This window comes from Simochromis diagramma, unplaced genomic scaffold (genome assembly GCF_900408965.1).
Source record: "Simochromis diagramma unplaced genomic scaffold, fSimDia1.1 OVJJ01000296.1, whole genome shotgun sequence".
Classification (NCBI taxonomy): domain Eukaryota; kingdom Metazoa; phylum Chordata; class Actinopteri; order Cichliformes; family Cichlidae; genus Simochromis; species Simochromis diagramma.
This window is the reverse complement of record NW_024387004.1, coordinates 1,478,834-1,539,781: the sequence shown is the minus strand read 5'-3', so window position 1 is coordinate 1,539,781 and position 60,948 is coordinate 1,478,834. Positions and strand designations below refer to the sequence as shown.

Here is a 60,948-nt window from a genome sequence, read left to right as displayed (position 1 = left end):
ATTACTCAATTAAAGACAGGCAGAAAAAACACACCTGCAAAAAGTAATGTAAAAATAAATAAATATAATAAAATTCAATAAAATTCTAATAAAAATTTAAAATTCTGTTAAAATGAAAATTACTCTAATTGAAACAGTTGCATGTTATGGACTTGCCCTCAAGGATTCTTAGTTTAGATTTAAAAGCACTTAATGAAATGAATTCAGTCATTTTCCCGTCGTTCTGCAGTTTGTTCCAAGCCGAGGGTGCTAAATGGACAAAAGGTCTTTTACCAAATTCAGTTCGGGCAAAGGGAACAGAAAGCAACAAGTAACCATGCGGATGAAGAGAATACCGACCAGCACGTTTCATTGCAAGCAGAGAACATATATAAGAAGGCAGCAACCCTTTTTTATATACATATATATATATATATATCACCGCACTTTATGACCAACAAACAAAACCCAAAGAAAGAAAAAAAAAAAGCAACATTTTACAACTTCAACCTAAAGCGCTCTATCTATGCAAGATACCATGGGTGCTGTGTAGGAGGTGCGGTGACTCCCAAGCTAGGCGAGTGGCTCCAGCAGATCCCGGGAACAACATCGGAGATCTCTGTCCAGAAGAGCGCAGTCCTGGGAACAGCTAAGATACTGCGCAGGACCCTCAAGCTCCCAGGCCTCTGGTAGAGGACCCGAGCTTGAAGGATAAACCGCCTGCAGGGGCGTGCTGGGTGTTTTATATATATATAGTTCCTCTGACTTTCCAGAGCAGGCCATCCTACCTGAGAGTATAACTCACAGTGATGAGTCTGAGATTCAGGGTTAGTGATAAACCTCAGAGAAGCACGATACACAGTATCAACCGTTTGAAGACACTGAGCAGAAGCATTCATATATAGAATATCTCCATAATCCACCACAGGCAAAAATGTTGCAGCAACAAGCCGCTTCTTTGTATTAAAAGAGAAACACAACTTATTTTGAAAATGCAATCTCAGTTTTAACTTCAGATTCTCCACATGTGGTTTGAAGTTGAGCGAGTCATGATTTAAGATTCCCAGATATTTATACGTGTGAACCAACACTGTTTTATTACCCTCAAGAGTGGTTACTGATGGGATTGTTTGGGCCCATTTCCTTGATTTAGAAAACAACATGAGCTTTGTTTTGTCTGTGCTGAGAACACGTTTAAGCTGAAGTAATGAGTGCTGGACAGAAAACAAGGCTTTCTGCAAGGAGTCAATGGCTTGGACAAGAGTTGAACCACAGCTGTAAATAACTGTGTCATCAGCATGGAAGTGCAAGTTTGCATCTGGCACATTTAGCCCAAGATTGTTTATGTAAATGATAAATAGAAGGGGACCTAATACAGAGCCTTGTGGCACTCCGTTGTAACAAAGTTAGAACATAGACCGTCAGATTTAATGCAGTGAAGAAAGCTTTAAGTTTCTCAGAGTCCACATCCCGGCCGACCTTACCTGGTTCGCAAACATTTCCCACCAGGAAGTAAAAGCGCAACAAAGGCTGTACTTCCTCAGAGACTGCTAATTAACTTCTACCGCTCCACCATTGAGAGCCGTCTGACCTATCGCTGCACACTCTGGTTCAACTGCTGTACTGTGGAGGACCAGAGGAAACTGCAGCAGGTGGTGAGGGCAGCAGAGCAGGCAATTGGCACCTCACTAACCCCCCTCAGAGACATTTATACTGGCAGACTCTAGCGGAGAGCCAGCATCATCGTCCCCTCCCACCCTGGACACTCACTCCCCCCCCCTCTGGTAATTGCTACAGGTCCATCAGGTCAAACCATCTTTATTATGATAGTAACCATCTTACTCAATGTGCATTACATTGCTTCTTTATATGGCAAAATAACTACATATCTGTGTAGATGCATACGTTATCACATACATTCCCTGTGCAGGTACCTCTTAAACTCTATTTTTTGGTTTCTGTTATTCTAAAGGAATTTTAATGTAAAATCTGCTGCTAATGCTGAGATGCCAAACTGTCTTTCATTGTTCTTGTAACAGTGACAATAAAGTTCTATTATGTTCTATTGTTCAGTTCCAGTCTGCTGTTCTTACTGTTCTGCTGTTGATCTTTCCAGGTTTTTGGACCACATGATAGCTGGTCCTTGGTCCATCAGGTTTATACAGTGTGGTGCAACTATCCCTGGTAAATGGACTGGTTCTTATGTAGGGCTCTTTCTACTCTACACACCTAAAGCGCTTTAATCAACTTGCCTCATTCACACAAGTCCTTTATTCTATGTAAGAGCTTTCTATCACACACGTTCTTACATCAGAGAGTTCTCAGGCCCCTACTGTCTGCCATGTACACCTATGACTGCACGCCAACCCACCCAACCAACATCATTGTCAGGTATGCTGATGACACCACATCTCTGATGATGATGATGAGACAGCGTACAGGGTGGAGGTAGAGAAGTTGTCCCGCTGGTGCTCACAGAAGAACCAGAAGCTGAACGACCCTAAGACCAAAGAACTCATCATGGACCTCAGGAGGCACAGACAGCTCCCCTCCTCCCTCGTTATAAATGGAGAACAGGTGGAATCTGTCTCCACCTTCAGATTTCTCCGCTGATCTCACCTGGACTCACAACACCATCTCCGTGGTAAAGAAGGCCCAGCAGCGGCTGCGCTTCCTTTGTGTCCTGAGAAGAACCTGGACCAGGAGCTGCTGCTGGTCTTCTACCCTCCTCAGTGGAGAGCGAGGTCTCCTCCTGCCTGGTGTTTGTACTCAGGGGCCACGACTGAGAGCAGGAAGGCTGCACAGAGGGTCATTAACACCGCCCAAAAATCATTGGGTGCCCTCTGACGCCCCTGGAGGCCATCGCCAGATCGACCTGTCTCAGGTAAACCAGGGCCATCACAGGTGACCCCTACACCCCGCCCTGCCAACCCACCTCACCACTCTGAGCCATGGTCAGAGTGACCCTCATCACTCAGGACACTCACACAAAGACTGTATTCAGACAAAGTCCTTTTGGACTAGCTCTTTGCAAACTGTTCTCTGTTGTGTGCCTTTCTCTGATTTTTGTATTTATTCCTGCTGTCTACTATTTATATTTTATTGTGGCACAGCTGGTGTGGAGCACCCACACTTTCACTGTACATGCCCAATGACAATAAAGGGCTATTCTATTCTATTCTATTCTATTAAATAGACATGGGTATATAAACCTGTTTTACTTTGACTCCACACCTGAACAGAAAATGAGGTCAAAGTTCAGTGTCGGATTAAATGTGGGGGAACTATCAGTTTGATATAATCATTTATATTGAGAGCTCCAGCAGATTTTCAGTAGTAGGTCAGCAGTGTGGTTGAATGTGTCGTATGGCGTAACAAACGGATGACACGGTGCTGGTTGAGTGGAGACGAGCGAGCCTGAGAGCACTGAAGCTTTGAGTAACACAAAGTTAGCGTACGTCAGTTTATTCTGCAGGAAGTTTCACAAATACTTCACATCATACAGTATCAGTATCTGACGATATCACATGCAATCTATAAAGTCACTAAGAGCAATGCTTTAACCCTGACCTCTGTTCCTGCTCTCCTGTCATGTTCCTCTGAGTGAACTTTGGAAATACAGCGAGTCTGCTCGCTGAAGGTCCAGGCGCTGTATTTTCAAACAGTTTGTGTGTTTGCTATAATGCTGCATTTGAAACTGCCTGACACAAAGTCATTACCGTCTCTATGCTCGTGTAGCAGGTTGAAAAAGCTACATGTTTATTTTTGTAAGAAAACCAATTACCCCCTTATTTTTTGTTTATTATTGTGACTTATTTTGACATTGTTATGTGTGCCAGACCATGGTTATATTTCATTATGCCAGTAGATGGTGCTCTTGCACTGCTGTGGAACTACCAGAGAGACTCTAGCTATAGGCTCTGTGCTCGCGCAGCTCAGAAATAAATGAGCTCCGGCCTGAGCAAGACACTAACTTCGGTGTCCTCGCTATTAATCCACAGTTTGCTCATATTTGGCTACGCAGTGCTCGTGTGCCGCTTGCTGCCGGTCCAGATTCCCCTAGGTCTGGTGCCGGTAACACTCGCTGCTCTGCTAGATGCTGAAGTGCTACAACCACAGCTTGTAGGCATCTGCAGCATGAACGCTGTCCTGGATCGTTCTGTCTTTAAGCCCTGAGATATAAATGATGCACCAATAGGACTGTCTTTACCCATTATTGTTTCTCCATTGATGATGATGATGGTGGTGGTGGTGAATCACCTACTTTTAAAAAAACTAAATAAACAAGCGAGGGGATCAGGACAATTACAGAGGCCTGCGTGATAAACTGAGGGATTTCCACACAGATTTAATAACAACATGGACATGCAGGAAGACCGTGTGTCTGATGGCTTCATAAAAATGTCCCTAAATTACTGTCACACTCGTGGTGCTCACCATGGTGTCCTGTTAGACTTCATGACTGTGGAGAAGAGCTCATATAAAATCATGCATGCCTGCAGGGCACTCGTTCCTCCTTCAGCTCCTTGATTCATCTGCAGTCTGAGACACACTAGCCTCCTCCACCACACCGCCAACAGCCGCAGCGACAGAATGATGTCAAGTAACTTTAGTCCACATCTTTAAAGAGCCTGATTTGGTTTGTCACACTGCTAAAGACAAGATGTAAAGTCCATCAGGTGAGAGAGCAAAAGGAAATTCTTATAAACAGCAGGATCATGTCAACACAAGGAAAAGCTCAGCGCTAATCATCAGACACATTGAACACCAACCAACTCAAAACTCATCTGTTCAAATCTGCATATTCACTGTGAATCCACTGTTTGTTTTATCTTGTGCTTTGTTTTATTGTTCTTATCTTGCCATTGTCTCTTATTGTAAAGTGTCCTTGGGTGACTTGAAAGGCGCTCATAAATAAAATTGATTATTATTATTACCCTGAATTATTTAAACCTGAACTTTGTCATAATTTTGGTTAAATGTAAACATATTTGTTTTATGTGTAAGATAAATACATGCATATCAAAATAAGCCAGCGACCTCATGTTTACAGGCAGAGTCACTGAGCCTGTGAGGACACTGCAGGAACCCTGATGGTTCAGCCTTTTAGAAACAGCTCACCTGTTCTGACTGTTGGACAGCCTCTGAGTTCAGTCTGCCCCCTGCTGGTCAAACAGGGCGCAGACTTTATATTATATATTCTACTCTACACATTTAAACAGCTCCACGTCTCCTCTGTGCCTTTGGATCCAGGTGTCACACAGTCGTGTTCTCAGAGAGTTCCTGCCGCTGATCAAATACAGTACTGCAGCATTATTACAAAAATCACTGAGAAATTGTTTGTTCTCACTAAAGACAGGCTCTACCTGCACTCGGCCACGCCCCCGTTTGTACATAAAAAGGAAACAGGTGGAGCTGGAGGTGACAGAGGAAACGAGACAAAAGATGTTTTATGATTTTGTGCATTCTCAGTTTTTCTTCTTCAAACTGGAAAAACGTCTGCATGTTTAACGGGCTGCTCGATGTGCAGCTCATGTCACGCTGCAGAGGACCCAAGATGGTGGTGGAAGGGGGTGGAGTCTGTCCAGTTAAACATAAGATGAACCTTTATTAGTCCCACACGTGGGAAATTTTTGGTCACAGCAGAAAGAAGGAGCTGCTCAGTGCTGTCAGGGTGTCCTGCGTGCGCTGGGAGACGCTGGACGCCATTTAGAGACGACATCAGAGACGAAGCTCGTTAAAAATCAGTTTTTATTTCCCTTTAAATCAAACAAGCAGCAACTTTCTCATTTACAATAAAAAGAAAGAGTGGTGGCAGTGCTCATTTCCATGGCAACCAAGAAGATGACCAGGTGACAAGCTGGTCCAGAGGAGTGACATGATTGGCTGAGGTCTGGAACGTGGTTGCAAAGCAACACAGAGGAGAGACGTGATGATTTGTTGACAGTGTGAGAAAAATAAATCAGATTAGAAGCCTGACAGGTCAGGGGTCAGAGGTCAGTAGGGCAGCTTCTTGATGAATCTGGTGAACATGGTGAAGGCAGCAGCTGGTTTGTCTGTTGGAACCATGTGACCTGAACCCTGCGGGAAGACAGCGGCACAGGTCAGAACAGTCGCCAGAAATCAGGCCTGAGGTGTTCACACGGAAACGCCCCGAGGCGGACGAAACGCCCCGAGGCGGACGAAACGCCCCGAGGCGGAAGAAACGCCCCGAGGCGGAAGAAACGCCCCGAGGCGGAAACGCTGGCCGTTTCTGCCATCTGGTAGATTTTCTGTGAAGTGCAGTAAGTGTCAGACTACATTCACCATGTGCCATTTTCTTCATCTACAAAGACAATTTGATTTGACGACGTTTAAAAACAAACAAACTGAAATATTAAAGCAGATTTACACCAAACGAGACATTTTTGTTTGTTTCTTCTTCATAAATAAAGATACTGTAGAAACCTTAAGTGGTCCGATGACGAAAGAAAACAGCTGACTTGAAACAGAACCCCGCCCCAAAACATGACATCACACAGTCAGTGAGGATGATGAAGGTGGCGTTTACCTTCACGGTGAGGAAGACAATGTTATCAAACTCTTTGACGAAGCCGCCGACTTGCTGACCGTCCACATCTTCGTAGATCCAAGGACGCCTCTGGACTTGCACCTGAGACACAGGTAAGCACACCTGAGAGTCAGCTTATAGATCAGGTGACTTTGCGGAGGAAAACTCAATAAGATCTGAACTCCACCTGCTGCTGCAGAGACTCCACAAACCACTCGTCCCCCATGAAGTTGCACGCCATGTCCACGTCGCCATTATACACAAGGATGCGGTACTTCTGCACAGAGAACACAACCGTCAACACCTTCCAGTCCATATTAGACAGGTGAAACAGGTGAGTCCTGTTAAAGGCTGGAAACATTTACACTGGGGGAAAATGAAAATTTAAAAAAATAAATAAATAAAAAAATAAATAAATAAAAAATGGGCGGAGCTTCACTGACTAGAGCGCCGAGCAGCTTCAGGTACTGTTTCCTGACATCCATGTAGAGCCGACCGTAGTTCCGGTTCACCTCAGAGCTGCGAGCACAGAGCGGAGAGTCAGTGAGTCAGCACAGGTGAGGTGGACAGGTGAAACAGAGGTCAGGTGTGTGCCTGTGTTACCTGCAGATGACCCAGTCCAGAGCTTTGGGGCTGATGTGGAGGGCTTTTCTGACCAGCGGGTTGTTCAGGTACAGGTTGGAAGGGGTGGAGTTGGTGCAGGGGGGGTCCAGGCGGACAGACGGGAGCAGCGCCGCCAGACTTTTGACTTTCTAAAGTGAGAGAACCACCTGTTCAGGTGAGCGCTTTATAGATACTGTTTGGATCATCGGGTGACCTGAACTCACCTGCATCCACAGCCGGTTCCACTGATGGTGAATGAACGAGTTTCCCAGATCTCGGATCACCAGCTGGCCTCGCTCGACACTGACAACAAACAGGAACACACCTGTTTGAGCGCCATACGTGCTGCAGGTGAGCTCACGGACAAAAAAAAGATCACAGGCCGAACGTTGAAAGGCCACAGCTCACCTGAGTCTCTGCGGGACTCCACCTGGGCAGGAAGCGTACAGGTTGTATATGTTCAAACCTGAACTGTAGACGATGGTCTGAACCTCCCCCACCTGCAGAGGAAACGGGCAACACCTGAGACATAAAACCAGAGAGCCTACAGGTAGACGTCGGGTGCACCGCAGGTGAACCGGGTCGTACTCACGCTGTCCATGCAGTTCTGGTTCGGGTTGTCATAGAAGTTGCATTTCCCGTTGCTGCAGCAGTAGGTCTGAAGCTCCGCCCACAGGTGGCTGCCAAGCAGGCCGTGGTAGTAGGCAAAGTACACCAGAGAGTTGTCGTTCATCTCGTAGCTCGACATTCCATTCCCCACGGCGATGCCCTGCACCACAGGTGAGTCGGGTGAGGCAGGCATGAGGAGGCTGCTGATGTTTCCACAGCCTGAATATGACACGCCTGTTTTTACCACAGGTACACCTGCTGCAGCTTAGGTGGGACACCCATTGATCACATGGTCTACAAGCAGCACGTCACAGGTACACCTGTCTGCAGTGTTTTCTAATGATGTCGCCACAGGAAGCACGTTCAAAGTCAACAGTGTCACCACAAACTCAGGTAAGAACAGATCTTTTTAATGCTTTGAGTGAGTTTTTCTGTGATTTGTAAAGAAGACTGCTACTAATAACAATAATAACACTGAATGGAAAGGTGGAGGCTTTATCCAGGTTTGGAGCAGCAGCCTGAGCAGAGAAGCCCAGACCTCCCACACCTTGGCCACCTCCTCCAGCCCACCTGAGCAACATTGAGGCGTTCAAAGACCAGCCGATAGAGTGATCTCTCCATCGTGTCCTGGGTCCGCATCACCTCACCTGCCTCGTTTTCATGTGGAGGAAGCAGCTCTACTCCGAGTTGCTCTCCAGTGACATGTCTCTAACCCACACTTCACAGAAGCTCATTTCAAACCTCAGAGCTCACCACTGAAGCTGTTTATTATGGTGTGTGTGTGTATATATATATATATATATATATATATATATATATATTTTTTTTTTTTTTTTTTTTTTTTCTTTCTTTCCCCCAGTGGAAGCAGTAACGCTGTGCAGTCTTTGGAAAGCCATTTTCACAGGTGCATCAGGTATGGTACAAACCACTGCAGCACAGTACCTGTAATACCTACAGCATGTTCTAATCGCTCTAATAGGATATTATGGTCGACAGTATCGAACGCTGCACTGAGGTCTAGCAGGACAAGCACAGAGATGAGTCCACTGTCAGAGGCCATAAGAAGATCATTTGTAACCTTCACTAAAGCTGTTTCTGTGCTGTGCTGAGCTCTGAAACCTGACTGAAACTCTTCAAATAAACCATTCCTCTGCAGATGATCTGTTAGCTGTTTGACAACTACTCTTTCAAGGATGTTTGATATAAAGGAAGGTTGGAGATTGGCCTATAATTAGCTAAGACTGCTGGGTCTAAAGATGCTTTTTGAGTAAAGGTTTAACTACAGCCAGCTTGAAGGCCTGTGGTACATAGCCGATCATTAGAGATAGGTTGATCATATTTAAGATCGAAGCATTAATTAATGGCAGGACTTCTTTGAGCAGTTTTGTAGGAATGGGGTCTAAAAGACACGTTGATGGTTTGGAGGAAGCAGTTACTGAAGTTAACTTCAGAACTGTTACCTGCTGTGTGTCAGGTGCGTCATTACCTGCAGGTTGAGGCTGGCGTCCTCCATCACTCTCTCAGCGAGCGTGGGGATGTAGATTCCTCCGTAGCTCTCTCCGGTCAGGAAGAGCTCATTCTTGCTGTACTCTGGAAACAGGCGGAAGAACTCCTTCAGGGCCAGGTAGTTGTTCATCGACACCTGCAAAGAAAAAGAAAAAGCTGAACACCTGACCTCCGGGCAGCCAACCGGCAGCTGAGTCACTGAGGGTCACTGACCTCTGTGTCATTGGTGGCGTATTTCTGATCGTCCGAATACGAGAAGCCGACTCCTACTGGGGACTCCAGGTACAACATGTTGGTAATCTGCACACAGATAGTCGACCAATCAGCTTTGACCTCAGCCGTGCGACCTCAACAAAAGTCACATGACAGCATACCTTGTTCCAGGCATACGGGTTGTACTCCAGCGTCGCACCGTCGCTCTGGATCTGAAATGACAAAAGGTCAGAGGTCAGGTGTGGAGTCACAGTATACCTGTAGGGGGCAGGTGGGTAGAGTTCACCTACCAGGAAGGGTCCATGTTCGGTCAGCAGTCCGTCCAGCGAGCTGCAGCCGGGGCCACCATTCAGCCACAGCACCAGCGGGTCCGAGGACGGTTTGTTCTGCGACTCAACGAACCTGAGAACAGAAGAAGTGGTCAGCTGACGGTCAGGTGAGGCGTGTCTTCAGGCGTGTCTCAGGTACTGACCAGTAGTGCAGGTGTTTGCCGTCAGCCACACTCAGGTATCCAGAGTACTGCTTGAAGCTCGGCTGTTTCTGCAGACCTGGCAGGTACGTGATCTCGTCGGCCGCTGGGGCCGCTTCCACGCCGAGCCACGCGGACAGGAAGTAACACGACAACAGCAGCAGCTGCATCTGATAGCAGACAGGAAGTAAAAACATCCAATAAAAATGCTCCTCCTGAGATTTCACCTTTATAATACTGAGGTAACGTCCTGCAGCTGACGTCCACGTGTTCCTTTCACTTTTGTCACACGATCACATGACACACAGCACAAATGATGTCATCTCTCCTGCAGGACGTTACTGATTAGCTCTGTCAGTTTTACTGACTTTGAGCAGGTTATCACGGACAGATCACCAGAAACAAAACTGATCAAATGTGATTTCACAGAGCTGTCGGAGCCCTGCCAGAAAATAAAATAAATAACCCTAAAAAATCCAAACAAAACAAAAAAAAAAGTAAAACTAAATAAAAAAAGCAGGAGGCTGTCCTCAGCATCAGCCTTTCAGAAAGGAAACAAACTAGAAATTAAACCTCAGTGATGATGTTAAAGTTTTAAAAGGGTTTTTCATCACATCCAACCCTGATTTTAAGAAAGCGAACTTAAAACGCAAAGTTCAAAGTTCACCCGTTCTCTGAGGCAAACATGTAAAACACGAGCACAGCAGGATCTCACACGCACACGTTAAATTAGGCAGAAATTTAAATGAAGACTGGTGGGTTCCTCTGACGGCCACGAAACACGTGATTTCAGCAGGAAGTGAGGTTTGTGTTCGCGGACTGATCACGAGACTTTCTGATTGGGGATCGATCAGAAGTCACGTGATTACTTTCCCGCTGAATGAACGAAAAGTTACGATTTGGTTGAAAAGTTGATTCTGTTCATCTGGACGTTTTACTTTCGGACGTGACTGAGCATGCGCCAAGAAAATTTACATTTGCGGTTTTTTGAACGGAGTTTGGCAGAAACACGCAGTTCGTGTCAGAATAACTGTTCAGCGACCGGAAACGGGTTTCAGTTTCAACACGAAACGTTTTCGACTCACAATCAGCTCGATTATCGATCAGAAAGCGATCAGTTTCTCAGAGTGCTCGTTAACTGTCATGAAACAGAAGGCAGTGTGTGTGCGCGCCCTGATACTCTCTCTCACACACACACACATTTTAAACCCGGAAACGGGGACTATCACGCGCAGCATCAACTTTAACGTCTTAAATCAGACAGAATCCAAACGGACCTCTGAATGGAGACCTCCCTCTTTCACTCACCTCTTCTCTGCGCGTCCACCTGCTTCACCTGGGCTCGTGCTCTGCAAATAAATTGGACACACCACGGTGAAGGAAAACAGCAGGTCATATGACAGCGGCAGGTCACATGACCCCTCCCTCCCCTCGTTTTTTTTTTCAAACTTTATTTGTAGGGTTTTTTAGGATAACCTTTTTTTAAATTAACGATTAAGAACAATACGAATACAGACTCTCGAAGAGGATAAAACAGTAGAAGAACATTCAAAACAACAGAAAGAGCACCAGAGGGGTGTTAAAAGTGCAGAATAACAACAAAAACCTTCCAAGAGTCCGTAAATCCCTGTTACAGTGTTCTAAGTCGGAAGGCAGCCTGGCCCTACCAAACTTTATGTATTATTATTGGGCTGCCAATATTGTGACAATATCCACCTAGATGCAGGCTTTTAGGGAGGGCAGAGGGCCGCCTTGGTCCACTATGGAGCTAGACGGTCATCTCACTATATCCCCTGTTGCAATAATGTGTTCAAGTCTACCAGTCAGTCACAATGTTAATTTTAAAGATCCTGTGGTTAAGAACTCTCTCAATGTCTGGTTTCAGTGTCTGCTCCCCTGTTGCATCAAATCTTTTTTACCAGCTCTGAGCGATGCAGGGTTCAAGGTTTGGTACAGCAGAGGAATTATCTGCTTCTCTGATCTGTTTGTTAAAGGGTCATTTTTATCCTTTGAAACATTATCTAAAGATTTTGGAATCCCAAAGACTCACTTCTTTAGATATTTACAAGCGCGTAGCTTTGCAGTTAAACACTTCACTTCATATCCAAGTCTACCTAATGACTGTCCACTTGAGGATTGTCTGCAATTTCGACTTATTGCTAGAGGCCACATCTCTCAAATATATAGCACACTGCAGCATATAAAGGCAGACTCTGTGTCCACAGCCAGGAACGCCTGGGAGCTGGACTTAAACCTCCAGATCCCAGACGACCTATTGGACCTTAGTGTTAGCAGGATCCATGAATCCTCAATCTGTATACGGCATTGTATAATACAGTTTAAAATTCTTCACCGGGCGTACCTAACCAAAGCTAAACTAGCCAAAATATACAATACCTCTGATGATAGATGTCCGAGGTGCAAGCAATCACCCGCCACTATGAGCCATATGTTCTGGACCTGCTCTGATTTGAACTGGTTAAGTCTGGTTCTGGGAATTCGTTTTTAAAGCTCTTTCATATGTGTGTGGGAAAACAATTTATCCCAATCCGATGACAGCAGTCTTTGGTGTACTCCCAAACCAACACGGGATAACTTCTTATCAAATGAATGCAGTGGCTTTCTCATCTCTCCTGGCACGCAGGCTAATTCTTCTTAATTGGAAGGATTCAGGTCCGCCAGTGTTTGTCCAGTGGGTGAGAGAGGTGATGAGGTGTTTTCAGATAGAGCATCCGAGATACAGTTTGAGAGGGTCTCAAAGTAAATACTACAAAAGCTGGTCATCCTTTGTTGAATATGTGGAGAAGTTGTCATTTACTGAAATATGATGTATTACTGCTTTTATCTGTGTTTGGGGGTTTTTCTCTTTCTTTCTTTAAAGCCACCTACTATCTGTAGCAAGCCGGAAAGAACTGCGCACAATGCAGCCCCCTTTTATTTATGTATTTATTTTATTCTATTTTTGTTTGTTTTGTTTTTTGGTGGGGTTTTGGTGGGGTTTTTTTGCCTTGTTCACATGGTAGTATTTTTTGTTTGTGCCCATAGATTATACATTTTCCTGCATCCAACTTGTTTGCCACTGCGTGGCACAACCGGTTTCACAATGGCAGTGTTTGTAATCGCAATTCGAGTTATATTTTTCTGTACTTTTCTCACATTGGAAAATCATAAATAAAGTTGTCCAAAAAAAAAAGTGCAGAATAAGAAAAAGGGAGCACAGGATAAACAAACAAACACTGGAGGCAAAGATGGAAACAGTAACAGATGACAAACACATCGTCTGATTTCAGTTTCTTTAGTCACATGATGTCTAAAGTCACTAATGAACCATGTGACGGACGGTTTACTATTTCTCCACTTGCTACAATGTATATGGTATTTACCTAATGTTAGTCACAGCAGAGATACGTGGATGTAAATGATCCGTATAGAAGGTAACATCAAATATATTAAACTGTGGGATGTCATTGACTTTCAGTGATAACCAGCTGTGCAGTTCTTTTTCTTTAACTCCATTTTTATTTATTTTTAATGAGCAGTGATGGATCCCACACTTCCTCCATACAACTGTGCCCACATGTACAAGCAGACGCTCGCTCGCACAGGGCCAGTGTCCAGCTACAGCATGTTAAAGAAGGCAAGCATACATACATAGATACATAAGCACTCTTTGGCCTCATATGAGGCAGTCCTCCGGTCTCCCCGTTCCCTGTGCCATCCATAAATAAATGTGTGTGTGTGCCGAGAAAGAGAGCTCCCAACACTAGGTGGCGCTCTTCACTGTATTAACAAAGGCAGCATGGGTCCCCCGTTTCTCAAAAACAGGTCTCTGTAGTCTGAGTATGTAATGTGTTCCATCAGATAGGCACCACACACTTTCTGGATCCAGATGTTACATGTGGGAGGTTCTGGTTTTAACCACCTGATAGTTCTGGTTTTTAGGGCTGCAGTGAGTACTTTATTTAGCTGCTGAGTTTTGGCTTTGCAGTCAGTAAGTTCTGGACTCCTTCCCAACACTAGGACGTCATGGAATATTTACTTTGAAAACTGCCTCCAGTTTAGGGCAGAACCCAAATATATGGGTATGGTTGGCAGAGTGTGTCCCACAGTTGCTCCAGCATGAACATGTGTTGGGCCCATCTGAGCGGTTCTGCTGTTCTGTAGAATCTGGTGATAATTTTCCATCTAAACTCTCTCCAGCTGACCAAAAAACAGCTGATACAGGATCAGAAAAAGAGCACAGGTCCACCTCAAATGTAAACCTCCTCAGATACTGGGTATATATTATTAATTACCTTAAAATGGGTTTGTTTAACTTTTGGGGGAACAGGCCACTTAACAAATTCCGAAAACGCTTTTTCCATGAGTGACTGATGCCCGTGAAGGCCTGCAGACGTCTACCCAAGTCAAACTCATGGAAAGGAATTGATTTGAAGTTCACACTAATAAACTTATTGTTACATTTGCTATCATTTAAATTACAGTTTCCCATTTTTAAACTTGGCAGCGCTGGTTTGACGTCAGAATATAACAATGTGTTGCATATTAGCTGCTTCAGAGCTAATGGGATAGCGTGACAAGCCTTTCTGTAATGTTTTAGTGGGCAGTCTAAATTGTTTCTCTTCAGAAAAGATACAAAATCCAATAAAGCACCATTAGAGTCCAACAAGTCAGTTACAAACAAGATGCCGCTCAAACCAGTTTCTGATCAATAATAACTTTCTGTTAGTGGTTTAAGTCTATTGTTCCACATTCTCAACATGTGGGGAGAGAAGTTGTGCAAAAATCATTTTCCAGGCGTAAAGAATCTGTTTATGGAAACTAGGTAGTTTAACAGGAATTGTACTGATCTCAGTCACATCCTAATAAAAAATCAATCCCTCGTAATTCCTTGAATGAAGATCTGAGAATACGACACCACATGGAGTCAGCATGTGGGTGACAGATTAGTTGATGAGGTACATTGTAAATAAGCACTGTAGAGCAATGATCTAATGTGATCCCAGAAAAAGGAGTAAAATTCCACCGTTAGCCCATCAGTTCCTGCTGATTTGGGTATTTGTTCGACTGCCTTGTCCAGCGCTTCTGTTGCAAGTTTACCCTTCATATGATCCTTCACACTTTCGTCCAATGTTCCAATAAAGCCTCTAAGACTCTCAGGAAACACAGTACCATTCGCCGCTGAATAGTTGGACTTATAAAGGTTGCTGCAGAATTGTAATGTTTCTTCATTTACTTTGTCTTGGTCCTCAGTCAAATCTCCTCAATATCCAGTGATTGACTCTTCTTTTCAGTGTTTCTCTAAATTAAAGACGTAGGAAAAGTTTTTCTCTCCCTCCTCCATCCATCCAGCTCTTGAACGAACATAGGCGCCGTTGGTTTTCTCTAACAACAGTTTGTCACATTGGGATTGAAAATTATTTAGTTGTAATTGTTCATCCAGTGATGAATCCTGTTTCCAGCACAGCTTGTTAATGCCCTCAATAATGGTTTGTTGCTCCTGTCTTTTCTGTTTATTGGCACATTTGCTCATTTGAACTGCCGTCTGTTTCACTTGGACTTTGAACCATTCCTATTTGCTCACTTGTGACAAATCCAGTTGGTCTATTTCCACCATTAGATTTTTCACTTCAATACAGAAGTTGTCATTATGCAGAAGGCTGTTATAAAATTTCCAAGTAAGAGATCGATGTCTCTCTTCAGTTAATGAGATGGACAAGGAAATCAAACAGTGGTCAGTAAGAGGCTGAAACTTCACACCTGGAGATGTCATTCATCAAACTGTTAGATCTTAACCAGTAATCAGTCCTTGAACATTGACCATTGTTCAGTTGAACCAAGTATAATGAGATGCAGATTATTCAGCCTCCAACAGTCAGTCACACAGGCTGTGTCCCAATCCAGCGACCGCACGCTGTGGAGTACGCGCAGTTCGTGCACTACGTATGGCGCGTGCTAGGAAGTACGAGAAGTGCGGAAGTGAGAGGCTTGTGAAACAGGCCTTCGTCGCGCTGCTCAGGTTGACTAGCAACTATGATACTAACCGCGAGAAACGTTTCATACAGCTTTGTGTGATAGAAATGAAGGAGAAAAGTGTTTTGTTGTTCATTCATTTTTATGACCTCACTTTGATTAGTTGAGGCTGAGGCCACAGTAAAAACATGGTTGTTGGGCTTCATTCCTGTGCTGAACAGTCGTTTAAGATTAGCTAGTAAATAACAATTAGCTGATGTTGTTCATGCGACTAAAGTCATCTCACTGTGGTAATGTAAATATAATATGGCCAATATTATAGTATTGTCAGATTATTATTAGTTATTACAGCAGAGCTTGAACTCTGGGTCAAAGATTCAAGTTGCAGTTATTTATATTTCCTATCACCTTAAATCTTCACTCAAAGACGAGTATCTGTGACAGTGTATATATAGATGTATTATATATGAGACATATTGTTCGTTTAATATGTTGTCATTACTAAATTTGTCTCAATGCTTACATATATGTGTAAAAAGCAAATGTACGAGCTGTGATAACTGTGTCTGATAGAATGAAGGGTAGACTGATATATGAAATATTCCTTTATTGGGTGAGAAAATCAGACCATGTCATAACTGCTGTAAGTCACACAGAATAGATATCAGAGCCTTAAACAGGCTGACTTCTGCTAAATGGGTCAAACTGGGCAGAAAGTAAACAAACACATAGCATCCTTATAGAATATGATGTAACACTATAGATCAACTTAGCTCAGAATATATAAAGCATATAAACAGTTACAGCAATATGATGCAACAAACACAGCAGCTACTGATCCAAAATACTCAAAGCTTCATAGAACTGAAACCAACATGTATTTTTAGCTCCATTCTGCTGCTGATACATACTTTAGGTTTCTGAACATTAAACTTGTTGCTGCCTTTCATAGTGTGTAGCTTGAAGGCCCTGAGTACTTTCTCCCACACTGAAAACACTGGGATGATAACATTATTTGAACATTACCTAATAAGACTGATTCAGCACAGACAGTTATGTTAAACTTTCCTAGCAGTCCTTCACAAACAGGGAACAGTCTGTCTATTCTCTCCATCTGTCAGCTGCTGCTGGCTCTTCCTCCTCCTCTTCCTCACACACTGCTGAGTTTGTCCTGGTGGATCATCAGGGGTGCAAAGCCTCACAGATGATGTGCAGCAGTGGCTCCCTCAGTCTGTCCTCACTCTGGACACTTGCAGTTGTCACACATGGAAATCAAATGTGTGATAAGCTGCAGGATTCAGACACAAGTGTAACTTATAAACACATGTTCATACTTTTATTCCACAATCAGAGAGAAAGAAACAGAGAGAGAGTGCAGGACAGACAGACAGGTGACAGTCTCAGGTGTACACACTGCTACACAACAGCACCAGAGAAGCAGGATTTAGTGTTTGTGTTATTACTAGTGCTGAACAAGAAGAGTCCCAGATGGTGCAGTGGACACATGTGTGACTCCTGTGATTAAAGCATCTTTCTTTCTTTCAGCTTAACGAGTGAACCGTCAGCTCGTTCAAACACACGTTAAAGTCCGTTTGGTACTTACTTTTGAAAGTTCACTCTTCGGCCGCTCCGCTTCTGCCGTATTTTTCGGCTAAATTATCCACACCCAGCTATGAATCGTGGGATATATGGGACCAGGAAGTATACACCGGACCACACTTCAAATTTGGGGAAATGGACGGCGCATTTGGAGTACAAATAGCCGTCGTCGCTGTGACGTAATAGGTCTCAAAATGCGTACTCGAAGTGTGCGGTCGCTGGATTGGGACACAGCCATGGACTGACTTTGGAGACCGAATTAATACTTTCATCTAAAGCAGGGGTGGGCAATTCCAGGCCCCGAGGGCCGGTGTCCTGCAGGTTTTAGATCTCACCCTGGGTCAACACACCTGAATCCCATGATTAGTTCATTACCAGGCCTCTGGAGAACTTCAGGACATGTTGAGGAGCTAATTTAGCATTTAAATCAGCTGTGTTGGTTCAAGGACACATCTAAAACCTGCAGGGACACCGGCCCTCAGGGCCTGGAGTTGCCCACCGCTGATCTAAAGGAAGCACTGAAGCTCCTTTCCTTAGTGTTTGGAACAGCTGATTATCGCCGCCATGCAGATACTTTGGAGCACGTCTCTCAGTGAGAACCCTTCCTGAGCAAAAGGGATGATTGCAATGCACTCAGACGCCACAGGCTCCGCCTTCTGCTGACACCCCCTAGGCTCTGATTGGCTTCTTGAAGTGATAACCATACAAACTACACAAACTAAGTGGAATCACACTGAAAAACTTTATTTAAAAAAAACACAAACCAGAAGTTGAAAAAAAAAATCTATACAACAGGTGTGTGTGAAGGGGTGGAGCCTCTTCAGGGCCGTGGGGGAGGTCTCATCCCAGGAGGAGGTGGTCCTGAAAGAGCAGAGCACAAGTCACATTGGTCTGATAAATACCACGATGTGATCCAATTGGGTGTTTCCAGAGTGAAATCTTACCTCTCATGCCCGGCGGAGGAGGCCTCATGCCTGGGGGGGGCATACCCATTGGAGCGCCGCGACCCGGACCAGGTGGCATGCCCATTGGAGGACCCATCGGTGGTCGCATGCCAGGGGGCGGTCCCATCATACCTGCAGAGAGGGGGGAGAGATTAAAATGGACCAATCATCAGGGAACAGCTGACCCTGTAAGAGAGTAAACTGATTCTTGATAATGAAGAGGATGATCACTGATCACATGATCACTGAGCAGCGCTTTGTTTAAGAGGCTCCTCCCCTTGTGCTCACAGAGGGCCACAGAGCAGAAGCCTCACACCTGGGCAGGTGATCACTCAGTCTCCAGGTGAAGAAAAGGAGAGGAGCAACGACCGCACCAACAGAGACTCCTCAGCTTGACGCTGTATGCCCGCCATGTTTAAACTACGAAACCTAGAGTACGGACTAACGAACCCACATCTGACTCCTCCCACTGATTTCTCCTTCTGCTGTGATTTTGTTTATGCAGGTCACATTCTGATGGTCAGCGCTACAAACTACAGGTCCAGGGTCTCCTTCTCTACAGGTGACAAAGGAACCACTGCAGCACCATGAGGAGACTGCAGGTCACATGACTGAGGAATCTGAACGCACCTGGTGCCTCACCTGTAGCTTCTTGGGATTTTATTTGTTTTTAAAGAAACATCACATCAAACTTGGTCTTGTTGCCAAGTTGTCTTACAGTGACATCACTGACCTGGAGGTGGGGCTCCTCTGCCCATGGGGGGCGGGGCTCCTCGCCCAGGTGGGTACTGGGTCGGCGCCCCAGCGATGCTGGCGCCTGCTGCTGCGGCGGCAACCGTCCCTCGACCCTGCGGCGTCATCACCTGCCCAAACACAGGAAACTGTCATCACTGAGCGTGCTCAGACACACACACACACTGAGACCAGCTGGCATCACCATATTTACCTGCTGCGATGGTCCGCCCACACCTCTGACCGGCCCCGCAAGGCCAGCTGGTGCCTGAGGCATCGGAGCACCAGCGGGAACGCCGCGACCTGCTGCCCGCCCCACGCCTGGCCCTCCTGCCACGCCTGCCAATGGGACACGAGCGATCCCCGTCTGTAGGAGAGGGGTCAGAGGTCAGAATTAATTCAACACAAACAAACACAGTTTCACGAAGCTCCTCCCGCAGGGGCCACTCACATCCTTAGGGGGCGGGCCCTCCACTGTCATGGAGACCAGGTTCTCCCCCCTCAGCAGCACCAGACCCAGAACACGTTTCTCCTCACGCTCCGGCTGCTTCGAGTTCTTTGGCCTGAAAAACACCCAGAAATTAGTCACGGTGTGGTTACAAATTCATGGGCTGCATCCTCCTGAGGACCCGGCCTTCGCGGTCTACGTGGGCCGGGTCCTCAGAAGGTTGGGTATGCCGGAAGTGCGAGGCTGTGAAATGGAGCGGTCTAGCCTTCACATTAGCGTCACTGCTGACTCAGAGGAGTTTAATAACCTCGGCCGTCTGCTCCTTGCTTTCTGAAATATAACAGGACACTGGAGTAAACTCTCAACCGTCTCACACGTCTGTTTAATCAGTTTTCTGTTTGATGTTTATTCAGCTGTGTGAAAACCCCGGAGGAACCCACCGGGGGGATTATTAAAGTTTTATTTAAAATCTAATAACTTTGATCTCAGCCAAACGGATTTACTCAGGAACAAATAAAACAAGTTATCCAAGTGACTTATATATCATGTTTGACCTGAGTAGCGAAAGACGGCTGTGATCTGAAAACGATGTGCCGGGAGTTTGCCTGGCACATCGAGCTGGTGGGTAGCAGACGTCTCCGAAAACGTTGGAGCAGTTTTGCAAATATGTGATGTCTTGATAAACAGAGCAGATATTTGATTTTACACAGCTACTTTCTCGCCTGAAAATATCTTCAAAGTTTATTTTGTGACCCAGAAAGAGTAATAAGAGTAAAATTAAAACTTAGTAGCGGTCGCCATTGTTGGAAACTGCAATTGGCTGGGCCACGCTATGAATTCTGGGATATGGTGGGCCACAAAGGACACACCCGACCCATCCTTCAAAAAACGTCGCGTCGCTGTGACGTCCTCAGAAGGATGCAGCCCATGAATTTGGACACCCCTGTGTCGTTCAGTTGCAAAGATGAAATCAGATCAGGGTGAATGAATGCGATTGGTTGAAAAGGTGTTCAGGTGTGTGCACTCTGTCTCTATCAAGATGTGGGACAGGAAGCGTTAATGTTTCCATGGATACAGTTTAAAGCTACCCCGCTCTGATGTGCAACCATCACCTTAGAAACAAACAACAGCACTGAGCACGCTCAGACAAATCATTCTCTGTAATTGAAATGTTTATTTTCCCGCTCTGTGCCAAAAATCACCAGTTTCTGCTGCTTCAGCTCAGACACTTATGTGACTGTATCAGATTACACTCACGGGGATCGCTGTCTGTGGAAGACACCTTATAAAACCCAGAGTTAACCCTGGCTAGTGACATGCAGCCTCTGGTTCGATTGGTTTTCTCTGTGTGACTTTTAACACCTGTAGCTCCACCCCTTAATCCAGTGTATAGGCAGAGCCAGATCACTTACTTGATCTTCCTGAACTCATCGCAGTCACACAGGATGAGGTTCATGTGTTTGTCGAAGGCCTTGAAGGTGCCGATGAAGATCCGCCCATCCTGCAGGATGCACCTCATCCTGAAGTCGATGTGCTGCAGCATCTTTGAGCTCTTCCCCACCGTCTGACCAATCAGAAAGAGGGGCTGTGTTACATCATCATCATGACTGACCATTGGAGCCACCACATTACATTATCAATACCCTCATCAAAAACATCAATATCATCAGCATCTGACCAATCAAAGAGACACGCCAATTCCATCATCAACATCTTCTTTTAGACTCCTCAGGAAAGTCTCCAGTTCTCAGAGCTAAGACAGGTAAGGGGTCAGAAACCAGGGGCTCCCCATCAGCATATCAGAGGTTAGGTGTCTTCACCTCAAGGGCAACGTGCTTCAGTGATGAGACGCCCAATGGCATTCAGCCAGAAACAAAAACAAAGTGGGCGGTCCCAAGTTGAACTTCACAGCTTTGAGGTGAGCGACCAAACCAGCCAATGAGAGCAAGGCACAAGGCATTACAAGGCAACTGCAGCTGAGGGGACCTCCACAAGACTGACCTAACAGAACAACTTCCTTTGATGACAGAAATATGTCTGTGAAGGTTCTCAGCCATTCAGGTCATCGTAGTCTAAGGAGCTTGGAAAGAAAAGCGAAAGAAGCAGTGTATCAGAGAAACTCAGGAGTTTTCTCCAAGCACGACATCCCGGTGTATTTCAGACCCAGAAACACACTCAGACTCAAAGTGGTTCGTCCCAAAGACAAAACTCCAAAACACAAACTTAACAATGTGGTGTTTGCTGTACAGTGCAGCGAGGAATGCCCAGACCTCTACATTGGAGAGACCAAACAGTAGGGCTGCACGATTAATCATTAGAAAATCGCGATCTCGATTCATACTTATGTGCGATCTCATTTCCAAATGACAACGATTTAAAAACGACGACGACTGTACCGCATTTTGATCCGGGACGTACTCTGCATGAAAACAAGCGCTCACTCTTCCTGCTCAACAAATGACAAGGGCGGAGCCTTATACCATGTGATACAGAAGCTGTGCCGTGTGATGCTAAAATTAGCAGGGAAAAAACAACAGAGCAGTGTTGCCAACTTAGCGACTTTGTCGCTATATTTAGAGAGTTTTCAGACCCTTTACCCTTTAAAAAAAAGACGTGAAAACGCGTATCGCTTTTACTCTTAACAAGCAGCAGGTGCTGTAACGCAGTCAGTTCTTCTTTTACTCCTATGCTGTTTTGTGGATCGCAAGGTTTAAAACCACACACACACACACACACACACACACACACACACACACACACACACACACACACACACACACCACCAGAGCGCCTATTTTGGGTCACTTGCCGGTCCAAGCCCGGGTAAAGGAGCAGGGTTGGAATTGTGACATTAAAAAACCAATAATTGCTAAAAGAAATTTAATTTGTAGTTCTAAATAAACTCTAAATGCATTTAGGACGTTTTTTACTCACTTTATGTCTCTTCCACGATGTTATTTCTCTCTCCAACAACGTAGGTTACAATTACATTAGCATGACCAATTATGCAAATTAGGCGATGACGTCATTTAGCGACTTCTAGCGACTTTTAGGACAGCCAATAGCGATTTTCCTTACTGAGGAGTTGGCAACACTGCAACGGAGAGCACGTCAGGGATGACGAGAAAGTGACAGGAGAAAATCCGTTCCGGTCAACCACCCAAACACCAATAACGGGAACCTTATACAGCGCTTCCCTATACACGTCGAACTCAAAGACATTACAGAGGCTATCACTTATCACCTGACCAAAGATATGGCTCCCATCAACACTGTGCAAAACGAGGGATTTAGGAAAATGATCAACACCCTAGACAAATGCTACACAGTGCCGTCCCGCAACTGTTTTTCTATTGTTGCACTACCTGCTCTATACACGCAGCGTCGAGCAACGGTGGAGACGGAATTTCAAGCAGTACAACATTTTGCAGCAACAACAAAACGTGAGACATTTGTTGTTTTTAGGTTTATTTATTGTTTTTATGTTCAGTCTCAACTGTTACGAAGTTGATGTGCAGTTAATAAGTGCAATAAATATTTATACTGGAAAAGAAAATCGTGAGAGAATCGTGATCTCAATTCTAAGCCAAAAAAAAAAAAAAAAAAAAAAAAAAAAAATCGTGATTCTCATTTTATGCAAAATCGTGCAGCCCTACCAAACAGCCACTTCACAAGCGCATGGCACAACACAGAAGAGCCACCTCCACAGGACAAGACTCAGCTGTCCATCTGCATCTAAAGGTCAAAGGTCACTCTTTCGAAGATGCCAATGTTCACATTTTGGACAGAGAGGACAGATGGTTTGAAAGAGGAGTGAAAGAAGCATCTGTGTCCACTGTGAGCGACCATCTTTGAACAGAGGCGGTGGTTTACGACACAAACTGTCTGCCATCTATAATCCAGTTTTGAGATCCCTTCCCAGACGCCTTAACGCCCACTCACATCCTGGGCCATCTGACCTCAGGAAATCACATGATAAGGTGGGGCCAGGTTTCACAATGGAATTTCCCCACGGGGCTCAATAAAAAGTGTACATTATTTTTATTATTAGTCCCTCTTTGGGGGGGAAACTCCCACGGGGTTTAAATCTGGGACTCTCCACCATTTGACTCTAGAACTGAAGAAGCTTCTCGGATGAGAGGTGAAACGTCTTCAAGCAACTTAAAGAAGTCCAGACGCTTTTCTTTCTAAGCTCCTAAGACAATGACAGAGAAACAAAGCTCAAACTGTGACCGGGACAGGAAGGAAAGTGGTCACTGTCCCACCGGTTCAGAATAAAACCCTGCTGAACTAACAGAGACTACAGTAAACTGAAGCTCAACTTCTGTGGGAATGCTACGTTCTAACTGATGTTACTGTACACTCCTTTTATTCCTACACCGCAACCTTCCACGCCAAGTTTATGCCAACCCAATGTGTAGTTACATTTCTCAGGAGGTGCACATCAGGTTATGGCTTAAGTTACAATGCAGAACTGAAGAATAATTCACCTGTAACCTGTGTCAGCACGGGTCGATAAGGTGTTAGAGCACACAGGTGCTTTCATAATAAAGGGTCAGCACATATCAATAAAACAGTAGAACTCTAGATAGTGTCTTCCATCTAACCTGCAGGCTGATTGATAATACTTTATTCATGGAGTCTCCAAAAGTTGATTCTGTTCATCTGGACGTAGCGTTTTGTGGGAGAAACGTTTCATCACTCATCCAAGTGACTTCTTCAGTCTCAGCTGACTGCAGGTTTCAATCTTATAAACAGGACATTTGCATGACTGAAACCAGCCCACTGAAGGAACAATGGGCTGGGAGCTCAGTTCCTTAATCATAATTATGCAAATTCTCATGACCATTGATCAACAACTACTAACCAAAACCCACTGATCAAAGACCACTGATCAATGGCCATGAGTACCATTCACAGAGAGTTGGGGAATGGCTGCAATCACAGCATTGTAAGATGGCCAAAGATGTAACCTTAGGCCCCCTCCTCGATTCAGAGATAGTTTTTATTCATGGAGCTGGACTGGAGCAGCAGGGATCGAACCAGCAACCTTCCCATGCCCTGCTTTGTTCCTAAACTACAGCCACCCAATGCTGCAAGCCCCTTTCCCAATAAAAGTGCACCACTCTGACCTGTCTGTAGCACAAGTTAAATATAGTTATTTCAATAAAGTTAGCTCGACCCTGTTAGCCGTTAGCCTCTCTGTTTGCCACCGAGTTCGCTCATCGTGTGCGCCACTCCAGCAGCTCGGGAAGATCAGGCCTACCGGCACGGAGACCAGAAGAGTGTCCCGGTAAAATCCGGACTCTGCCCCCGGAACCCCAGGTCTCGGTTACGCCCCGAGGTGCACTCGAACTCGGCATTGATGATAGAGCCGGGTCTGATCAATAACACCCCCCCGCCTCCCTGACGTCTGTGCGACGTTCCCTCTCCCCGCTGTAAACCCTTAAATGAGCGGTAACTGAAACGATACCGCGCTGTCCGCAGCGACAGGGACCCGAACCATCGCCGGAAACGGTACTCACCATGTTTGCGATTCCGATGGCTCTGATTCACACCGGATTAAAAAATTCTGACCCGCGGAGATCCCGCCAGGCCGCCTTTAACAGGAACTACAGGAAATGACGCACAGCCGACCGGAAACTGTGGCAACGCCGAAAAGATTCCCCCTGTGCGAGGAACAAAAAGTTCCTGCGCGAAGACTGAAATTGTTAATCACGTTAATTAACGTTAACAAGTTCAAATAAAGTTTCACGTTCACCGCTCACGGATCGTTTGCATGTACGTGCTTTCTGACGTCATTAAAATAAAGAAATCTTCTGCAGTCAGCGAAGCAGCTTCACTTTGATACTGAATCACCAAACAGCTGGCTGCTGGTCTGAGATCAGCTAAATGATTTTACTACTGCAAATTTTGGTACCCGTCTGATACCAGGTGAACCCAGGGCCAGCACTGATGTAAGGAGAGCAGTGCGTCCTGATTTATGAGATCTAAGGCACTCAGCTCGGCTGCTGTAGTTTTAAATGTGCTAAATGATGTAAATAAATCAGTGCCCACAGACATGTTTTATGTTCTTTTTTTTTTTCCATTCAAAACTTTATTTAAACCTTTTTTTTTTTTTTTTTTTTATTGCTGTCTGGTTTTATTACTATGTGCATATTAGTATTGTACAGCACTTTAAAAACACACCTGTGTTTTAGACCAAAGTGCTATATATATATAAATAAATAAATAAATAAATAAATAAATAAATAAATGATGATTTAAACCTCAGTACAATACAAAATAGAATTACACAGTACCATATTAATGGTGTTGTACTTACAAAAAAAATTGCACACCATAGACAAACAAATAAAAGAACAATTTTCAGAACCTACAATATAAATATGTTAGGGGGAAAGTAACTGATCAAGCCAAAGAATAAAGTGATTGAAAGATCTTGATTTTTTCACAAACACCAATAGTTTTTATAGCTTTTGGGTTAGTGGAGTTCTTAATTGAATTAAGATACTGTTCAAGTTCAAAGGAGAATACATAAAAAGAGGGATGTCTTCCTAAACATGTGGACTTGTGAATATGAAATTTAGCCATTAAAATTAACAAGTTAATCATATATCTGTTATCAAAGTTGAATTGTCTTTGGTTTTTGTGTAGACCAAATAAAACATATTTCCAAAACAGTACAAATCCTTTAAATATATTTTCTGAGATAAAAACACAAATTCTGCCAAAAATCTTGCACACGGTTACAAAACCAAAAAAGATGTATCGTATATTCCTTGGAAGTTTTACAAAAGCTACAGCTTGTATCAATGTCTAATTTGAATTTGCTTTGAAGAAAATCTTTAGAAGGATAAATTCTGTGTATTAATTTATAAGAAATATCTTTAATTTTGTTGGTAATTAAAAACTGATTAGGGAGTCTCCAAACTTTGTTCCACATAATACCATCTGACAGCCAGTTCCAGAAAAAAATGACATATGGCAGCGTGGTTATGCTACTCTGAAATAAAGATCTGATAGATTTATTGTTGTCTTTAGTTTGCTTAGAAAAGCAAATCTTGCCAACAAAAGTTTGTATGGGAGATGCCAACGGCCTGTGGAATGAAGTGATATTAGGTTGATTCTTAAACAGCATACAAACCCCTGATGGTATTGAGCCAAATACTTTTGTATAATCATGACGATTTATAGCTAAATTAAACAAAATTCTTCATAGGAGAAAAGCGTACCATTTGAATCAAATAATTGGTTGACTAAAATAATGTTATTCCTAAACCAACTAAGTTTTTAGAGTGTTTAGAGATTAATCTGTAATCCTCTGTTATAACCCCATTTATCATTATTTTGCTAATATTGTTTATGCTTGAGTGTTTCTTTTCTAAACTGAAGAAATAATGGGAATTACGCTCACCTTCTTCAAGCCATTTAGATCTTGATCTGATAAAGGCTCCTTTTGCTTTGTCTGAGTATAAACGATCTAATTTATCTTGTAATTTAGCAAGGTTCAATTTATCCTCTTCAGTTAAAGTGTCAGTTTGTTTATTAGATATGTTTTATGTTCAGTGCATACATGAACTTACAGGACAGAAACACAGTATGAGTCCTGTCCCGACAGCATGGATCTCATGCCTCACTGCTCTCCACCACATCAGCTGCCTTAAACATACTGGCCTGGTACTTACTGTAGCGGCTCTTATACTGCCTTTACAGATTAGACAGGCTTCTTCTCTCTGTCTTTAAGTCACTTCTGAAAACCCATCTCTTCACCCTAACCTTTGACACCTTGTGAAATGTTTTGTTTTGTTTATTTATATTAGTTTTTATTAGTTGATTCTATGCTGTTTAAAAAGGCTTTTTAAATTTTAATTGTATGTATTATGTGTGTTTTTTTCCTGTTTTGTTTAATTCTATTGTTCTTAACTTATTTACTGTACAGCATTTTGGTGCTGTGCTGGGTGCTTTATAAATAAAGTTGTATTGGATTGGTCTGTATTTACTTTTGATTGGGCAATCCTGAAGTTTCTGCTCTCTGATTGGTTTATTTTGGTGTTTAATATTTAAAATCACCGGCGTGTCATCCGTCCAATCCACGCTGAGCCTGTGAAGGCTGAAATGTGTGACAGGTAAATGAACCTGCGATCAGATTATCGATCAGTAGATCGATCCTGTTCGTCTCGTCCAGTTTCCCGTCATTCCGCTGCTGAACGGTTTCCATGGTAACCGTGACCGCGCCGCCGGACGCGCGCCGCCGCGATACGGAGGCGAGACGGTGAGTCACCGACAGAAAACAGCTCCGGTAACCGACGGAGCGACAACAGCAACCGACACACCGGGACGGGTTAGCACGTTAGCATGTTAGCATCCCGCTGCCGCGTGAGCCGGAGGCGCGAAACGGCTACGGACTGTCAATGAGGCTGATGACGGCAACTACCGCAGTGACATCACAGCAACAGACAGCAGCAACAGCATCGCCTACTGCAGGGCAGCGGCAACATCGCCCTATAGTCTGACTGCAGAGCAACTACACGAGAGCAACCGGAGACAGCAGCAACAAACTGACGGCAACTGTGCAGAATTAAACACGTCCTGATTTGTTTCTGCAGCAAACAGCAACTGATCCTACGCCAACATGTTGCTTAAACCTTCTGTCTTCAGCAGGGACTGCAGCAACTAAAACCTACAACATCTGCAGCAGCAGCAACTCCAGCAACCTGGAGTTTATCCAGTTGACATGTGAGCATCAACACGTTGCTTCAGCTTGGGAGACAGAGAGCAACTTCAAGAAGAGCAACCAGTGACAGAGCTACGATTTCACTCACAGCAACGCAACCTACCACTACAGCAACTGCCAACAGCAGGTGAGCAACATGCGAGTGTGTGGGGGGGGGGGGCGTCTGATAATCAATAATCTGATCAGAAATCAGTGAGCACAGATGTTCAGGCAGATGTTTGAAAACTATTACAGATCCTGATGACTGATTTTTAAAGCTGCAGCTGGTGCCTACCTGTAGTCATGGTAACAGGTAGCATGTACCTGTAGTAGGTGTGTTTGCAGAGCTCATCCTTAAACAGCGATCCATCAGAACATCAAAGAGAATCAATAAACCTCAGCTTAAACTATAGGTGAGTCACATGGTTAATCTCAGTCAGGCAGGACAGGAATCATCAGGTGGTGACATCATCTGGCCATCCAGGTGAGGGAAGGATTAAAAAAAAAAAAACAAAAAAAAAAAAAAAAAAAAAAACAAAAAAAACTTACCTGTCTGTGAGGAGGCGGAGCTTGAGCAGAACACTTCACCTGCTGTGAATACTGCTTTGTTATTGGTACAAACAAACACACCTGAGCAGCGTTCAGCGCAGATAGAAACAACAGAAGCTCCGGTCCAGCTTTTATTCTGTTCATACTTTATTTTTTCACTTTGATCGGTAAATAACTAATCAATAACTGATCAATGAGAGTGACAGTCCTCGTGCTCTTATTTTAAAAGTAAACGGTTGTTTCTCTCCAGGAGGACATCTGCTTCTGACTGGACGGATGGACGTCCTTTCAGACTGTCTCGCTGATCAGCTGACCTGGACTCAGGTGTGTTTCTACCTGCAGACGAGGAACGCAGAACTGTAGCTCGGTCATAGTTACAGTACTCGACTTGTTTAGTAATCTCTTTCATTGTTTGTCTCACAGTCAGGTAACAGCCTCAGTTAAGCCCCACCCAGCACCCACCTCCCCCTCACGTCAGGTGAAGACAACAGTCAGCGAGATGAGCCTGTTGAAGGAGGTGGAGCCAGGACAGGAAATGGAGGGAAAGGTGAGTCTACCCATCATGCATCCCTGCGGTGTCGCAGAGAGAGAGAAAAGATTTATTTAGTGAAAACATTTCGAATAAAGTTTGGAGAGATCGAACAAAGACCGCGATGTGTTCGGGGAGACTTACTTGTTGCTGTGCTGCATTCAGGTGCAGACCTGGGCTCAGTCTCTGGTGTACACGCTGGAGGAACTCGAGTGTAAAATCTGCTATAACCGCTACGACACGCGCAGCCGGAAGCCCAAACTGCTGGGCTGTCTGCACCGAGTCTGCGCCAAGTGTCTGAAGAAGATGGTCGACATGGGTGAGTTCACCTGGCAGGTAGACACACAGCACAGTCAGCTGCTGGATCACGCAGATGCCAGCATGATCGTTACCTGGTCACATCACCTGTTGTATCATGTGATTCCAGGAGAGTCTTCGCCGTCCATAATCAGCTGCCCATTCTGCCGCCACGAGACGTATGTCCCCGACGAAGAGGTGTGGCCTCATTTCCTCCTCTTCGACGGTCAGAGTCTGACAACCTGAACTCACACTGTCTCCTCCCCCTCTTCCTCAGGTGTGGCTGATGGAGGACGACCGGCACATCCTGGCGGTCCTGTCGTGTCAGGATCGTGCTCGGCGAGGAGGTGGAGCAGGAAGTGGCAGCGGTGGGGAGGTAGTGCTAAGTCCCAGCAGTCTGACAGGTAAAAACCTGAGAGTTAGAACGAGATAGTCAGCCAATCACAGCCAGCCGGTAGATTTATCCAATCAGGAATCTCCGCGATAAAGTGACCTGTTTGAGGTGATTGAGCGGTATTCTTCGCCGTCATTGGTCAGCGGTATCCTTTATTGGACACCTTAGATATTGATATTGATTACTGGTTGGTGTATCCATAGTTTTCACATGACGTCAGTGCTCGGGAGACACGCCCACCTGGAGGGTAAAAACAGTACTTTGCTCTCCAGCCTTCCTTAAAAAGGAAAATAACATAGTGTCTGGAATTTCTCTTGGTAAAGCTCTGCGTCTGTTCCCAGGGGGCGGAGCTGCAGGCAGCGGCGAGGAAGCATCCCACCGCTCCTCGGACTGTCTCGTCATCACCATCATGGAGCTCCCAGAGGAGTCGCCATCCTCAGATTCACTGAGCATGCTCAATGTAGTGGGTCTGTACCATGCTCCCAGTCTGGACTCGCTGCCCTGCAACCTCCCAGGTCAGAAATGCCGTGCCTGGACATCCCGCAGCTTCCCACGCTGCCTGCTGGGGGTACTCTGCCTGGTAAGTACCAGTTTAACCAGTTTGAACATAACTATCTAAATCAGAACCAGTGTAACTGGTGTGTGCGGCTACTCCCCCTGTGTGTGCAGGTGTACTTTAGCTCGCTGCCGTTGGGGATCTACCTGCTGATGATTGGTCAGCTATGGCTGGGCGTGGTCCTCGTCAGTCTCGTCCCGTCCACGCTGCTGCTGCTCGTCCTTTACGGCTTCTGTCAGTGTCTCTGCCACGAGCTAATGGAGGCGCTTGCTGCCCGCACGCACTCGCTACCGTGACAACAAAATGTAGCCATAGAAAAGCCTGTAGACTGAGCCGTCACACTCTGACATCACTCTGACATCACTCTGACCCTGCCCTTTGTGAATACCAGCAAGTCCCCCTCACACATCCCCTTGGTGGAAATACGGCCAATCAGTATTGAACTACGTGATGACATCATCACATATAGGAAGTGGAGACAGTCGTCTCCAGTCAGAAGACATCTGCTGACTAATCAGAGACATGTTACTGTCCTGGGCACGATCATAAAACTGTTTTACCTGCTGATTACAGAACACACCTGTACCTGTATCACCTGTTTATCCCACAGTCACATGACCTGACAGGCTGTTAGCCTAGCTTAGCACTTACACTAATCACAGAGGGAAAGTGCTAGCCTAGCTTAGCATGTGTATTTAGCTTTGAAGCTGTGCTTATTCTAAGCTATGCTAACAGTCCCGATGTCCTGTCTGTAAAATGATTCATGAACCCTGTGATGATGATGAGTGTCACTTCCTGTCCGTGTAGTGGGCGGAGCCTTTGGAGAATCAGCTGTTTAGTTTTGTGATGAAATAAATAAACATAAGTGACATGAAGTGTTTGAATCATTTCCTGCTGCGAGTTCCTCTCAGGTGAAAGGTTGTCACATGAGTGACACCTTTGGGACCTGTGGGTGGAGTCCCAGGAGCATTTGGGCATCAGCTGGTCGCTGCGTGTTAATTAAAAACACGCCATCCTCAGAGAGAAGAGCAAGAGTGTTTATAGAAACCTGGCAAGAGCTGCTATCCACCACAGAGGAAGAAGCTGCAGCAGGTACAACTTCTTTCATACAGGTGTTCTATAAAGGCACATCCACAGGTGGGTCATACAGGTGATTTTACATTTACTTGTCTAAGCATCACCCAGATTTAGATATTAAGTTTTAGATGTTTGAACAGCACCTGTCCTACCTCTCTCCTCCCTCCAGGCGGTCGACATCATGAGTCGTTGGCGTCGTTCAGTGGACGAGCTGGCGGCACGGCGGCGACAGCATGAATGTGAGCGCGCTCAGGATGCACTCAGTCGGGTCACTTCATGTTTCCAGCAGCTGGTTGCGTTGGTCGGTAGCTCAGCCGACGGCAGCTTCCTGCGAGATGAGTTGGATGAGACGAGAGCTGTGGCTCACCGGATCTGCAGTGGTAACACCTGTCTGTGGTTCACCTGTCCTTCTCACCTGTGTGTTTCTCGCTGTCTCACGTGTTCACCTGACTCTCATTGCTCCATCTCCCTTATGTGTCTTCAGGGCTGTCCTGCCGGCTGCTGCGCTCGCTTTCAAACTCTGACTTTGCCCCCTCAGGTGTGCAGGACAGGCAGGTTTTGGAGCGTCTGTGGGTTCTCTTCCTGTCAGCATTGGAGCACTTCCTGTATGACCTGCGTAAGGCCTGTGACCTAATTGGGCAGTTCCCCCTGACTGAGCACAGCAACAGGCGCTCGCTGGTCAACACAGGTCAGCTGATTTTAGTTCTGATGTGAGATTGGCTAACTTTGTGTAAAAGATGTCTGTTGTGGCCGAGTCGTGAACCGGTAAATCACCTGCAAGTGTTTTTGCTTGAATGTCTAAATCGAGGAGTACTCGAGTAGGTTTAAGAACAAGTTTTTATTGCAATTCAAGTTGTTCAGTCCAATGAATAGCTTGAAAAGGTACAAAGGTAAGCGGTGAACTGCCAGAGGTTAAAGGTAAGGTTAGCTAAAACTGGAAAAAAATAATGCACATTTCAGAATTATACATAAAGGCCTTTTTCAAGGAAACACACAACGTGTTAAAAGTTTAAAGCTGTTCTGCAGCAATGGAGGCTGGTCAAGCCTTGAAAGCTAGTGCTACTAATTCCTACAGGTGTTCCCACTTTCTTGGATTACTTCCCCCTCTGCATAAAAGCAGTGTTGGAACACACTGATGTACCCTTGTGAGCATCAGCTGAACAGTAGTGTGTTGGTACAAAAATGGGGAGAAAAAGGCGATTAACAATGGAAGAGAGACAGAGCATCATAACACTTATAAATGTTTGTCTTTCCAAACTGTGACAGGAAGAGGTCTGCAGACCCAAAGACACAACTGAACCAGAAGTTTCTGAGAGTTAACAGCTTGATAGGCGGCTCACAGGACAACAGCTTCAAGCACAGAGTAATAGTGGTCGTAGTGAGCAAGTCTCAGTTTTCCCTCACCTCAGTCTCAAACTGTATACTTATTTCTTACTCTTCCTATATTTATTGTTTTTCTTTTTCACTGAATGGAACTGGAGCCTCGTTCTCTCGTCTCTCTGTGTACTTATATAGCAGAGATGACAATGAAGAGAAGACTTTGAGCTGCAGGTTTGACAGGACATCACTAAGACGTCAGAATAAGACAGAGGTTTGGCTGTGCCATGAAACACCGCCATTGTAATACTGCAGACTGGAGGAAGGTTTTATGGACTGATGAGTCATCACGCAGGATCTTTGTACGCTGCCGAGTAGGTAAAGGATGGGTCCACAGTGTGTGGCATCAACTGTCACACATGGAGGAGGACGTGTGATGGTCTGGGGCTGTTTGCTGATCCAGAGTCGGTGACTCGTACAGAGTGAGAGGCTTCCTGAACTAGAACAGCTGCCACAGCATTGTGCAGCACCATGCAGGACCCTCTGGCATGCACCTAGTTGGTCAGGGGTTCATCCTACAGCAAGATAATGACCCATAGCAAAAGTGCCAGAACTACCTCAGGAACAAAGAACAAGATGGTGAGCTTGGAAACATGGAGTGTGCAGCACAGTCTGCAGACTTAAACCCCATCGAGCTGGTTTGAACTGGACAGAAGAGCAAAAGCAAAGCAACCTACAACGTCCACAGTTATGGGAACTTCTGCTACAGATATGGGAGAATATTTGATTTCTATTGTATTCCATTGCCAAAGGAGGCTACTGACGAGTCAAAGTTTACAATACACTTTGGTCTATAAACTGATTCCATTATTTATTCATTTACTTTTTACTCCAATTGCTTATTTGTGCTGCGCTTTCACTTCAGAGTGCAATGAGACATCAAACATTTTTAATGAAAAACTGGAGAAACTTTTAGCTTGTAGTGTATGTGTAACCTGCGCTTTCTTGTCCAATGTAGGAACGTTACCATGGAGACCTCAGGGTTTTTTTATAGGCTAGCGCATGTCACAGAGGTTATTTTTCTGCTATAACCGAAAGCTTACCTAATGCTGGGCATACACTGCGATTTTTGTCCCATTTTGGCCGGAGTGTCGCCTTAATCGTGTGTCGTGCGTCGTGTAGTATACATAAGGTAACGAGAAGCGATTAACACACAATCATCAATCATATGGTTGCAAGAAAATCAAACCTGTTTGAAATCCTGTCGCCCCTCGTGAGGGCGTCACTGCAGCCTCTGCGCACGCGCAAACACAGAAATGAAAGTGAAAAGACGGAGCAGCAGTGCAGCGTGTGATCTGGACACAAGCGATGGAGGCACAACTTGTAGAACTTTGGCTCATCTGAGCCTTTTCGATCTATCACGACCACACCAACCGTGAAAAGAGTTGGATGGAGATCGCTGCTCAATCACAGCTGCCTGATCAGTGTTTTTCATTAGCAATTTAGCAAAGTTGATGGTGGTGTGTGTGTGAGTGAAAGACAGAGAGGGAGATTTTGTGTTATAAGCCGACGCACAGTGACTGGCAGTGTTGAACCATGACAAGCATTAGTTTTGATTGTCCAGGAACAACACCAGCACGGGGACATCAGATTGTGCTCTTATCGATCCGTTACTGACCTGTTATCGACCTCTTACTGATCTACTTTATGTCTGCGAATTGATTCATAAATTCCAGGACCTCAGTCACCAAGAAGCTGAACTTACCCGAGGAAGTGTTTTTCTCATCCACCTGACCATCTGTTTCTCACCTGTCCTTCTGAATTTATAGGATGTGTTGATGGCGTGGTGGGCGTGGCAGCTCGGGTGGCCTCAGTCCAGTTGCCATGGCTCACCTCGGAGGTGGAACCAAGCCCAGATCTGACCAATCACATCACAGGACTGGAAACTATGATGAGCGAGATGCAACAGAGGGTGAGGGGAAGCATATGGAACACTTCCTGTTGGACTGTGAGGTTTAACTGTTGCAGAGTCACCTGTCTGCTCTTTAGTTTGCTTTATAAACGGCTGAATTCTGTGCCGCTGCTTTGTTTTTTGTTCTGAGTGTCTCACCGTTGCTCTGCAGGTTCCCGTGGCGTTCTGGTCGGTGGAGGCGACCCAGCCGGCGTGGGCTGAAGCCCGCGGTGAGCCAGATGACCTGGTGGAGAGCCTGGAGGACCTCATGGAGGTTGAGGTCATTGCCGGTTCCAAGAAGACGGCATGCTGTGGGCTGGGCTGCGTCGGGTAGATGTAGATTTAAGTGTTTCCATTAAAATGGGAGAATCGTGTTTTAGAGGAAACAGAAGAAAACCTGGGTTCATTTGTCATTGTGATGTTTAAACAATCAATATTAAATAAGTCTAAATAAAGCTGGCAGATCAATATCTGCAGTGATTAATGATTAACATGTCACAGAAGAAAAATGCCACTGGATGGTTGAACTGTCCTTTAGGAGGTGACAGACAGGTACATACTGAGATAAAATACACAATGCATGGATTCACCTGCAGCATAACTAAGGGAGGATTCAGGGTCACCTGGTCCAGCCCTAACTATATGCTTTAGCAAAAAGGAAAGTTTGAAGCCTAATCTTGAAAGTAGAGATAGTGTCTGTCTCCTGAACCCAAACTGGAAGCTGGTTCCACAGAAGAGGGGCCTGAAAACTGAAGGCTCTGCCTCCCATTCTACTTTTAAATACTCTAGGAACAACAAGTAGGCCTGCAGAGCGAGAGCGAAGTGCTCTAATAGGGTGATATGGTACTACAAGGTCATTAAGATAAGATGGGGCCTGATTATTTAAGACCTTGTATGTGAGGAGCAGGATTTTGAATTCTGGATTTAACAGGAAGCCAAAACAGGAGAAATCTGCTCTCTTTCTAGTCCCTGTCAGGACTCTTGCTGCAGCATTTTGGATTAGCTGAAGGCTTTTCAGGGAGTTTTTAGGACTTCCTGATAATAATGAATTACAGTCATCCAGCCTGGAAGTAATAAATGCATGAAGTAGTTTTTCAGCGTCACTCTGAGACAGGATATTTCTAACTTTAGAGATGTTGCACAAATGGAAGAAAGCAGTCTTACATATTTGTTTAATATGTGCATTGAAGGACATGTCCTGGTCAAAAATGACTCCAAGGTTCCTCACAGTGTTACTGGAGGCCAAGGTAATGCCACCCAGAGTAAGAATCTGCTTAGATACCATATTTCTAAGCTTTTCAGGGTCGAGTACAATAACCTCAGTTTGATCTGAACTAAGAAGCAGAAAGTTAGCGGCCATCCAGGTCTTTATGTCTTTAAGACATTCCTGCAGTTTAATTTCCATTGTCAATATTATTCAATGAAATTAAGGGCAGTGTCAATAAAAACACACTGAGACTGAGCTGTGATGTCATCAAGTACTGCCTGTCCAATCAAAGGATGAATTCACTATTGATGTCATGATGCAGCAGCAAAGAAAGAAAAAAAACAAAAAAACAAAACCCACCCAAGGCTCCTCCTTTTCCTCCTAGTCTTTCAAAGTAAAACCAGCTTAATTTTGAAAAGAGAAGTCCAGCCTGCATGCGGTGTGTCAGGGGAGGACAGCATATTTCAGCCGCTCAGATCAATAACACACTGCGTGTTGAATTAAGAACTTTATTGACAAACATAAAAATATGATACAAACACGGAAGACAGACGAACATGAGGAGGCGGAGCTTCAATTCTGGAAGGTCGAGTGTAGATGAGTTCTGAAAGCTGAAAGAAAAAAAACAAACAAAAAAAAAACCAACAACCATCAGTCCTGCTGCATGCAGCTGTTAATGTGTTTGCGCACAGCGGGGTGTTTACGTGGTCTCACCTTCCTGGTTGTCCCACAGTTCGGCCGCCACACCATTAAGAGGACTGTCGTTGTTCGGCTCTGAGGAGGAAGCAGAGTGACAGTGAGGTCAGAGGGCAGAGCTTGGACAGTGCTGGGGTGATGACGCATTTACCTCCCAGCAGGCTCTGGATGGACAGCAGGATGGAGCGAACGTCGTAGAGCGCTGACCATTTGTCCTTCAGGATGTCGAGGCAGATGAAGCCGTGCTCGTCTACGTTGGGGTGGAAACATGGTGTGACAAACTTTACGCGTGGGGCCTGGTATGGGTAACCGGCAGGAAACTCCAGAGAGAGGCGGTACCTGAGGCCCTCGTACACCTGAACAGGTAAGACAGAGCAGAGTTTAACTTTCTGCTGAGAGCAGAGAAACCCAATTGATCCGTGTGTACATACCGTCCCCTGAGCGCCATCAATAGTTCCAACCCACTTAAACAGATTATCTGACTCTGGGAACGCAGAGATCCCCTTATCACCTGACATCTGCACCAGAGAGAGAGACTGGTCACATGACTTCAGGACACAGAGGGTGTCACATGACCTCAGGTGTTACAGGTTAGAACAGAACACTGATGAAGACTGGACTCACCATGAGCGTCATCAGCTCCTGCTGCAGCCTGCAGACACAAACAGGAAGCTCAGAATCTGCTGCACATGCTCAGTTCAGTGTTTCACTGTTGGCTCAGATTAAGGAGGAGCCTGCCTCCTTTGTTGTTCAGGTGTTTCCTCCTGAACTCAACTCAGCCCTTCATGAAACTGCAGCTCAGACAGGTGCTGTGCAGAGAGGATCAGGTAAACTTGCCCATCTGTATGACTCAGACTGAGGCAACTGTGATACTAAGTTTGCCTGTCACTCCACACCTGTAGGAGCTGCCCCCACCCATCACCTGCTGAACAGCGTCACTTTTAGCCCTTTCACACAAGTACCTACTCAGCACGACTCTAGTAGTTTCCCGTTTCTGGGGTTGTTGGTTTCCCCAGTTGCCGGGTTTTAAATATGGCGGCTTTGATTTTCGTGAAGGACACGCCTCCAGGCCCCATCGGTCGACGATACTGACTAGCCAATGGGTGGCACCCAGTCAGTTGATGTCACATTTTAGGATAGCACGTACTATTAAAAAAAACAAACAAAACCCCTAAAAACCGAGCCGGTACTAGTGGGTCAGGGCCACTGGTGTAATCGAATGGCGGCACAGCACACTGAAACCAAACGCATCATCGTTTACCAACAGCTGTACTAATAAAGTTTAATCAACCGTGAACAGGAAGTGTACCTACTAACACCTGTCCGACAGGTAGAGTCAGAAATTGGCACTGAGAGCTGACACAAACACACAATATGAAAACACACAATAGGAAAAGTCTCTCTCTCACACACCGTTTGGATACAGAGCCTCTGGCCGCGCTGCCGCCGCTGTCGCTGCCTTTCAGAGCGGCGGTGCTGGAAGCTGCAGCCGCTGCGGGGTCCATGTTCTGGGAGGCCATGAGCGTTACCGTCCTGTTCTGCTGAATCAGACAAAGTGAGATTAGAAGGCCCGGGTTCCTCTGCGGATCACCTCCCGTGTTTCTCCCTCTAAGCTAACAGCAGCTAAACGCTGGCACCGGATGCAGCTCCGAGGACTCTTCTCCAGCTGTATCCGCCTCTCAGGCCACCGTTCGGGTGTTTTACTCAGACCTTACCCAGTTAGGTCGCTCCGGTAACAGACGAGGCTCACCTTCACTGTGACGACGTCGTGCTAAAGGTGCTAGCTGTTAGCTCCACCGGTCGGCTAAGCGTTTGCTCTGCGGCTAGCCTGTTTATTACCCAGAGGAAACTATAAACAAACAAAAACGTTTCCCGGTACGGACTCACCGGTTGTCGGTCGGGGTTTGTCGGCCAGAGTACAGCTACTGTCTGTTGGATTCAAACGGAACACGCTCCCGCCCCCGATTTAAACCGACTGTTTCTTACACAGTCGGCCAATCAGAGCCCGACCTTTAAAAACAAGCCAGCTTTGGCTGGCCAATGGCAGGCCTGCCAAGTAAAGGGAAGTGCGTTGTGATTAGGCAGCGTGAACGACGAAATGATCCAAACGTCTTTTAATGCTGACGTCATAACAGAGCCCAACAAGTCAGAAATCGGTTTTAGTAAACAAACAAAATTACATAAATATACATTTGTGTATTCACTTACCTGTCATAATAAATATGCCTGTAAATAAATGTTTTACCTTCTGTTTATGATTACAGCTCTGTTTCAGAATAACTTAAATTAAATATCAGACTGCTGTCTCTTCAAGCCTAGCTTAGTGAAAGGTGACCATCGGATGATGTCACGGGGAGGCTCTGAGAGCACAGATCCACAGTGAGAATGATGTAATAGCTCAGTTAAACTTTGGTGGGAACCACTCGGAGAGTTTCCATCAGAAAATGAAATGCTGTTAGCTCGCAGGTGATACAGCTGTCTTCATTAAAGATGAGTTCAAAACAAAGATGATAAACTGCATTAATGCTTTCTCTGGAGTATCAGGTCTGACTTTAAACATGAAAATGTGTCCTGTTCCTGTCGGAGAGGCTCGTGTCCATAAAGAAGGTTTTCCTGTCAAAGAACAGATGACTTATTTGGGAACTAACATCTGTCGAGATCAGTCTGAGAGGGTCATTTCTAATTTCCAGCATTTAAATCCAAAAATGAAAAACAGATTTGATCTGTGGCTCATGAGCAATCGATCACTGATCCTTTTATCTTAAACAGGGATATTCACACTCAGTGTATCCTGCAAAAGTAAAAATGTTCCTAAATCATTCGTAAAACAGTCGATGCTGCACTTTATTACTTTGTGTGGGAAAACAGAAATAAATCAATATTATATAAGGATCCAAAATAATATTAATGATGTGTCCCAGCTAGTGAAGGGAAAAAGGTCATTTTCTTCCATATCCTGTGTTTGTGAGGACCTGTGATGTTCCCATATCTGTAAGAGAACACAGTACAGTGTTTCATGATGACACAAATGGACCAAATATACAGACAGCACTGAATAAAGATGTTCTCAGAGATGCCATTAATATACTGGATAAAACATATATGATTCATTGTCCTGTAACCCCTCACTGTCAGTTTTACTGGAACAGTAACTTTATGAATATTAATGAGCCATTGATATGGACTTACAATAAGAAGTATTTAATCACCAACAAGGTCGAATAACAAACCAATTTATTAAAACTATAGAAATGATCTGGATGAATCTTGTACTGTAAAACTGTAAAACAGTCAGTGAAACAATTCCACATCTTTTTGAATGATGTATTTCATTTTTTAACACATACACTACATTTAATGTTTTCTTTTTATTTTCATTGTCTGTGGAGGTTCTCAGTCATCCAGGTCATTGTAGTCTAAGGAGCTTGGAAAGAAAAGCGTCTGGACTTCTTTATGTTGCTTGAAGGCGTTTCACCTCTCATCCGAGAAGCTTCTTTAGATCTTGGGTCAAATGGTGGAGAGTCCCAGATCTCAGGCTCGTCATTGGTCAGTTTACAGAGTAGCCGCTCAGAAAGCAGAGCAGATGTCCTAACAGAGGTTCAACAACACTTCACAGAATACACATGACGGGACTTACAGGTGTGTTTTTATGGATTCCAGCTCGCTGTGGAGACAGAGCAAATGAAATGGCAGACAGAGCTGCAAAGGAAGCCACAAAGCATGGGGTAGTGGACCTGGGTATTAGCCTCTGTCAGACAGAGATAACGAGTATGGTAAGGCAAGAAATGAAGAAAAGATGGCAAAAACAGTGGGAGGAGGAAAAGAGGGGACGTGATTGGATGAAATCCAAAGGAGGGAAGGAGAAATGAGGAGCTCAGAAAGGAGTAGGAGAGAGGTGGTGGCCATATCGAGAATAAGATTAGAACATACTGGTTTAAACACTACACTATTCATGATAGGGAAACATAATACAGGGAAATGTGACGACAGTGGAGAAGAGGAAACGATAGAACATGTTATATTCGGGTGTCAGAAATATCAGGTGGAGAGAAGACAACTGACCCAAAACGTCAGCGAATAGGGGTTTGGGTTTTTTTGAGCGACGCTCCAGTCCCCACTCCACACCAGTTGGAGGCGGTAATGCACCATTCAGTTGTTTGCCAACCGACAATAAAATTTAGAGGAAGCAGCAGCAGCAGCGAACAGGTAAGATGAACGCGCCTCCCGCTTTCGAGTCGTTCCTGCTGTTCGAAGGGGAGAAAAAGATCAGCATCAGCAAGGACACCAAAGTCCCGAACGCCTGCCTGTTCACCCTGAACAAGGAGGACCACACGCTGGGCAACATCATCCGAGCGTAAGGCCCTGAGACACGGCCGCAAAGGCATCACACCGCTACATCCAGGCTAACAACAGGCTAACAACACCTAACTAACAACAGTCCGCTAAAGTCATCCGAGCGTAAGGGTCCCAGACCCGGCTTCACAGCTGGCTAAGTTGAGGCTAACAGCCAGACAAACGCTGAGCAGCGGCTCAGAGACAGATGCTAGCACGCAGCCTGCAGGTGGTTCCGTCTTACAGGTAGCGTAGGAGGTTTTTTCAGAAAACCAGAACATAGTCTTGTAATATTTGATCTCTGCTTGCTTTTTGTTTTTTAATAAACCATGACATGCTGCTGATGGGAAACAGGTCTTAGTGTAAGCCACCATAGGCGGCTGTCCCAGTGCCTGATCATAAAGTCAGCAAAGTTAATGAACTGATCCTCAAATATTCTTCCTGTGAGCTGCACACACACCATTCACACTAAACTGCTCATCCTTACAGTCTGTCCACCAATCAAATGACTTTCTCTCTGTGTGTGTGTGTGGTCAGTCAGCTGCTGAAGGACCCTCAGGTTCTGTTTGCTGGTTATAAAGTTCCTCATCCTCTGGAGCACAAGATCGTCATCAGAGTGCAGACCACACCTGACTACAGCCCACAGGTAACACGCACACACCTGTGGGATATTCCAGGAAGTATGTTCATCAGACTCTGAGTTTCCTGTTCCAGAAGGGTGATCGGTTAGTTCATTCAGCTCTGAGCGTGTTCCCACTGGGTTATGTGCATACTATTACAGACGTCTCAGCTTCTACAGGATCAGGATGTATCAGGATAGTTTTGAAAGAATGACACATTTTAAATCAGGAATGCAGATCAGAGCAGAGCTGTGAGGGGATCCAGATGGGATCAGCTGGGACATGACCAAGCAGACCTGGATCTGGGATTGATCCGATCTGAATCCCTGATCAAAAATCTGTTTGGATCCGTCCTGCTGTGCAAGTGGACTCGGTTTGCTGATCCGTCACGGAGCCCATGTTCTGGCTGATCTGGTTCTGGGTCGACCTGCCGAGGCTGACTCAGGTGATTTTCAGTGGAAAATCTGCCGAGGCTCATTTTGACTTTAAATGACCGAACCTCAATCTGATTACATTTCAATGTGAAATGTAATCAGATTACAATCAGACTGTCTGCAGTGACTTTAAACACATTTAGTTCAGCTTTAGTTTTAAAGCCATCTCAGCCTGAACTTCACTCAAATAAGATCCATTTATCCATCAGAGTGATTGATTATAATAAGTGTTACCATGGTAACTGCCTTTCTGGAACAGCAAACCCGAGTTTCCCTCATAAACTAAACTTGCTTCTTGGAACACACTTCTGATTACAGCTCTTAGTTACAGGAAGTGAAATTAAATGACAGGAAATGATGTCGTTCCTGACAGGAAGCGTTCACGAACGCTATCACTGACCTGATCAGCGAGCTGTCACTGCTGGAGGAACGCTTCAGAGTCGCCATCAAAGACAAACAGGAAGGCATAGAGTGACCCCGCCCCATCATGATGTCACTTCCAGTTACCTGTCCTCTGTTTGTCTTCTGTTTCTTTTAAATAAAGCCTGTGATGCCATATCCTGATGAGTGTGTGTGACATACCTGTAGCTCAGGCGGTGGCTGCTTGCAGCTGATTGAAGTTTAAAGTGCTGGTCAACATTTTCCTGTGTTTGCTTTAACAGATCATTAGACAGAACTGTTTGCAAACAATAACAGAAAGAAGAAATACTCTGATCATTGTCACCCTTCCAAAAACAGCTTTTCCTTCATCTACAGCACAAACCTGCTGTGCAGTGACCTGATTAGCTCAAAGCTCCAGTTCAGTTTTTTTCATATATAAGTATATTTACTTAGGAAAATGAAGGCAGGTTAATTGTATTTCGGTAAGTGCAAGTACTGTGTTGTTTTCTTTTTTCAATAAAAATATTTGCAAAAAACAGCTCCGGTTCATACTGAGTTTACCAGTTTATAATTTATATTTGCGTTCGAGTTATGAAAATGATTAATTAAATAAGTTTTCATAGAAAAAGTCCAACTCTTCCTACTCGGGTTTTATTTATTTACTTTTTAGGTCAATTGTGTTTATACTTTATGTCAAAATGAAAAAAATAACTATAAAGTGAAACATGAGGTTGTGCTGAAAAGAATGATAGCAAGGCAAGGAAAAACAGTCAAGGTGAAATCAAAGCAGTCAAAGACGGGCAGTTATTCATGCGACGCAGAGGGTGAAGAATATAATCCACCCACTGTTATCATCTTCAATGCCCTGTACCAACACAGAGCAGCTACCTGAACGCTGCTCCAACAGAGGTCGATCATCTTGTTAATAATTTCACCTCCTCACTACGTACGACTCTGGATACTGTCGCTCCGGTGAAAACTAAGGTCTCAAATCAGAAGTACCTGACTCCGTGGTATAATTCTCAAACACGTAGCCTAAAGCAGATGACTCGTAATCTGGAGAGGAAATGGCGTGTCACAAATTTAGAAGATTCAGTTTTGTTTATGTAGTACCAAATCACAACAGTCGCCTCAAGGCGATATTGTAGAGACCCTGCAGAGAAAAACCCTACAATCATATGACCCCCTATGAGCAGCACTTTGGCGACAGTGGGAAGGAAAAACTCCCTTTTAACAGGAAGACACCTCCAGCAGAACCAGGCTCAGGGAGGGGCGGGGCCATCTGCTGCGAGAGAAGGAAGACAGGATAAAGACATGCTGTGGAAGAGAGACAGAGATTAATAACTATTAAATGCAAAGTGTCTGTTAGCATTTTAGCTCCTGAAATGTTCTCAGGTGTTCTCAGGTTAGTTCGAGGAGGGTTTTTGGCTCACTGGTGCAGTTATGGTGCAGTCGTTGTGTGGAAACTTTCAGACCTGAATGAGAGTCCGGATTTGTTCTTGAGGTTCCTTAGTAAGTCCAACTGATTGAGAGGAGGGATCAACCTGCAGACACAAATTTCACGAATAACAAGTGTGATTCAGCAGAGTGTGATTCAGGTCTATTAACACATAGTGAGTGAAGAAGAAACACCCAGTGCATCATGGGAATCCCCCAGCAGTCTACACCTATTGCAGCATAATTAAGGAAGGATTCAGGGTCACCTGATCCAGACATAACTACTTTAGCAAAAAATAAACCGTTTCTCTGCAGATGATCAGTTTTCCACTTCCTGTTCCTTCTGGTCAGTTCAGATCTGCTACAGTACACTCGTATGTCTGTGTGACTAAACCGAGTCTTTACAGAACAGTGTGTCTGGGTCACTTCTTTCTCCAGTCTCTATATATTTTTTGTGTTTTTAATTGTTGCTAGCATTTTTCCCAGTTGTGCATCCCAGAGTTCTAGTTTAGTGTTCGTTTTTCCATTTTAAAGATGTTCTTGATGATCTCAAAGTATTGATCATTTGTTTGTGGCTCCACCTTTTCCAAGAGATTTAAAAAAAAGTATGGCATAATTTCTAGTGAAATTATTCTAAATCTTCTTTACAAACCCACACAGGACGCACATTATTGCCTGATGAAAAAAAATCATAGGGACAACATTTTACTCCAAAATCCAAAACAGGAACAATTTCAACAAAGTCTGGCTGTAATAAAACTGACCCCGTTGCTCCACAATTTGACAAAAGCTCTATTTTTAAGCCGCATTGAAAATGTCATAGAGCCCATCACATTTAATTCACTATATTTTTCCACTGTGATATTGTGGGAGGCCCGGGAGGGAGCCAGCCTTTTTGGCTGCTTCTCTCAGAAATGTAAAAAGATATTTATTTGCTAGGCCCTGCAAATTATCAGAAGTTCATAATAATATGGTGGAAAATTGAAAATATATGTTATTTACTTAAAATATAGTGATTAAAGATTTGTGGAACTCAAGCCAAAAGGGTTTCATCTTCAGGCAGTCCCCAAATCTTTGCCAATGCTCCACATAACCTCCGACAGCTGAGCGTACCTGTGTCCAGGTGGACCATTTGCTGTGGTGTTATGAAAAACTGCATCAGACATTTCCAGCTAAAGTCCTGCCATATATTGGAATTTGTACATTTCCACGAGGGCTTACATCCAACCAGTCTTCATATTGGAATGTTTCCCTCATTTCTTTAACATATCGTGTAGAGTGAGGCTTCCTGGTCAACAACTCTTTGTGAAATGTACCCATAACTAAGTTGTTCCCATTAGCCTTCAGATAACGATCAGTATTCAATCATCTAGATCAGTTTTGGTGACAATGTTCTGCTGCAAGTAGTTCCTTAATTGCAGCTATCTAAACTAGTCTGAAGTTTTAAGCTGATAATGATGATAAAGTCCCCTTAAAGGATCAGTCTTGACAAGATGACAACGTCTTTTACTCTTTTGTTTTGTGTGAGTGAAGAAAAGGTCTTCACACTGTTTGAAATCCACTGTTTAAATGTGCCATCTAGGAGGTCAGGCCTAAACCCAGGGTCAAATGTGCACCATTGAAGTATCTGAATTTTACCATCTAACTTTCCTCTTTTGCTTTGTCCCATATTTTCAACTGAGTTTTGACCCGGGGGTTTTGGATCATGTTTACATGCATAGCCAAATGTGTACGAGCCAGAACTGCTTGGGTTGGTGGGTCTTTCAGTGTTGAGTGTCGTTCCATCTGGCAGGACAACACATATAAACAAGAAGCTTGATTTGAGCCGCATAAAAATACGCTTTAAGGTTTGGTAAGTCAGGGAGCGCACCAATCACAGGGACAGCTTATGCAAAGTTCACTCCCACCACAATGACTGGATGGCTGGAAGTGGGGTCGGAGGTCACCTTGGTTACGCTTACCTCTCTTTTCTTTATAAAGTTGTAATGGTTTATATTTATGAAGCGCCTTGAGGCGACTTTTGTTGTGATTTGGCGCTATATAAATAAAATTGAATTGAATTGAATTGAACCCCAGGTCTTCTACCTTGTAAAATAAATCTAGAAATGATTTTTATCAATTGCTGAAAAATCTTTCTGGGTGATTTCCACTGGGAGTGCCTGGAACAAATATAGATACCACAGAAGCAAGTTCATGTTCACACAATGTGGCTCAAGCTGAGGAAGGAAACTGAACTCCACCTTCTTTTATCTTCTTTAATCTTATTGAGTAAGGGAGCACATTTAGCTTCTGCCAATCGAGAGATGTCCTTTGGCAAATAAATGCCCAAATATTTCACTGAATGCTGATCCATTAGGTTGTTTCAGAGGTTTGTAGTTCAATGTTAAGTTGTATCTTATGTACTTTGTAACCAGAGGAAAATGTTTTATTAGGCTCACATGTATATTTTTATGTACTAAGACATCATCCGCACTCAAAGCCACTTTTTGTTCTTCTCCATTTATATGAATACCTTTAATACTTTCTCTGTATATAAAGAGAAGCAGAGCAGCGATGGGGGGCAGCCTTGCTTCGAACCGCGCTGCAGTGTGATGGATAGACAGATGTCCATTAATTTTAATCCTGGAAGATGGATATTATAGAGTACGAATCAGCTGAATACAACTACGAGGTGTCCCAATTTGTTCCAGAACTTTCTATAAGAAAGCCCAGCTGACTGCATCCACACTCACCAGTAAAGCCTCTAGTTTGGTTTGTTGAATATAATTTAAGATATGTGACGAGCATTTAATGTTGTCATGAGCTTGTCTCTGCAAAACAAAGCCAGCGTTGTGTATAAGACGTGGGAGCATTTGTTTTGCTTGGGAAGAAACAATTTGTGATCAACGTTCGACACAGAAATCGGCCCATATGATCCACAATAGCTCGCCTTTTCTGTCTTTAGCGATGATTGAAAGGACCATTTCATTCCACGAAGGTGGCATTTTTGATTTGCACTACAGGCCTTTAGTGGGCATGGTAATAATTCATTCCAGAATACTCTGCACCGTTCTGAAGGAAAGCCTCCAGGTGTCTTTCTAGCTTTCAGCCTGGAGATGGCGCCATTTAGTTCTCTCTCTGTGATCTCAGCTATCAAAATGTTACGTTGTTCAGCTGGAGTAGGGAAGTCAGGCGCTGCAGGGGGGCGCACCTGAGCGGCATCGACAATCCTGGCTCGCCGGCTGAACTGGGTCCTGTAGTGTTGTTAGTGTGTGTGGCTGCGAGCTGCAAAGCTGCAGCCGTTTGTGCGTAGATACTGAAAAGCGTGGAAACGTGGTCGGGTCTGTCGTGCATCTATTACAAATGCCTTTTGTGATTCCTCTTCTTTATGCAGTATCTGGGTCCTTAATGTTGTATCTTGTATTATCCAGAGACAATAGTCAATGCTTCATACGTCTACTTAGGTAATACTTAGGTCCCTTCACCTCCGGTGTCCACTGTCTGGTTCCGGGGTCACCACCACAACAGGTACCAAGTACCTCGCAGCTCCTTGCAGCAGCTTCAGCAGGTTCATTAGGACTCAATGTCCTCAGTGTCCCTCAGAATGCTGTCAAAGGTCTGATGGAGGTGTGAGCTGAAGATCTCGCAGACCGAGGCCTCTGCCAGGTGTTCCCAGCACACCCTCACCATACGTTTAGCTGCGTCTATCCAGTTTCCTCCCCCACCACCTGCACTCGAAAAACTAAAACTGACATTTACTTAAAATTTTTGAGGCAACACTTTTACACTTAAAAATATTGAGTAGATTGGAAACCAGTCAAATCTGGTCAATATATTTGATCAATTGAATAACTAAAGCTTAAACATATTAAGTTGAAATGAATAATTGTAGTTTTACACAAACATGAAAAACTTTAGTAAATAACACTGACATGCTTGGTCAATGTAACTGAAATATAGACGGTCAGTTAATCCAAAATTTTGTTCCATTTACTTCATATTGTAAACTGAACGTAATCAAAATTGTATTTAATATTAGATATGGTAAATGGCCTGTATTTGTATAGCGCTTTACTCGTCCCTAAGGACCCCAAAGCGCTTTACACACCCAGTCATCCACACACTGGTGATGGCAGCTACATTGTAGCCACAGCCACCCTGGGGCGCACTGACAGAGGCGAGGCTGCCGGACACTCAATTCAATTCAATTCAATTTTATTTATATAGCGCCAAATCACAACAAAAGTCGCCTCAAGGCGCTTCATAGATACAGAGAAAAACCCAACAATCATATGACCCCCTATGAGCAAGCACTTTGGCGACAGTGGGAAGGAAAAACTCCCTTTTAACAGGAAGAAACCTCCGGCAGAACCAGGCTCAGGGAGGGGCGGGGCCATCTGCTGCGAGAGAAGGAAAACAGGATAAAGACATGCTGTGGAAGAGAGACAGAGATTAATAACAGATATGATTCAGTGCAGAGAGGTCTGTTAACACATAGTGAGTGAGAAAGGTGACTGGAAAGGAAAAACTCAATGCATCATGGGAATCCCCGGCAGCCTACGTCTATTGCAGCATAACTAAGGGAGGATTCAGGGTCACCTGGTCCAGCACTAACTATATGCTTTAGCAAAAAGGAAAGTTTGAAGCCTAATCTTGAAAGTAGAGATAGTGTCTGTCTCCCGAATCCAAACTCGAAGCTGGTTCCACAGAAGAGGGGCCTGAAAACTGAAGGCTCTGCCTCCCATTCTACTTTTAAATACTCTAGGAACAACAAGTAGGCCTGCAGAGCGAGAGCGAAGTGCTCTAATAGGGTGATATGGTACTACAAGGTCATTAAGATAAGATGGGGCCTGATTATTTAAGACCTTGTATGTGAGGAGCAGGATTTTGAATTCTGGATTTAACAGGAAGCCAAAACAGGAGAAATCTGCTCTCTCTTTCTAGTCCCTGTCAGGACTCTTGCTGCAGCATTTTGGATTAGCTGAAGGATTTTCAGGGAGTTTTTAGGACTTCCTGATAATAATGAATTACAGTCGTCCAGCCTGGAAGTAATAAATGCATGAACTAGTTTTTCAGCGTCACTCTGAGACAGGATATTTCTAACTTTAGAGATGTTGCACAAATGGAAGAAAGCAGTCCTACATATTTGTTTAATATGTGCGTTGAAGGACATGTCCTGGTCAAAAATGACTCCAAGGTTCCTCACAGCGTTACTGGAGGCCAAGGTAATGCCATCCAGAGTAAGAATCTGCTTAGATACCATATTTCTAAGCTTTTCAGGGTCGAGTACAATAACCTCAGTTTGATCTGAATGAAGAAGCAGAAAGTTAGCGGCCATCCAGGTCTTTATGTCTTTAAGACATTCCTGCAGTTTAACTCATTGGTGTGTGTTATCTGGCTTCATGGACAGATAGAGCTGGGTGTCATCTGCATAGCAGTGTAAATGTATGCTATGTCTTCTAATGATGCTGCCTAAGGGAAGCATGTATAATGTAAACAGAATTGGTCCTAGCACTGAACCCTGTGGAACTCCATAATTAACCTCAGAGTGTGAAGAGGACTCTCCATTTACATGCACAAACTGGAGTCTATTAGATAGATATGATACAAACCACTGCAGCACAGTACCTGTAATACCTACAGCATGTTCTAATCGCTCTAATAGGATATTATGGTCGACAGTATCGAACGCTGCACTGAGGTCTAGCAGGACAAGCACAGAGATGAGTCCACTGTCAGAGGCCATAAGAAGATCATTTGTAACCTTCACTAAAGCTGTTTCTGTGCTGTGATGAGCTCTGAAACCTGACTGAAACTCTTCAATAAGCCTCTGCAGATGATCTGTTAGCTGTTTGACAACTACTCTTTCAAGGATGTTTGATATGAAAGGAAGGTTGGAGATTGGCCTATAATTAGCTAAGACTGCTGGGTCTAAAGATGCTTTTTGAGTAAAGGTTTAACTACAGCCAGCTTGAAGGCCTGTGGTACATAGCTGATTATTAGAGATAGGTTGATCATATTTAAGATCGAAGAATTAATTAATGGCAGGACTTCTTTGAGCAGTTTTGTAGGAATGGGGTCTAAAAGACACGTTGATGGTTTGGAGGAAGTAATTATTGAAGTTAACTCAGAAAGATCAATTGGAGAAAAAGAGTCTAACTTAACATCAATGGTACTAAGAGTAGCTGTAGATAATATTACATCTGTGGGATGATTACTGGTAATTTTTTCTCTAATGATAAAAATTTTATTTGTGAAGAAGTTCATGAAGTCATTACTAGTTAACGTTAAAGGGATGGTTGGCTCAACAGAGCTCTGACTGTTTGTCAGCCTGGCTACAGAGCTGAAGAGAAACCTGGGGTTGTTCTTATTTTCTTCAATCAGTGATGAATAGTAACATGTTCTGGATTTGCGGAGGGCTTTCTTATAAAGCAGCAAACTATTTCTCCAGGCTAAATGATGATCCTCTAAATTTGTGACACGCCATTTCCTCTCCAGATTACGAGTCATCTGCTTTAGGGTACGTGTTTGAGAATTATACCACGGAGTCAGGTACTTCTGATTAGAGACCTTAGTTTTCACAGGAGCTACAGTATCCAGAGTCGTACGTAGTGAGGAGGTAAAATTATTAACAAGATGATCGACCTCTGTTGGGGTAGCGTTCAGATAGCTGCTCTGCTCTGTGTTGGTACAGGGCATTGAAGATGATAACAGTGGGTGGATTATATTCTTAAACTTAGTTACAGCGCTTTCAGAAAGACATCTACTTTGATAAAGTCTACTCGCCACCGGGCCCTCTGACCACCACCAGTAGGCAACCAGTAGACGACCGAGACTGTTGAAGCCGGGGCTCGAACCAGCAACCTTCCGATTGCAAAACGAACTGCCAACTCTTGAGCCACGATCGCCCCCTGACATTCAAATATGAATGTTATTGTATTTCACTGGTAGTCTAAGTCTAAAAAACCAAACAAACTAATATGTAATTGTGTGTTTCATAATACATGTATGAAAAATGACCACATGTTAACATTTTTCCAAATGAAAATTTAAGTTTCATAAACATGGCAATAAAGAAGCACCCCTTTTAGCTCAAAGCCTCACATACTTGAAGGATGAATGTCAAACCAGGAGAGCAAACACAAACGCTCAGAGTATTTAAAAAACCAAATGAACAAAACAATGAAAAAGGCTCATGGTACTCAATTACTCTACGTTATCGTGTTTTACTTACACTTTTCAGTTGTAGTTGCTGACAATACATAATATTGATTTGAATAATTAATGATTTTAGTACAAGATACTGATGAGTATAGATGCCTGTTTCTCAAATGTTTTGATTCAATTTTAAACAAAAATATTAAGCACATGCAAAGAAGGTATTCTGTGAACCACATACTGAATTTTTTGTCTGAGATAAATGTAAATAAATACCTTAATTCAACACAAACACATACGTTAACATTTTTAGACATTATTTCAACTTATCAAACTCAAATAATTACTAAAAGGATATTCATAGATTGTACCAGGCTCATCTAACTTATATTTATAGTGATATTTACTAAGCCTCTGAATTACTTTTTAGAGTTTGATCAAGTTCACCACCGGGTGGAGATCAGTTAACAGCTCAGCCCTTTCTTTACCTGAGTATCAGGAACATATGGCCATAGAGCTGATATGATCACAAAGTCGATTATTGATCATCATCATCCTCCTGTCTTGCATTCTTTAAATCTTTGCCTCTGTTCAGTGTTCAGAAAAAAATAGTCCGCTCTTGGGTGTATTTTATGTGTTATCGGGTAAACCAGCTCTACAGCTGCTTGGTGAGGTGTTGTTGCTCTCCCAGGAGTATATATGTATTTACCAGGGTCCCTTTAACCAGTACATAGCTTCCTGCCTTGTCTTTAATTTGTTTTTCTAAAGCAGATTTTTATTGACTTTGAAAATAATTTTGAGACTTCTCTTTTCCGTCCTCGTTTAGAAGAACTTCTGTTTATGGTCAGACAGCCAAAGCTCTTTGTTGATCTTTAGCAGGCTGGTGTGTTTTTCTCAGCTATACTTCAAAGCTCACTGCCTCGTTGCCTGGACCCCTCGTAAGTTAGCTGTTTTACAACCAACTCTGTCAAGAGTTTTGAGTTCAAAAGAAGGTTGGAGACGGGCCTATCATTGGCTAAGACCGCTGGGTCAAGTGATGGTGTTTTAAGTACTTTTGGATGTACCAAATATGTAAACATCAGTCAAAGCAGGAAGTCCAAACTGGACTCGACTGCAGCTCTCACACTTTCATTTTCACTTCTCGAAAATGACGTTGAATTTCTGGTCTTTCAGGTGTTGCTCCTGCTTTACCTGCAGCTGTTTGTCTGGTTTTGTTGGCTCTCCATTTACAGGAATCAGACGGTTTACACTCAGTGACTTTGTGCAGCAGGTGGGAGGAGTGACTAACAACGTGTGGGTAAAAAAACCAAAAACACCAGGTAATGATGGCCTCAGGTGATCAGTAGAAACTCAGCTGGGTTTCCTGGGAGCTTCCTGAGACCACTGGAGGAGGTCGTAGGTGTTTCCTCTGGTTTAAACTGAAGATATTAGAAATGAATTCTTTAAACCTCTGAGTTTTTTGTCCTTCCAGCCTGTTTCATCTTTAGTTTGATAATGACTTCTCTATGTTTGTGGGAAACCATCAGAGTACTGATGGGGTACACAACTACACCCTCTCCAACACCACAGTCGTCTGGGAGGGGCCCTTTATACTTTCAGCTTCATGTGATGAAGGTTTCCTTCATTCCACCAAAACATTTCTAGGACCACGATCCTGTTCCAGGAAGCAGCTGAGGTCAGGGAAAGTTAACAGGTCTCTTTTAAATCAGACAATGACTCTCAATGGGGCTGCATGTATAAATAAAGGTTAAAAACAAAAACAAACCCCACTCTGAGGGAGTACCATAAATCAGACAGCTCCTTCTTATGTATTCTCTTCCTACCGACTTTTCTTCTTCCAGAGGATACCTCCATCTGCTTCCTGCTCTCGCTCCACATCAGAGTATCGTCTGCAAACTTCCTTCTGCTCCTCACTGATCATCACAGCTGGCAAAACTACACACACTCTGTACTACAGTAGAAATGCAGATACTACTGTGAAAAACACCCCAGTAAAAGTTAAAGTACCAGCTCTAAAATGTGCTCAAAGTAAGAAAGTGAAAGTAGCTCGTTTCTATTTCTGTGCACAGCTGAGTCTGTGCATCAGTAGATGGAATACAAATGTTAGTCTCTTTTTTAAGTTGTAATTATACTAAGCTTGAATCAGAAGGGAAATAAAAACATCTCTATTTCCTGTTGCCTCCATTGTAGAGCGTGACTTTGCCTCTAAACAGAACAGTGTGCAGTCACATCACCATCAGCTGCAATGTCTCAGTGTGGGGACAGACTCACAGTCATGTCTACTGTGCAGGCTGTCATCAGCTGACCTGCTGCTCTCTGTGGATGTGCACACCTGGATTCATCCAGATGTTTCCTGAGCCGTCCTGGCTGAGTCCATCCTCCACACTGACAGCACGCTGTTTATGCTGTCTTTACTATAAAGTTGGTATGAAGGTGAAATTCAGTGAATGAGTCTCTGCTACACTAACTGTGAGCATGAACCCACAGCCGCTGTGCAGCAGTCACACACTGTTCTTTAAACCCATCACAGGGCAGCAAACCCACCTGTTCATCCTGCACTAACTGCAGCCTTTAGATAACACAGTGAGTCTGCCTCAGTGTGTTTAGCAGCAGCTTTATGAACAAACATCATGTGTCACGTACAGATTTAGAAACATGAGGACTTCCATGTGAGCTTTAAATGAGCATCCTTCTTTTAAATCTAAGCTCTCTTCTTCCTCTCCTGTCCTTCTTTCTTATCTTCCTCCATCTCTGAGTGAACGTAGCTCTTTGTCTTTTCTCTGCAGTAACAAAGTATTTGTACTTTGTGCATGTTGCAGTTCTGGACGTACTGGAGCCTCTCCAGGGCTTCGGTGTAAATCCCAAACAGGACCCACTGCAGTAATCCAGGTGGCGGGAACAGTAACAAAGTATTCGTACTTAGTTACTTCCCACCTCTCCTAAACATCACCTCTCTCACTTTACCTGCCCCCGACCTCTGCCACAAGTTTCTGGACTTGTTCCTAGAAAAAGAACATCACCCCCACCCTCACAAATCTCCGTTGGGTCCTGGTTAAGTCACGCCTCCCTTCTTTCAGTGCCCCGCCCTCAGGACCTGTCTCAGATGTTGCGGCCTCAGCCAGGTGTGCGTTCTGTCCCTCACACCAGCCGCTACACCTCTGAGGACAGAACCCCACCCTCTGGAAGTCTCTCCCATACGAGCATCACACCGCCCATCACTGGAGTCCTTCAAAACTACCTCTTCAACCTGCACCTTTTTCCTGTTGTTGTTCTTTGTGACTCTATAAAGCGTCCTGGGGTAAGTTATTATTACCGCTGATCATCACCTCACTTCAGCAACTCTTTCCATATCTTCATACCATTTGATCTTAACTTAACCAGTGAAACTGTCAAATATTTAACTATTATTCTACGTGATGAAGAAAAGCTGCTGTGACAGAGAAACATCTGTCAGCACGACTCTTTAACCTGCAAGGAGCTCGTTGACTGTCCAGCTTTTTTTTCTTGACTGAACCTGTGAAATTCCTGTTGTAGAAGGTGAAAATGTTTCTGTGTGTCGTGTGAATGCCGTACAGCATGAGGCCACACAGGCTGAGCTCAGACCTGATGAACTTCCTGTTACTTGAAACTGTTTTTAAACCGCTTAAACAGACGGATCACCTCAAAGACTCACAAACATTTTTTAATTTTTAAAAACAGTACAAATAAAAACAACTGGTCACATGATCGCCGTCCTGCACTCTGATACGGCCATCTATTATTTAATCTGTGGTTACTACAGACGTACGGGGGTGCCAGGGGCGTGAGGGTCAGGGGTCAGCGTCTCTCTGAGCTTCCATGGCTCTCTGCATCTTCTCCACCATCCACTGAGGAACTGAGAACGGCTTCAGCTCGTCCATCCTGACGTCCGGACAGTCCCTGAATGCACACACACACGCACACACACACGCACACACACACACACACACACACACACACACACACACACACACACACACACACACACACACACAGGTCAGATTTGTTACTGAACTAAAACGATCGTGTCTGTTTGAAATCAGCGTGGCGCCTCTGATCAATATGTATCAGCTGATATCAGTCAGAGTGGTGTGAGTGCCAAATAACAACAACAGTCGCCATTAAGCTGTTTTATATCATAAGGTAGACCCTACAATAACACAGAGATAGCCCCAATAATCAGTTGACCCCCCCAATGAGCGAGTGTTTTGGCGACAGTGGGAAGGAAAAACTCGTCTTTTAACAGAAAGAAACCTCCGGCAGAACGAGGCTCAGGGAGGGGCGGGGCCATCTGCTGTGATTGGTTGGGGTGAGAGAAGGAAGACAGGATAAAGACATGCTGTGGCAGTAGGGCTGGGTCATATCATACCGTTCACAGTGTAATGTTGGGCAACGATAAGAAAATGAAACATGGCGATAGAATATGGGTAAAACGCGCATTCGCAGTGCTTTTGTTTACATACGCACATGGCGGAAAAAGCACGGCGGCGACACAGAATGAGAAGGGCGAAAGCGGATCGTTGAATGAAACAGATGAAGCTGAACTGGTTTGTAAAATGCTGCAGCTTCACTGGTGTGGAACTGGTTTAGCTTTCGTCCGTCAGACACACAACAAAGCACTATTTTTGGTAGCGCATGCTAGCGGGCCGTCGTTATTACCGCGTTGTTTGGAAAATACGGCGCACTTAAAATCATCCTTTGATTTTTCTGAAAGTCGACAGAGCCCCTTATAATCCCGTGTGCCTTATGTATGAACTCTGGTCGTGTTTACTGACCTCGAAACGATTTTATGTGCACGGCGCTCGAAAATCTGTCAAATGTTTCAGTACGACTTTGCTGAGCTACGAAGCCGCACCGCTTGATGGATTGTCGGAGCGTTACGGCTATCGTAGGCGGAGCCTCGCGGAGTGATACGTACTGTGCTTCAACATAATGTTACCGTATTGTGTGTGTAGAACCTCTTTTTAAGTGTTGTGGATGTTATACATGGTTATGCTGAGGATGTGTCGGCCAGTTTCCACTGAAATGCCTTTTGGTTAAACTGTCAGTGAGGAATTTGCACTGTTAAATTTTTATATAACTTTATTGCACATAAAAAAAAACAGCTGCTTGTTGAAGTGGAAATACATTGATGGGTTTTGCACTAATAAAGTTGAGGAGTTGTAAAGTATTTTGTCTCGTGTCAGTTATATCGTTATCGCAAATTTTCAAACGTATATCGTGATAAATATTTTTGGTCATATCGCCCTGCTCTATGTGGAAGATTAATAACAAGTATGATTCAGTGCAGAGAGGTCTGTTAACACATAGTGAGTGAAGAAGAAACACTATTGCAGCATAACTAAGGGAGGATTCAGGGTCACCTGATCCAGCCCTAACTGAACTTCCAAGTGAGCAACTGAAGCATCTACCAATTAAAGACTTACCAAGGCAACCAGACCCTGACACACCTGTCCCTGACCTGCAGAAATCAGGAGTCTCGTGTTGGTTTGTGAAACGTTTCCCTCGTTGCCGGGTTTTAAATACGGTGTTTTTGATTTGTGTGAAGGACACGCCCCCATGACTCTTCAAGTGATGGCACCAACTAGCCAATCAGTGACATGCAGTCTGTTGATGTCACATTTTCTGATCGCACGTACTTTAAAAAAAAAAAAAAAAAAAAAAAGCCCCTGGTACCAACTACTACCACCTAATAGAAAACCCCAAAACGGGGCCGTGACAGAACAAGCCGGAAAGGGCTGAAAGTCGTCATCAGGTCTCCTTCACATCTTTACTTCACCATTGAGCAAAGTTCTTGAGAGCAGGAGGTGACGCACTTACCGGTACTCATCGCTGCGGGACAGATCTTGGATGTCCTCCTCTATCAGCAGGTAGGCCTGAGCAAGACACAGGAAGTGGGTTAGCATATAACCCTAACTATATGCTTTAGCAAAAAGGAAAGTTTGAAGCCTAATCTTGAAAGTAGAGATAGTGTCTGTCTCCTGAATCCAAACTGGAAGCTGGTTCCACAGAAGAGGGGCCTGAAAACTGAAGGCTCTGCCTCCCATTCTACTTTTAAATACTCTAGGAACAACAAGTAGGCCTGCAGAGCGAGAGCGAAGTGCTCTAATAGGGTGATATGGTACTACAAGGTCATTAAGATAAGATGGGGCCTGATTATTTAAGACCTTGTATGTGAGGAGTAGGATTTTGAATTCTGGATTTAACAGGAAGCCAAAACAGGAGAAATCTGCTCTCTCTTTCTAGTCCCTGTCAGGACTCTTGCTGCAGCATTTTGGATTAGCTGAAGGCTTTTCAGGGAGTTTTTAGGACTTCCTGATAATAATGAATTACAGTCGTCCAGCCTGGATGTAATAAATGCATGAACTAGTTTTTCAGCATCACTCTGAGACAGGATATTTCTAACTTTAGAGATTTGCGAGCCACAGTCGACGCGTTTCATAGTTTCTCACCATCTTCCCTCCTGTCGCCCTCATGTGGTGTCTCTCTGCCAGCCACTGTTTATCCTTGGCATCAGCTGCGTACTGACACACACACACACACACACACACACACACACACACACGATACAGACACAGCATGGCCTTCAGACCACAGACTGTATACCAAAGATGGATGCAGATGTCAGATTCCTGTTACGTCATGCAGCATTTTACCTTGAACAGGTCGGCGTGTTTGATGTAGATTCGTCCTCTGGTCCCACCCATTCCGAGCGCCCTGCAGTGACATCACAACATAAGATGTTTGTTATTTTAACGTTGTATCGCTGTTATGTGGAGGTTTACGTGTCATTTAAACGTTTAAGTGTTGTGTGAACGCCGTTTCCTGTTGGCGTTGCTGCTGCGGACTCACTTGTTGGCTCTTGACCCGAGCACGAACGTGCTGCTGTCGCTGAGTCTGGACGGATCCCACTGAAACACAGACAGCGTCACTGTGACATCATCACAGCGGAGACTTTACACCCCCGACATGAAGGCAACGCTGTAGAGCACAGCGCCCCCATCGGGTCACACTGGGTCACTGCCACCGTGTTATTGGGTCTGATGATGATGATGATGATGATGATGATGAAGACATTTATTTCAGTTGAGTTCACCTGTCAGTTCAAGTAACCACTCACCTTGGGCCCCTCCTTCTTGATGGGCTCAGACTTGGGCTTCACCCTGAGGACACAGATGGACATCGGTCAGGTGTGTTCATCTACCTGTGCACTGATGATGATGTCACCTATTAGATACTCACACAGAGAAGGTCAGAGGTCGATCAGATGAGGCCACGGGACCTGGACGCATCTTTCTCTAAGGACAGGAAGTGATCAGAGTCAGTGATCGCACTCGTGTGTGAGTGTGTGTGTTGGGGGGGTGGAGTTACCTTCTTGTGCAGCGGGCTTCCTCTCTGGCTGCAGTCGTCATCAGCAACTCGTTGCCTCTGCGGGAAACAAACAGGTGAGGCACGAGACTACCTTCCCAGGTAAGCTGCCTGCTCCTACACCTACCTTCATCATTGCCTCTGGTACCGCCCTCTTCACCTCAGCCTCCGGAAACAGCTGCTTGGCCTGGAGATGAAATCATAGGGAAACAGATCAGGCTTTACACTCAACACAGCTAATCCGGCTTCACAGGTACACCTGTCAGGTGAGTTCAGGTGGTCTCATGAGCATCAGAATGCCTCACGTGTTCGAGGACGTTCCTGCACGCCTCCTTGATCAGGTGATCGGTCTGAATGTCGTCTCCAACGTTCTCCTTCACATTCTCTGCCGCCTTCTCGAAGAACTGCAACACAAACACACTTGCTCGAACCCCTGCACAGGTCAAACCAAATAACTCCACCCCCTCCCCTTTTAGTGCGACTGCTAACCTTCTGATATTTACTGAACACGGCCATGATGTCTTGGTTGAAGCTGGGCTGGAGCACGGCACGCAGCAGGTCCATGGACACCTGAGGGTCCGTGTAGCTGCACAGACAGGTGAGGACAGATGAGCAGGTCTGTCTCTACGTCCTGCTCAAGGTGAAACCCTGACACACCTGGACTCCTGTCGTCTGAGTGTTGTTGATAAAGTTTTTTAAAAACAAACTGAATGGCCGCGTTTACGTTTCCCGTCCTGTGAGCTCAGAGGTCTGCGCTACGAAGCCTGGCTTATCCAGGTGGTTACCCCTGGTTTTCATCACCATGGTAACTAACACTGTGAACCTCACCTGCTCCAGAGCAGGTTAAGATCCAGATCAGAGATCAACAAGTACGACATCACTTCCTACTGATCAACGAGCGCTCCAGAAAATAGTGTCAGCATCCTTTGGAAGATGCCTCGGACGGCTGCGGTGACAGTGGGAGGGGTCTAAGGATTTTAACAACAATGTCTTTGTGTTTCCCTGACGACCATCAGTAACCAATGATAAATCACCTCAGCTTCAGTTCTTGATTGTTTTCTGTTGGCAGTTAACAGTTTTGGTCTTCGAGCATTAATATGTGATCCTGAAACAGCACAGCTGTACTGCACCAGCTGACCCCAGGTCAGATTTGTATTACGCCATACACAGCAGCAAAAACTACCGCTGTCAGGAGCGCGGGACGTTTCCACTCATTCTGTTATTCACGAGAGGCCGTACTTTAATAAACCAACCGAATGAAGCACAAACCCTGCGTTGCATTGTTTCCTCCATCGGGCTGTGGGACAGGAAGCTTTAATGTGCAGCCGCCACCTTTCAAACAGACAGCAGTGTGAGCGTGCTCAGTGACAAAACTATTAACTAGAAGCAAGATTTTTACTGTGTGCGACAAAAGACTGAACAACTGTCTCATTTGCATTTTACTGATATGGCGCTCATGGGGATCGTTTTCTGTGGAGGAACAGTGATGTGAGACATGAAATGCCAGTTTGCGATTGGTCAAAATCACAAAAAACCCGCCTCTTTCATGTGAACGTGCAGGAGAAACCCTCTGTGAACTTAGGGCGGTGATAACCAGCTTCGTGTGACCTCCAATCCTGATCGCCAAACTCAGGGTACGTGGATCCAGCCAACAGAAACATATCCTGGATGTTGCACTCTCGTCACAGTACAGGGCCACAACCATCACAGGAAGTACGAGCCAATCAGATCCAACGGTCCACTTACCTGACCATCATGTGAGAGCGCCGTCCTCGTCTTTGGATCTGTCTGTGTTTGATCATCAAGTTCCACGGCTTCTACACACACACACACACAGACAGACACACACAGACACACACACACACACACACACACACACACACACACAGATGAGTGTAACTATATGACGTGTGAACAGGTAAGAGCAGAGGACACTGAACAGGTGAGCACACCAGGACATTTTCAACCCAACGTTATTTAGAAAACAGAGTGTGCAGGTGTTCAGGTGAAGCGCACCTGTGTTTCCCGACAAACATTAACATATAGTAAAAGATTGCTGCCTATAGAGTAATGGATTACTTTCAACTGAGCAGGTGTTTGGCTTATCCTGACAACAGACACGTGACTCAAACCACCTGAGAGCCAACTCTGACAAAAACACACCAAAAAGCGGGGACCGGGGCTCCGTCTATTTCCTGGAGTTACCCCCACCACCGTGTTTAGGTTTATTCCGTGACTGTGACGTCACCAGCTTTCATGAAAAAAATATTCACGGTGTCGTGTGACCGGATGTTTGTGCGGTGGCTC

General features: G+C 44.6%; 7 protein-coding genes and 1 long non-coding RNA gene across 12 annotated transcripts in view; 3 read left to right on the top strand and 5 right to left on the bottom strand.

Annotated features, from left to right (window-relative positions):
* Positions 1-5,713: 5,713 nt before the first annotated feature.
* On the bottom strand, positions 5,714-11,366 carry ctsa (cathepsin A). Its single transcript, XM_040040962.1, has 14 exons — positions 11,238-11,366; positions 9,933-10,099; positions 9,751-9,862; positions 9,622-9,672; positions 9,461-9,547; positions 9,228-9,383; positions 7,725-7,901; positions 7,541-7,632; positions 7,357-7,435; positions 7,133-7,281; positions 6,973-7,048; positions 6,717-6,806; positions 6,530-6,631; positions 5,714-6,060 (listed from the first exon to the last, which is right to left on the bottom strand). Exons 2-14 carry the CDS (start codon positions 10,097-10,099, stop codon positions 5,977-5,979), a joined length of 1,422 nt encoding a protein of 473 aa, XP_039896896.1. The 5' UTR covers positions 11,238-11,366; the 3' UTR covers positions 5,714-5,976.
* Positions 11,367-18,224: 6,858 nt separating this feature from the next.
* Positions 18,225-25,286, bottom strand: snrpb (small nuclear ribonucleoprotein polypeptides B and B1). The gene is made up of 7 exons (XM_040040924.1): positions 25,151-25,286; positions 21,038-21,189; positions 19,629-19,740; positions 19,392-19,544; positions 19,179-19,308; positions 18,446-18,577; positions 18,225-18,362 (listed from the first exon to the last, which is right to left on the bottom strand). Exons 1-7 carry the CDS (start codon positions 25,151-25,153, stop codon positions 18,322-18,324), a joined length of 723 nt encoding a protein of 240 aa, XP_039896858.1. The 5' UTR covers positions 25,154-25,286; the 3' UTR covers positions 18,225-18,321.
* A 3,751-nt stretch (positions 25,287-29,037) lies between these two features.
* On the bottom strand, positions 29,038-29,995 carry LOC120739235. Its single transcript, XR_005697153.1, has 4 exons — positions 29,825-29,995; positions 29,564-29,748; positions 29,353-29,460; positions 29,038-29,226 (listed from the first exon to the last, which is right to left on the bottom strand). It is a non-coding gene; the product is annotated as an uncharacterized LOC120739235 (long non-coding RNA).
* Positions 29,327-31,541, top strand: LOC120739228 (E3 ubiquitin-protein ligase RNF182). The gene is made up of 6 exons (XM_040040923.1): positions 29,327-29,437; positions 29,585-29,738; positions 29,847-29,914; positions 29,994-30,120; positions 30,452-30,690; positions 30,780-31,541. The coding sequence occupies exons 1-6, from the start codon at positions 29,390-29,392 to the stop codon at positions 30,960-30,962; spliced, it is 819 nt and encodes a 272-aa protein (XP_039896857.1). The 5' UTR covers positions 29,327-29,389; the 3' UTR covers positions 30,963-31,541.
* Positions 31,542-31,649: 108 nt separating this feature from the next.
* zgc:109913 (regulator of G-protein signaling 9-binding protein) lies at positions 31,650-35,672 on the top strand. 2 transcript variants are annotated; one of them, XM_040040926.1, is made up of 5 exons: positions 31,650-31,803; positions 31,913-32,123; positions 32,282-32,431; positions 34,890-35,032; positions 35,184-35,672. In XM_040040926.1, exons 2-5 carry the CDS (start codon positions 31,925-31,927, stop codon positions 35,343-35,345), a joined length of 654 nt encoding a protein of 217 aa, XP_039896860.1. In that variant the 5' UTR covers positions 31,650-31,803; positions 31,913-31,924; the 3' UTR covers positions 35,346-35,672. The 2 variants fall into 2 exon arrangements, with proteins under 2 accessions (XP_039896860.1, XP_039896859.1); XM_040040925.1 differs by having other exon boundaries at positions 32,228-32,431.
* Positions 35,673-36,711: 1,039 nt separating this feature from the next.
* ube2c (ubiquitin-conjugating enzyme E2C) lies at positions 36,712-38,940 on the bottom strand. 4 transcript variants are annotated; one of them, XM_040040927.1, is made up of 7 exons: positions 38,802-38,940; positions 38,328-38,452; positions 37,539-37,566; positions 37,346-37,432; positions 37,066-37,270; positions 36,933-36,992; positions 36,712-36,829 (listed from the first exon to the last, which is right to left on the bottom strand). In XM_040040927.1, exons 2-7 carry the CDS (start codon positions 38,432-38,434, stop codon positions 36,792-36,794), a joined length of 525 nt encoding a protein of 174 aa, XP_039896861.1. In that variant the 5' UTR covers positions 38,435-38,452; positions 38,802-38,940; the 3' UTR covers positions 36,712-36,791. The 4 variants fall into 4 exon arrangements, with proteins under 4 accessions (XP_039896861.1, XP_039896866.1, XP_039896863.1 ...); XM_040040932.1 differs by having other exon boundaries at positions 38,328-38,455; positions 38,802-38,903; XM_040040929.1 differs by having other exon boundaries at positions 38,630-38,879.
* A 2,135-nt stretch (positions 38,941-41,075) lies between these two features.
* On the top strand, positions 41,076-42,864 carry polr2j (RNA polymerase II subunit J). The gene is made up of 3 exons (XM_040040934.1): positions 41,076-41,268; positions 41,784-41,892; positions 42,674-42,864. Exons 1-3 carry the CDS (start codon positions 41,126-41,128, stop codon positions 42,773-42,775), a joined length of 354 nt encoding a protein of 117 aa, XP_039896868.1. The 5' UTR covers positions 41,076-41,125; the 3' UTR covers positions 42,776-42,864.
* A 12,054-nt stretch (positions 42,865-54,918) lies between these two features.
* The window catches only part of LOC120739233 (deoxynucleotidyltransferase terminal-interacting protein 1), a gene marked incomplete at its 5' end in the record, with an annotated part of 6,172 nt that continues 142 nt past the window's right edge, over positions 54,919-60,948 (bottom strand). Inside the window, 12 exons of the mRNA XM_040040933.1 lie at positions 54,919-55,173; positions 57,094-57,149; positions 57,726-57,797; positions 57,930-57,990; positions 58,126-58,184; positions 58,394-58,436; positions 58,516-58,571; positions 58,645-58,701; positions 58,769-58,828; positions 58,947-59,045; positions 59,131-59,227; positions 60,388-60,458. Of these exons, the coding sequence (XP_039896867.1) occupies positions 55,065-55,173; positions 57,094-57,149; positions 57,726-57,797; positions 57,930-57,990; positions 58,126-58,184; positions 58,394-58,436; positions 58,516-58,571; positions 58,645-58,701; positions 58,769-58,828; positions 58,947-59,045; positions 59,131-59,227; positions 60,388-60,458 (840 nt within the window). The remainder of the gene's footprint in view (positions 55,174-57,093; positions 57,150-57,725; positions 57,798-57,929; positions 57,991-58,125; positions 58,185-58,393; positions 58,437-58,515; positions 58,572-58,644; positions 58,702-58,768; positions 58,829-58,946; positions 59,046-59,130; positions 59,228-60,387; positions 60,459-60,948) is intronic.

What these genes read in the sequence shown, in the direction of transcription:
- zgc:109913 (XM_040040925.1), top strand. Translation starts at nt 31,925, where the DNA reads ATGAGTCGTTGGCGTCGTTCAGTGGACGAGCTGGCGGCACGGCGGCGA. An exon ending in GCGCTCGCTGGTCAACACAG is followed by an intron (nt 32,432 to 34,889) that starts GTCAGCTGATTT and finishes CTGAATTTATAG; the next exon opens with GATGTGTTGATGGCGTGGTG. An exon ending in TGAGCGAGATGCAACAGAGG is followed by an intron (nt 35,033 to 35,183) that starts GTGAGGGGAAGC and finishes GTTGCTCTGCAG; the next exon opens with GTTCCCGTGGCGTTCTGGTC.
- ctsa (XM_040040962.1), bottom strand. Translation starts at nt 10,099, where the DNA reads ATGCAGCTGCTGCTGTTGTCGTGTTACTTCCTGTCCGCGTGGCTCGGC. An exon ending in GGCAAACACCTGCACTACTG is followed by an intron (nt 9,863 to 9,932) that starts GTCAGTACCTGA and finishes TTCTGTTCTCAG; the next exon opens with GTTCGTTGAGTCGCAGAACA. An exon ending in GGAACCGGCTGTGGATGCAG is followed by an intron (nt 7,282 to 7,356) that starts GTGAGTTCAGGT and finishes CTCTCACTTTAG; the next exon opens with AAAGTCAAAAGTCTGGCGGC.
- LOC120739228 (XM_040040923.1), top strand. Translation starts at nt 29,390, where the DNA reads ATGAGCCTGTTGAAGGAGGTGGAGCCAGGACAGGAAATGGAGGGAAAG. An exon ending in GACAGGAAATGGAGGGAAAG is followed by an intron (nt 29,438 to 29,584) that starts GTGAGTCTACCC and finishes TGCTGCATTCAG; the next exon opens with GTGCAGACCTGGGCTCAGTC. An exon ending in TGCTGGGGGTACTCTGCCTG is followed by an intron (nt 30,691 to 30,779) that starts GTAAGTACCAGT and finishes CTGTGTGTGCAG; the next exon opens with GTGTACTTTAGCTCGCTGCC.
- polr2j (XM_040040934.1), top strand. Translation starts at nt 41,126, where the DNA reads ATGAACGCGCCTCCCGCTTTCGAGTCGTTCCTGCTGTTCGAAGGGGAG. An exon ending in CTGGGCAACATCATCCGAGC is followed by an intron (nt 41,269 to 41,783) that starts GTAAGGCCCTGA and finishes GTGTGTGGTCAG; the next exon opens with TCAGCTGCTGAAGGACCCTC. An exon ending in CACCTGACTACAGCCCACAG is followed by an intron (nt 41,893 to 42,673) that starts GTAACACGCACA and finishes CGTTCCTGACAG; the next exon opens with GAAGCGTTCACGAACGCTAT.
- snrpb (XM_040040924.1), bottom strand. An exon ending in GATGAGTTCAGGAAGATCAA is followed by an intron (nt 19,741 to 21,037) that starts GTAAGTGATCTG and finishes GGTGTTTTTCAG; the next exon opens with GCCAAAGAACTCGAAGCAGC. An exon ending in TGGGCGGACCATCGCAGCAG is followed by an intron (nt 19,309 to 19,391) that starts GTAAATATGGTG and finishes GTGTTTGGGCAG; the next exon opens with GTGATGACGCCGCAGGGTCG.
- ube2c (XM_040040927.1), bottom strand. Translation starts at nt 38,434, where the DNA reads ATGGCCTCCCAGAACATGGACCCCGCAGCGGCTGCAGCTTCCAGCACC. An exon ending in AGGAGCTGATGACGCTCATG is followed by an intron (nt 37,433 to 37,538) that starts GTGAGTCCAGTC and finishes TCTCTGGTGCAG; the next exon opens with ATGTCAGGTGATAAGGGGAT. An exon ending in ACTGTGGGACAACCAGGAAG is followed by an intron (nt 36,830 to 36,932) that starts GTGAGACCACGT and finishes TTTTTCTTTCAG; the next exon opens with CTTTCAGAACTCATCTACAC.